Source organism: Uloborus diversus, chromosome 4, assembly GCF_026930045.1.
Source record: "Uloborus diversus isolate 005 chromosome 4, Udiv.v.3.1, whole genome shotgun sequence".
In the NCBI taxonomy this organism is placed as follows: Eukaryota; Metazoa; Arthropoda; class Arachnida; order Araneae; family Uloboridae; genus Uloborus; species Uloborus diversus.
In genome coordinates this window covers 139,926,085-139,998,173 of record NC_072734.1, presented here as the reverse complement: position 1 = coordinate 139,998,173, position 72,089 = coordinate 139,926,085, and the positions used below count along the sequence as shown (strand labels likewise).

The window sequence follows — 72,089 nt, the reverse complement described above, 5'->3', positions numbered from 1 at the left end:
CTGAGTCGGGGGAAATAAGACAACTCCGGCTCCGACACGGGGAGTTTTAGAGACTTGACTCACCATGATTTTCTGCCTCTATTTATATCTGTTTACAGTTTTCGACCCTCTTTCTTTTGTCTTTCAATAATCGCATCCCTGAAGCATGGGCGCCCATATGCAAAGTTGAAATGGGGGGGGGGGGGGCTCAAATATTTTCCCCGTGGTTTAGCTGGATATTTTCCATGTGGAAACCGATTTCAGGGCAGATTAGAGTCATTAAAATTTGACATTTTTAATAACTTATTCATTAATGGCTGGAGAAGAAATATTTTTTACATTTTTGCAAAGAAAAGAGTACTTAAAGGAAGAAAGGTCAAATTTCAAAAGGGGTGCGGGCTCGAGCCCCACTTGCCCCCTATATGGGCGCCCTTGCCCAGAGGTGAACTGGGTTGCGGAGTCGGAGAGAAAATGGCAGACTCCGGCTACGACACTGGGACCAACTACGACAGTAGCAATTGGAAAAAAAGTGAATAAATTAGAAGCATTTTTAGTTACATGATCTTGAATTTTCTTGCTCAGATCTTGGAAATTTTTCAAGCCCAATCTTTTTGATTTTACGAATAATCCTAATGGCAGCCCTAGATCTAACTTGTACGTGCATTTCACTTTTCTCAGGTTCCATTCTAAAGCAATATTCACTTACCTTTGACTTATTGTCGCCTAGAACTATGACCAGTGATGTTCAGTTCTTCCATATCCCAAGAGCTAACAGAAACGATTGTCGACCAATAGTTTTTAACATTGCTTAAGTTTTTCCGTATCCCAAAAGCTAACATACACGATTGCCGATTGTAGACTGTCTGATGACAAAATCTAGACTAAAAAAACGTTGCGAGAGAATTGTTATCCTCCCCCTCCCATCTTTTAATTGCTCCAAGATCATTGGCCTATTGCAAGACATGCAAAGATTGGCCAGATGGCACGTTTTGACGAAATATATGCAATGGGTTAGGTTTACACAAGTGCGCGATGATCCCTCGCTGGACCTGGAAACAGAGCAAATGTCATAAATCCTTCGCAGGACGTCGTTACGCGGATTGGAACCAATACTACATTCCCTTTAAAATGCTTGCCTGATTAATTCTACATCGGAGGTGGCAGAAGTGGAAAGTTCGACAAGTGTCGGAAGTCGGAAAAGATTTACTTTTTGGGTTTTGTCTGTATAACCTTGAACGTTTAAAGAGAAATGGAATGTTGAGTGCCTCACTCTTGAGATTTCAGAAAGATGGAATTAATAGTCGGAGGCTGACCTTTCAGATTTATTCATTTTGCGCTTTATGAAGATTTTCAGCTTGCGCATCTGGTACTATCCTGAAGTAAATGTTGATTTTAATGGAATGTTCGATTCAAAACATGTTTGAAATAATCGCAATTGCTTCAAATATAATCATCTCCGTTTCAAAGTAATCAAAAATCTTAATAATTTTTTACTCCATTGTTTCCAGATCTTTGTCCCATGCGAATCATAAATATTGTTTTGCAGTAATGATGAATGTTGCTAAAAGTATTTACCATTAAAACTATCAGCTGTTTTAGAGGTTTACTTTAGAATTACGTGGGGCAGGGATGCCCACGAGGGGGGGGGGGATTATGACGCAAGTTGCGCCATCCAAATTTTTAAGGGGGATTTTTTTTAATTTTTATATTTATTTACTTAAACTTTTTATTGACTTATATTTAATTAATATTATTTTTTAAATTTTATTTAATTTTTTTGTGTTAATATTTTTATTTATTTATTTATTTATTTTGTGTGTGTGTATGTGGTATGTCATTGGCGTAGCACGGAACTTTTCTGAGAAAATAATAATAATAATAATAATTTAAAATGAATGAATAAATAAATAAATAAATAAATCAGTAAAATAAAAAACGAGAACTTAAAAAGGGGAGGGGGAGAGGGTCAAGAAAATGGGTGGTGATGGGGGGATTTGCGCTATGAACTTGGGGGGAATGGGCATCCCTGATGTGGGGAAAAAAGAGCATTATAGTAATAAGTTCTTCTGACGCATGTGCTGTACATAACATAACACTGAATAATATTAATAATAATAACAAAGGATTTATTTTAAAATTTTGTTTAAAAGCATTTAACCTCCCCCTGTTTGATCTTCAAAATTGTATTCTGAATTTGAATACAAACAACGGACGGAAACTGTACCAATATTTTTTGTGCAGGGCAGAATGAATTCTGAGAGTAATGTTTTTGCACTGAGCAATTTTTTTTTAAACAAAATTACCGTTAAACTACGAGTTTAAATTATTTGTTCCTTCAGAATTATGCTCAATCATAGTGCAGCTCTGGTTAGTTGAGCTGTGACCTTGACTATGTTTACCTGTTTTAGGGGAGTTTAGGGAAAAATAGACGTGTTATTGGTTCAGATTTTAGTGTGAGGAGTATCTTTGAAAAACTACTAAGAAAGTTTCTCAACTAAACTTAGCACCAATTACCCCTCCCTATTTTCCGAAACAGAGGTAAACATTGTCAGAGTCGGAGCTCAACTTCTCAGAGCCTCACAATACATGTTTCTCAAACCTCAAAATCATTGCTTGATGCTTTTTTTTTCGTGAAATTATTGTCGGCCGGACAAAGACTCAATCTAAGTTTAATGGAAAACTTTGTGAAGCATTGTAGCACGTGGAGTATGAAAAAATTGTATTCAATATCGAAACAAGCAAGAACTCGTTTCTTCCATTGAAAAAAACAGGACAAAAGTTTCCAAAAACGTTCTTCAACTTCCTTGATATCAAGACTGATAAAAGTGATTGAAAAAAAAAAAGGATTATATTTATTACTAGGAAACATGGGTCGTAAGCAACAGACAAATTGATGCATTTATAATTTAACTACCAATTTTATCGCTCTGCAAATAGTATAAACTGAGGTGTAAGTTTTTTCATTTATAATTTTTCTTCACACTTATAGTTATAGTATATTGTACATGCGCCCCATGTTCTTACTTTTAAAGTTTACAAGTATTTTTATAGCTATTAAAAATTCACAATCACAAATGTTTCAAACAATCTGTAAGAAATTCTGAAACTAATGTGGTTTTAAATCTATATAAAGCTTAGAGAAATTATTTTGTACTTTTCGGTGCATTTTAAAAACATTGTACTTTAAAACTTTTTTTATTTATATGTATTAATCTTTTTCTGTTTTTAGTATTGTAGGTCTGGAATGTTCCATTCAATTTTACATACTTCGATCAGACAATAACTGAGACGGATAAATTCACGAATGCGGATTTTGGTAAATTTATTCAGTCGATAAAGCAAGCCCAAACACTAAACTGCACCATAAATAAGATTGTAAACCTAAAAACACATTTATCTTCATTTAAATTTATGTGTACAAAATAAGCTCAATGCAAGTAGAATATTTTTTATGCGGAAATGTAAAAAAAAAAAAGATGTCATGTATTTATTTCTCTGCAAATGAACTGGATACACGTTGATTATCCGGTCACCACACATTCCCCGTGTGGTAACCTGGGTGCCGCAATGGTGACCATGTGGTAACCAAGGAGCAAGAATAAGAAAAGTGACTCGGAAGGCCAGCCGAAATCAAGTGACGAGAGTTAGCAATTCATTATTGCTCAAAAAAAAAAAAAAAAAAAAACCCTTCAAAATGCTTTTTTACACCCTTTTGCTGATTCCTATACAAAATGACCCTCTGAATCTAAGTATGTGACCACCATTTCCCCCTCTACCCCGATTTTTTGGACATAGCGCTCCCCTATGTTTTTCAGTTTTAGACAGTTTCAAAGCTATTATTTTTATTTGGGTGGAGGGGGGGGGGGGAAACATTATATTAACCATAAACATTCTATGACGGGCGAGAGAGGTCAAAAGTTCGAAAGCACGAACATTTGTAGCAAGTTGGGAGATTCTTGGATGTATTCTCCTCAAAATACTTAAAAAATCATCAAAAACGATCCATTTTTTTCTAGCACTTGGTTTGTATTTTTTTTTTTCACTTTTTAAAGAAAGATGGAAAATTTTAATTGCATTCTTTATGCATGAATCCTTTAACAAGTTTTCATTCTATGAGGTATCTCATAGAAAATCGCCCCTCAAGCCTTTATTCTTTTTCTCGCAGCATACTTAATGACCTTTCATAAATCTTTCAATGATACAGGAACGTTACTTCCAAAAATGTCACTTAAACCGTCCTAACCGTCTGCTTTTCATCACAGCTTACTGCGTTCTATAACAGGTGCACCAGTCACAAAGAAGGTCAATCGGAAGAAGTTTTGTTTTGGCAATACGTGCCTATGAATTCATTAGCGAGTAATGTCTTTGTCTACTGCTATATCTACCTAAAACTGATGCGTTAAATGAAAATGTTTGGATTTTAAAACCTAAGAATCGATTCTCGTCTGAAAATATTTCACGTTTAAGTTTAAAAAAAGTGATTTTAGGTTGTATTTTGAGACGTTAAGGAATGAAACAAGAAGCATAAATATCAGATTACTGCAGACACATGTTTCGGCGTTACAAAGAACTCCTTTTTCATTGCAAAGGAAATGATTTTATGGATGAAAAGCGGATATCCGACAAAGCTCATATCTTTTGCATTGAAAAAGGCGTTCCTTGTAACGCCGAAACACATGTCCTGCAGTAATCTGCAATTTGTGCTTTTTAAGGTTTTTCTTGTTTTACTTTTCAGTACAAAGGTATTTATTTAACTAATTTGGAAAAGAACGAGTTTGGGTGCTCACCCTCGGAAAATTTCCGTGATTTAGGGCCTAAAAATGCATTTCTAGGCATGTTTGGTGACGCTAAAGGAAGTTTCGATTGTTCTCCATTAAAAATTTTAGACGTTGAGTTTCAAAAATGCAATTTTTAGCCATCTTTAGTGGAATTAGTTAAACAGAGGTACATTCGGAAGCTCTGTTCCTTCCTAAAATGCAGTATATCTTTCTTTTTGGCTTGCTTGTACTTTGGTTATAATGTTTCAGGATATTTGGTTTTAAAAAATTGGTATGTCAGTTAAAAATTTTTTTATACATATTTCTAACAAAATAAAAGCGTATCAAAAGAAGTAATAATTTAGATAACTGCTAAAAGTTTGAAAAAAACTCCTAAATTTTTGAAAAAGCATTTGTGAAATGCATAGCATTTCTGTTTGGTTCTAAAATTTATTCACTACAAGCAGTTTAGTGAAAAATTGTTTGAAACAAATACAATTTTCAGCGTAAATTCGTTACATCACCGACGAGCGACGCCATATTAAACCTGTCAGAATAAAAAAAAAAGTTATGTATTCATTTAAATTAGATGCAGCAGCATAAATAAGCCTTTATCTTGAAATGAATTCATAATAAGCGAATTATGAAATTTTCTACCTAATAAGGTCAACTTTCCCCGCCTCCAAAGACCTCAGACAGCAATTGAAGATGAAGTTGCATTGTTTCGCATCGCCATCTGGTAGGAAATAAAATAAAGTACTTAGCAAATTAAGTAGTATAATAGGGTGATGCTAAAATAGGCTTGTCAGACGTCCAAGTTTGATCGGGACAATCCCGGTTTTCAGACAAAATCACGGTGTCCTGGTCGGTTTACTTCATGTCCCGGTAAAAGATAAATTTGATTACTCATGACCGAAACAGTCTAAAAATAATTAACTGGGAAGGATAATTACTTGGTCATTGGTAACATTGAATTGAGAAAATATGAAAATTTTACTACAAGATTATAAAACCAAAAAAGACTTTCTAAACTAGTCCTTGGCAATGAAAAGTATATATGAATATTATTCAATTCTTTATTCCTCATTCAAAGTGTTTCTTCTTTCTAAAATAACTTGTAAATATTAACATACAAGAAGTAAAATTTTAAAATTTATCCGCTTGTGTCCTTTCTTATTACCTTTATCTTAGGTTCATAATTAGTGACCATTTACTCATATCATTGAGAATGAACCGCCCTGTAAAATGTTCTAAAAGCCAGCCGGTGATGTGTACCCCTTTGAATAGTCACGACGCTGGAGGGGGGGGGGGCATTCTGGTGTCCCGGTTGAGCATTTCAGAAATCTGGCAAGCCTATGCTAAAACAACATAAAATATTTTCGAGTCGCAATGGTGTGAAAAGTTGTGATGTAAAGGTTGAAAATATCTTCATTCGTGCAACGACCCAGAATGAAAATTTGAAAAATTGATTTTCACCATTTTTACTTTCTTCTATATCTAATATATAGAAGAAAGTATTGGATTCGTGCAAATTTTCGAATTTCGAATTTTGACGGATTCGAACGTTTTGAGGTGTATTGAGTCCATTTCGACTATTTTTGGAAAATGTCTGTCTGTCTGTGTGTATGTGTGTCACGTCTGTGTGTGACCAGTTTTTTGTGGCCGCTCTACAGCAAAAACTACCGCATGAAATCGAACGAAATTTGGTACACATATGTGCCGCTATGAGAACTTGAGCCCATTGGTTTTTGGCGTGAATTCCTCCAAGGGGAGTGGAGCAATGGGACGTTTTTTTGAGTTGTTCATGCTTGCTATTCCTCAGGAAGTAACTGGCGGAATCAATCAAAATTTGGTCCATATGTTGCCATTAACAGGAACAGGTGCTGATTCAATTTTGGTGTCAAAAATTCAAACGGGGGCTGAGCTATAGAACGTTTTTTGTCGTCAATTGTGACTGCTGTATCTCAAGAAATAATGAACGGAATGAAAGAAAAATTTATCGGCAAGTAGCCCTTAGTGGGTATAAGAACTGATTTTATTTTGGTGTCAACAGCTAAAAAGGGGGTAGCGCGATCGCCTGTTCTTTTTTTCCATTGTGAGTGCCCTATCTCAAGAAGTAATGCTCCGTTCTGGCTGAAATTTGGAATATATGTGAATCCATATGTAAACAGGCTTTGGTTCAATTTTGACGCCAATCGCTCCAAGAGGTGTTGATTTTTTTTCTTTTTGCGAATAAAAATATTTTTATTAATGCAACAATAAGAAAGATAAATCGTAATAGATTGTCGTCTGCGTATTTCTCGTGATTTTAATTGTATGGAAATGATAGGAAATATTATCTCAATGATTTAAAATTTTTCACTGTTGCCATCTTGCGTTTGTTAACAAATAAAATAGTTGTAATTAATTCAAGCAAGGCTTTTAAAATAACTTTCAATTTTCGCTCTTTGCTTTGCTCTTGCAATAATTCAGACATTGGGATGGTCGTCAAGTTTTTGCATGTGTAATTCCGTTTTTGTTGGGAATATTGCTTCTTCGTCAAGCACGGGGAGGGATCAGAAAAAAAAAGAAAAATATAGAAGAAAGTTTCGTGATGGCCACAACATACTAGTTTTTTATAGGACGGAAAAGTTACGATTGGTAAGGAGTTCAAAAAATAACTAAATAAATATTATTTAAATCGTGTGATATTTTCAGATCGCGTAATGAGCCTGATATGAAAGTTCAAAAGAATGTAGAATTCATCGTTTCTTTGTGACTTTAAAATAAGATGTCTTAAATGTTTTTTTTTTTACGTAAAAAGACGAAGAAGTCGCAACGGGTACTACTTCATAACAAAAGCAATTAATTTCCCTGCTCACAAATTGCTTTTAAATTTCCAAAATCTACTGATTTTAAAGAAAAAGTCGACTGTTTTTTGCATTTATCATGGTTTTAAAAAACACATCTGTGTTTCAAAAATTAATGATCCGCAATGATGTTGGTATAACAACAGTTCCCGGCAGGCACTGTTTACTGGCACCAACTAAGCCTAGGTTTAAGGGCAACAATTCGCAACTCCTGAGCTCGAATACGCTACCTTGCGGTGATTAACAATACTAAAAAAAAGTAAAACATTCCATTCCACGTGTTTTCTTTGGGGTAAAATTACAGACTTCAGACAGTTTATGGTGTAATGTAATTTCAGAGATATAGAAAAAAAAGCTTCCCACAAACATGATGAAAAATTACTGTCATTCACTAAGCGTCAAAGCAAGTTATAAGTTACGTTATTTGTTTGTTTTACCTTTTTCATCCGCCATTAGACAGTGGCTGCAGCTACCCCTATAGTTTATTGGAGTTGCGAATAGAAACTCCCAAACTGAATTCACTTTTTCTAAAAATATTAATCTAATTATATTTTTAAACTCTTTTTTGTTTCTTTTAACGAGATATTCCAGGAGGAGGTACGTAAAGAAAAATGAAAAAGTTTTAATTTCGTTGATCTAATGAACCACTAAATGACATGTATGGATGACTTTACTTTTAATTTTGTTATGACATTACGTGCAAAAGATTTTTGTGGTATGATACTGGAAATTTTATTAATGTCTTACTGAAAATATAGAAATTTTGAACTACCGTATCAGAGTAATCACAAGGGCGTATCCAACTCAAAATGAAAGGGTGAGTGGCGCAGAACCGTCATTTGGTGATCAGGAATGTCAATTCCCACAGGGGTGTGCACAAGGGGGGGGGGGCAGAAAGGACACCTGTTGGCCCAGGCTCGAACCTGAAGGGAGCCCGAGATTTTAAAATAAGGGATGAAACATATGTAGGGACGTAGGGGTAAGCAATGGAGGATGCCCGTATAAGTCAATTGTGACGGTCCCCAAAATTTCTGTGCACTCCCCTGACCCCTCCCCCCTATTTTTTTTTGTTTTTTGAAAGTCTTTACCAATTGCAAATTTTCCGTGCTTTTTGAAATCGAATATATATATTTTTAATTCTTCAAAATAAATGAAGGTATCTAAATAATTATGCAGAAATAAATACTAAGTTAAAAATTTATAACTTCGCAATTATTTCTGCATAATACATAATTATAACTTGGGAGTCATGAAAAGTAAATACCATAACAATTAAAAAATATATAATGCAGAAAAATCATAGCTCATCTACAAAAAAAAAAAAAAAAAAAAAAAAAACCTAATTTAAAAACCTTATTTAAAAGAAAGTTTTAAATATTTGAGCAAAGGAAAGTCGTTAATCAAAATTTCAAAGCTCTAGAGAGAAATGAATATATTGTTACAAATTATGTCAATGCAATTATTTTTATGATTAATTTGTTGTAATCTGGCTAAATTTGGCGTTTATTCCATTATTTTTCATTAAAAATTATCTTAGTAACGTAACCTGTAAATAGTTTCTTGTAATAACTATACAACAACCCCCCTTACATTCGAATGAAGTACATGGTCCCCCATTTCTGAATGATAAGATTTGTGAATGGAATAAAAAGAAAATAGGAGAAATTGTTAGAACCTTGTAGAAATTTTTCAATGGAAGATTGTGGAAACTTTCCAAGGATTTATAAATAGCCATGGCGGCGTGTTCAAAGTTAGTCTCGACAGAGCAGTTATGCTGAGAGTGGTAATAGCTCTGTGAAGTCTCTGTGCTGTGTTTTTGCGTATTTTGAGGTGAATACGTGTGTTGCCGTTGAGTTTACGGTGTTAATTGATATTTGCTTAATTGCTGATAATAATTTGGTAGCTGTTAACTACATTTCTTGTACATAGCTATAAATAAATCTCCTGTGTTTTTCTCAAGAACTGTGTGATCATTAAAGAATTTTTTGAAGTGGCTAGACTCGTAACAATTTTGGGGCCCAACGCGGGGCTTCTTCGGGTCTTACTTGGAATAATTGTGACCTTGGACATTTTTTTTCATAAAGACTTTATTTTTATGGTCATAACGCGCGCAATGGAGGAGCAGATGAATAAATTATTGGAAGTAACAAACTTCGCAAAAAGTGATTTGGATCAAATCAAGAACAATTGAAAAGTGATTTGGCTGCAACTCAAGAAAAATTAAAAAATGCATTGGCGGCAAATCAAGAGCAGCTCACTGAAAATCAGGAGCAGCTGAAAAGAGAATTAACATCCAATATTTCTGCACACCAGGAAGAACTTAAAAGCGACCTTGCATCAGTCAAGAACGTTATGGAAAGCAAACTTTCTTCCATAGAAAACAGAGTCTATACCATGGAAAGATCTGGTGTCGTAGAGGAACAAACAGTGGCTGTATAAAACAATATGGAGAGAAAAATTAAAGTTAGTAGTTAGAAAGGAAATTAGTCACCACCGGAAACAGTGTTAATCTACTGCTACGCGGTCGTCTATCAAGCTCGCCACGTACGCCGGAAAGAGAGCTTGGCAAGTATACAAGACCCAGTTCCTGATAGTTGATAAAGCAAATGGATGGGACTGTGTAACCAAGGTCTGCCATCTTGCGGCATCGTTGCGTGGTGACGCAGCGGAGCTTCTACAAACTCTTCCCGACAGCCAGCGCCATGATTTCGCCGCCCTCACATCTGCGTTGGAGCTTCGGTGAAAAGTGCCAGGAATATTTCAGTCGACTTCAGTTAAAGTCCCGTTCCAGAAAACAGAAGAATCCCTGCAAGAGCTAACTGCGGACGTCGAGAGATTGTCTCATCTGACTTTTTGCGACAGTCCTGAATATGTTCGAGACAACCTGGCATTTAACTACTACATCGACGGGAACCGAGATCCAGAAATACAGAAGGCTCTACGGATGGCGGATGTCAAAGACCTTCTGCTGTTGTGTATGCGATGGAGTTGGAGGCCGCCCAGCAAGCAACCCAAAAGGATCACCATTCAATCCGCGGCTTCAAAACTGATGAGCCTGATCCAGTGTCGCCACGAAACTTGAGAAGCAAATCTAAGAAATTACAGGAACCCTTAAAAGGATTTCGGCTCCCAAGGACCAAAATCGACAACCACTTAAGTGCAGGAAATGTGGTGGCGAGGGTCACTTACGAAGAAACCGTGAAGCTCGCCAAGAAACCAGAGGGAAGAGCATCGCTCCCTCCCAGGTCCAGGAAAACTAAGCCATGGCTATCTCGCGGGGCGGAGGTCGCCAAATTGGATTGAGCTTTATCCCAAAGTTTTCCAAATTTCCTCGAAGAGTGGCGGCAGTAATGAACTTTTCATTTTCGCATATATTAGTGAGTTTCCCTGCCAAATGCTTGTGGACACAGGAGCCAATGTTACCATCATTGGAACCGATGTGGCTCGTCAATTTGAGCTAAAAATTTTAAGGACGCCGCCCTGCGTTACCCTCCAAACTGTGACCGGTGACAAAATCGAGATTGAAGGTAAAGTGAACTTAGAAATTGTGTTTGGGGAATGCCACTTTCCATCATACGGCATTCATTGCTGATATCACGTACCCCTTCATTCTCAGATTGGACTTTTCAATGAAATGACTTCACCATCGACTTCAAGACTGATGAGCGGCGCTCAATGAGAGAAGACATAGATATTTTTCACGCAGAAAATGATGTAAAATCCGCTTATCAAATAATAGCCCAAAGAGATTTATCGATTCTCTCAAGACCAAAATTAGTAATATTTGACTCCATCAGAGAAAACAATAGCTTTAGATTTAGCCTCATCGAATACCCTAACTTAAGCAATGGCCCAAAAGGAGTACTTGTGGCATCTACGCTTGTGGACCTGTCCAAGGATGTGATTCCTGTGAGGGTCGCCAACGTAAGTGAAATGCCAAGGAATATTCGGAAAGGTGAAGTGTTGACAACTTGTACTCCAGTAAACTGCATCATTAGACGAATCAATTCCCCCGAGACTGTGTCTTCTGAGTCTTTGACGTCGAAGTTAATTGGGAGTGCGCCTTAATGGAAACGTGAAAGAACTGCTGCGGAATTAGTGGACGACTTCAAGCATCTGTTTTCATCCACATCGGATGATGTTGGCCCTACGAATTTAACGCAGCATAGGATCGACACTGGAGATCATCCCCCTATTAAACAGAATCCAAGACGACTATCGTTCTCCAAGAAGGAAGAGGTTGAGACCCTTCTGAAAGACATGCAAGAGAATGACGTCATCGAACCTTCATCCAGTCCTTGGGCGTCACCCATCGTCTTGGTCTTTAAGAAAGATAGCTCCATCAGATTTTGTGTCGATTACCAGCGGCTGAATGACATCACCAAGAAAGACAGTTATCCTCTTCCACGGATAGACGACACCATGGACACCCTTTCCGGGCACAAGTGGTTTCCGACCCTGGACTGGAAGAGCGGCTACTGGCAGGTAGAGTCGTCATTAAAGAATTTCTTGAAGTGTTGAAGTGGTTGGATTCGTAATAATATATTTGATTATAATTTAACAATAAATGTTTTGGAATGAAGAATCCCCTTATCCGCAGAAAATCAGCAAGTAACTCTTTTTTTGATAAAAAATGCAATATACGCACGTGGGGAAAAGAAGTTTTTTTTCTTTGAAAATACTTCTTGGGTGTGAAAAAGGGTATTCTTTTTAATGATAGATTTTTGTTTTAAGGCAAAAGCGCGTAATTAAAATTGAACCGCACATGTTTCTGCGTTGATGTTTCTTTTTTTTTTTTTTTTTACTTAAGGCGAAACTTTTGCCAAAAAGTATCAAAGCTAAATTTCAAGTGTTTTAACCTAGTGGTCTTTTGCCTAGTTGACCATTAGCAAAGCGGAAATTGACTAGTACCTGAGGCACCTACAAAATCATTATCAGGAAATTTTTTCAATTTTTAGAAATTTTTAAAGAATTTTTCAGTCTGTTTAGTTTAATTGTATTTTTTGACGTTTTTTGAGTTAGCTCTATTGGTGAACCGATATCCAAATCTAATTTCTTTGTTAAACTGCTGAGAAACGTGATTTAAATTCTTTGCAAGGATCAACACAACTTGGGTCTTCATCAACTTCACTACTACTATTTCTGGACAGTAGCGGAACTAAGGTTGGCAGGAGTGGCGCTCGATATGGGCGCAGCAACCAGGGGACGACATTTCAACTGATTTAAAAAAAAAAAAAAAAAAAAAAAAGATATTTTTTTAATTATTGAATTTGAAAAATGCTTTAAAAAATAAAAGTTAAAAAAAAACCTCGCAAGAAAAAGAGCTAGAGGGGGTCTATACAATCTACAGAGAAGGAACATTGAGCATCATTGAAAACAATTCTAAAAAAGAAAATAAGAAAAAAAATTACAATGGTGCCTCCTATTTGTCGAATCAATTACTCAAAATGTCCCCCCCCCCCAAAAAAAAATGAGAGGTCACAATGAACGCCGATGACTTCCCACATGGTTTTTTTAGTTCTCCAGGGGAGCTAGGCTCCTTAGTTACGCTACTGTTTCTGGAATAGTTTTTTTTCTAATTCTTCTATAAGCTTTGGTTTTTGTGGTACAGTGAAACCTGTGTAAGTTGACCACATGCGGTGCAGTATTTTGGTGGTCAACTTAGACAGGTGGTCAACTTATAAAGGGGGCAATGGAATTTTTTTTGTAATTCTTGCACCATGACACCTTTTGTAATTCTTGCAATTGACAGCTACTCTTTCTGTTTAACTCACTTTCATTGTTTAGCATTACTTTGAAACAATAATTTAAGATGTTATTCAAATATTTTTAGAGATTATTTTCCCAGAATGACGTATAATGTGTCGTGCAAATTTAAAATTTCAGTAAATTGATCAAAAAAAAAAGCCTTATTGTTTATGAAAAGTTACTCATTTTATATTAATAGTTCCTAAAAATTTATAGCTAATCAAAAATTACAAATTTTTCGCTTAACAACAGAAAAAAAACAAGTTTGGAGAATAAAAGGGTTCTTAGTAGTTTTCCCATGTGGTAAACTCAAAAGGAGGTTTAGTTATGCTGCTGTTTCATTTAGTTGGTAAAATGCTGGTCTGGCATCAGAAATATTCTTGGAAAGCTTTAAAAAAATAATAATAATAAAATAATTTGCGACATAAAATTTTAAAAAATAAACCAAGTGGTCAACTTACAAAGGGTTTTTTACAATACTCCAAACCAAACTTGGTGTTCATTAGTGGTCAAGATAGACAGGTGGTCAAGATAGAGAGGTGGTCAAGTTACAGAGGTTTTCCTTCATTATATAGGGTCTGGTGGGGGAAAGTGGTCAATGGGGTAAAGTGGTCATACGTCAAATAAATGGCTATAGCTTGGAAATAAATGTTCGAATGAATGTGAAAATTTTATTTTAGAGTAGGGCAGTTAGAAACTACATTTTGAATACAAAATTTTGCAACTGGCAAAATTTTATTGGGTAAAAAAAAATATTTTGTGTGAATATGAAAAATTTTAAAATCTAAACACCTATTTTAACTTCCTTGGGAAATTTTGTTTGTTAGAATTAGGAACAGATTGACTGTACAGGAAGCTTCCTACATGTCTCAAGAACTCTTATTCATTAGTAGTTAGCTGAATCTATTTTAGGTAATTTTTTAGAACAATTTAAGTAAGATGGGGTAAAGTGGTCATAATATTAGGCTTAACGAATATTGTTCTTCTAATGTCACTTAATCTTTAAGTATAAGGCTGATACAGATTAAATATTAGTTTTACTTAATATGTATTGTTTTTACAGTAAACGGGGTTAAAAATACGAGTAAATGCTTATATATACGCATAAATACTCGTGTAGGCACGTACATAGGCGTATTCACATAAATGCGCCAATAAATACGTGTATGGGTATGTCCAAGTATTTTTTATCCATACAGCTATACATTCTACTATACATGTATATGCTCACTTATACTCATATATACATGAAAACTTATATACTCAGGTAGACACGTAATATACGCAGTCGTACTCGAGTAGACATTTACATACAAGCATAAGAAATACAAGTATACAGGGTGAGTTTAAACTCTTGAGCAAATTATTAAAAGGTGTTAGAAGGGAGGATAAGAAGCAATAATCATAAGGAACATATAGTCACAAACACAGTGCTGACGCGCTACATGCACGCAAAGCCAGAAACTGATGGATGCAAAAAAAGTCACAAATTTATTACACAAAGACAATTTTACACAACATTTTAGGTCTCAAGAAAGTTTTAAAGCGATTGATGAAATTTGCGGCCTGCAGCTGTAATAAATGTGTTTCGCAATCACAAAGCACTCTCTGTTGCAATAACGAGACTTTTGAAAAACTTTCATCAGCCGCTGCGCCTTTGTTGCGATGCTACTACAGGCCGTAACTTTTAACAACTGCTCTAAATATTTCTTAAAAACTAAAATATTAGGTAAAATCATCTTAGTGCAACAAATTTGTGCCCTGCTTTGCATCCATCAGTTTCTGACTTTTTGTGCAAGTAGCGCGTCAGTGATTATAACTTCCTTATGATTCTTAACTTCCTATCCTTCCCTCTCACACCCCTATGATTTTTGCCCAAGAGCTTAAATTCACTCTGTAGGTCGACATGTATATAAGCGTATATTCTCGTGATACACACATGTACTGGTGCATGCACGTAAATGTACGTATATACGTCTATACAGGTATATGGTCGTGTTTACGCGAATACATGCATATATACTCGTGCTTCCATATATATACGTGAGTAGATACATACTCCAAAGACGCACTGGATGTATCCACGAATTAACTCGTGTATACCCGTATATGTATGTATGTATACTTATATATGCGTATATACGTCTACTTTACACATATATACTCAAGTATGCACGTATTTTCTTGAGATACAAGTGCATACGAACATATGATGTTCGTTTATACGCGTATATACTCGTATACACATGACACGTGTATACACGTGACACGTATGTACTCACGTAGACACGTATACACTCCTGTAGGTAATCACGTATACATGCTTATGTACTCGTATATATACTTATGCTCGTATATACACGTATATACTTGAGTAGGCACGTGCATGCATATATCTGATGTATACATGTATCTGCTCATATAGGAACGTGTTTACTCGTTTATAACACGACACGAATATATTCGTACACGCATGTACTCGTGAATATACTTGTAACTATAAAAGCAACAGAAATATACAAGTTTTAGGGTTATTTATAATGATTTTGCTTTTATTTTTAAATATAACCACTTTACCCCATGCTATGACCACTTTCCCCCACCCCATGGGGTAAAGTGGTCATAAAAACATAGGGAAAAGAAAGTGCTATAAAACTACTAAAATCAATGTTTTTCTTCCTAAAATTCAATGTACCGTGTTCTTTAATAATGCAATGTAAAATAACAATAAAAAAAATTGAAGTGTTTAAAGAATTTGTTGTATTTATTATCCACCTAAGTTGAAAACCTGCGATTTTATGACCACTTTACCCCACCAGACCCTAAGATAGGACTAATTCCGTTCCTGACAAAAGTGGTCAACATAGACAGGTGGTCAACTTACAAAGGTGGTCAACTTTACAGGTTTTACTGTGTTCTAAAAATGGACAATAGTAAGCAGGGATTTTAGTTTTAAAAAGTGCTATCATATTTTTTTTCTTCATGAGAAAAAATAAAGAAGCTTTTAAATAATTGTGAGCTAAAAGAATTTAACTTACGAGAGGAATTCAGTATATCGTTCTAATATCTGTATAATTCATGTGAGTAACATAATATAAATATGTCATAAATATATGTAATTTTTACAGAAATTTTAATTTATATTGATAGCCATTGAATTATACTATCATAACACCTCACGTGGAAAATTTCAATTTAAAAATATTTTTAGAAACTGAAATTAGTAAGAATAGATTGGGGAAAAAAGCACATTAATTAATAGTTTTTAAAATAAAAATTAAAAACATTCTTGAAACAAGCTTAAAAAAAAAGGATTTACTTTTTTAAAACAAAATTATAGCTTTTGGGGCAGTAGTGACGAACAAAAGTCTGAATATTTATGTGAAGCAAAAGAGAGTGAAAAAAACGAACATAAAATTTCGTTAGAGAACTCAAATTTTTGGACTATGTTCTATTTGTTGGTCATAAAGTAAATTAAAAATATTAATGTTAGGGAGACCGAAAAATAATGTTTTTTTTAAACAAGTAAAAATTTTAAAGTTTTTATTTTTAGTCTATGACTTAATAGCTTTCATGATCAATGACCTTTTGCAATGTAGTGCGCACATTTTAAACCCCGGCCAGATAGAAATTAATCGGTTTGTGAGTAAAATATCTAAAGACGACAGTTTGGATATCGAACAAAAGTTTTTTTTTGTCACATATAGATCGAATAAAGGGAAACAAGATGGTGCAATGTCAGGTGAGTATGGTGGGTGAAGCAGCCCACCTCAGCTCATTAATGTTTTAAAGATTCGCGTTGAGCAGTGTGGTGTTTCATTATCATGTTTCAGGATCACTCCATTTATGCTGATAATAGTGGAAATATTCTCGCCACAAATTGCACCATCTGGTTTAGCGTTCTTCCGATTGCTAAAACATTTTCTACAAAATTTTTTTTGAAAACTTGGGTTGTATCTAAGATGCCATTTCCAGATATTTTGCTACAAAAATCAATTGAGTTTAATCTATACGGGATTGAAAATTTGCATACTACAAGGCAAAAGGCTGTTGATAACAAGGGTAATTGAATCTCTGATTAAAAATAAAAATTTTAAAAAATGTATTTGTTTGAAAAAAAGACATTACTTTCCGATTCCTCTAATAGTATCGAAATAGTTGTGACGGTCCAACGAGTCTCGACTCCCTATGAATCAAAGATACCTCCCTGTGGACTCAGAGTCAAAGAGTCGGAGTCGGACTGATTTTAGGGTAAAAAAAAACAAAGTCGGAGTCAGAAGTAGAAGATTTAAAATTTCAAGAGTCGGTGTGGGAGTCGGAGTCGGTCATTTCCCCCCAAGATCCGCCACTCTGCAAGTGCTTGCGGAGTCAGAGTCAGAGTCGGCGTCGAACTGATTTTAGGGTTAAAAACTCGGAGTCGGAGTCGGGAGTCAAAGGTTTTGAATTTTGAGAGTCGGAGTTGGAGTCGGGGGTATTTTGGGGGGAAAAAGTCGGAGTCCGATTCGAAAGCGCTAAAATTTCCGGAGTTCAAGTCGGTTATTTTTCCTCCGACTCTGCAGTCCTGGTCAAAATAGCCTTACTATGTGTACGAAATTTTGATTAGTTCTGAAAAAAAAACGACGAAAACAATATTTCAACGTTTTAGAAAATACCGATCGCCCCTCCGTTAAATCCGTGCTTGCATGCAGCTATTGTACAAAATCAACCCCATAGTAACGGTTAAGAAAGCAAAATCTTAGTTTTACTGAGATTGGGAAATGAAAAACACATTTCCAGTATCGCAATACCCGAGATATGAGATAAGAATTATAGACAGGTGTTTTCGGATTCAAAGGTGAGAAACTGAACACTCTGCAAAATCAGAAATTATATATAAAGCAAAGTATATCTTCTTGGATCCTTTACTCATCAGCTATTCTTGAGAAGGAGACATGAAAGCTTTGATTTTGCTCTGTGCTGTTGGTGTTGCGTTGGCAGGTACGTGTTTTGTTTTTTAAAATCTAGATACTTAATGTTGCAGCAATAAATTTCGGTTTTTGCATATTTTTAAAAATAAATAATAAATAAATAAATAAATAAAAATGTATATTAAAAGGAAAAATAATCTACATGAGAAACTGATGATTATGCGGATGAGAACCCGGGGAATATATTTCACCCATTTATGTCGAAGGTGCTAAGAATCATTGAGCAAAAAGTGAATATTTTGTGTTTTATTGTCTAAAATACAAGTACATGGTACGATCCAAAAATAATGAGCCTCACGTTATACTGACTCATGCACACTCAGTAACTTGCTCTGCTTGACAGCGAAGGTGGTGGGGTTGTTGGCTTTGGTTAGTTGTCTCCCAGCTTTCGGAGCGGTACCATCAGCTTTAACAGTAGCCCCTATGCGGTGGTGCGTGACACGGCCATATGGAAAGTTCCGCAGAGCAACGGAAAGAGATCATTTTTTTTCCGGTTTCCTTCCGAGAAGTTCGCAATGCTTCATCATGCGTTTGGGACTGTGTGTCTGTCCTATTTGCAAGTAGAAAAGTGACACGAGGCCTTTCGTAACGCCGGGAAGTGGTGAGTGTAGAACCCCTGTCTGGGAGCCCGCCCTCGGCCCGTTCTGACGTGAATGTGCAACGGGTGTGTGAATTTTTGAACACGGACTGGTGTTTGAGTCTCTATCAAGTAGCAAAAGCCCTGGACTTATCGGAGACAACGGTGCAACGCATTGTTACGGAGAAGTTGCATATGCGGAAAGTCTGCGCGAAACTTGTGCCGAGAGTTCTGACTGAAGAAGGTCCGAGTCAATGCTGCCGTGGGTGCCTTAGCCTTCCTACAGTCCGGGCTTGAGGCTTCATGTCTTCTTCTTACTTCCAGTATTAAAATCAGAGCTGAAAAGGAAACATTTTGACTTCATCGAGGATATCCAAGGCAGCCCTTACAGGACAAACGTATGCATTTGAGTCATGAAAAAGCGACCTACAGAAGAAAGCTCGTTACTTTTGAATCGCACCATGTAGATATCTGTTTATGTTGGTTGGGACAAACTTAAAGGGGACTTAGGAGGCAATACAAGGATTCGGTTTTGCATAGCAATCCACGATCGGAGACGTCATGGGAGAGTAGCATGACAGATACAAGAAGTGAAGATTATCTAATTCTAAAATATGTATTGGTGAAAGATATTATATGTGCTGTAGTAGGTAACATGTGAATACAGTGAAACCTGTGCATAACAATACTGTCTATAACAATAAACCTGTCTATAACGATATTTTCCATGGTTCCAGCAAAATGTCAGCATAAATAATCAAACTGTCTATAACGATAACCTGTCTATAACAATATATTTTTAGGTCCCAACAGTATCGTAGTAGACAGGTTTCACTGTATGTCACAAAAAATATTCAAACTTTCCTCCATTGTTTACAACGCCTGACCATGGATTGGTGAATTCGCTCAAATACACCTGGATTTTGTTGGATATCTGCAACCGCATAGATGATTCGTGCAACCAGATACATTTCAGAATTTGCAGGTGTTGCGCCCACAGCATTTAAGGAAGAAACCCATGGTTAAATCAGGAGAACGTGGTAGCCAGGAAACCGGTCCACCAAACCTGATCCAACAGGGGCCAAACATCAGATTCAAATGTTCACGAACATATCTGCCATAATGGGGAGGGGCCCCATCATGCTGAAACCATATAATGTCTCTGACCTGACGTAATACAGGGTCAAGTATACTTTGTAGCACTTTTTGCGAAAAGATGAAACAATTTTCAGAAGTTAGAGGTGCCGGCAACAAGTCAGGGCCGACTAAAAGGTCGCCAAACATATCAGCCCAACCATGTATGCTGAAAAAGCTCGTCGCACTTAAGCATAACTTGACATTTTAAAATTACTTCTCGGTATATTTTGAAGAAATATTGCGGAAACGTCCGTACTTTCTTCTCTTAGAGAATTTTTAAGTGCGAAATTGCATAATGTGGAATTTTCAAAAAGCGTTCAACAAAATAAATTAGAGAGTGAAAACTTTGCCGTTAAATGCCTCAATCCAGAAACGCAGTACCTGATTGCTTTTGAGAACAAGAATAAATTACGCTAGTTATCTGTGAATGTATCTTTTTGAAATAATTCATATTCACGTTGCATATCTACCCTTTTTTTACAACCCCGCTCCTAACTCTTGCAGCCCAGGTTTGCCACAACAATGCCCACTACGAATCGTGCGGCACGGCATGCCCCCTGACGTGCTCCAACTACAACGACCCTCCACGCGTTTGCGTCCTGATGTGCGTCCCCGGATGTGTCTGTGACGAAGGATACGTCAAGTCCATTGACGGATCTTGCGTCAAACCAGAGCACTGCCCAGCCATTGACCCTGCTCGTAAGTTCTTGTTAATTTTGTGTATGTGTTTTACAATGGTTTTAAAGCTCAACAAACACTTTTTTTAGGAGGTTTGGAGGAACACTAGCATGGAGCTGAAAATACATAAAATTTTTCCATACTTTATATCTTTCGCCCCTGAACGGGTTCCATTTATTATAAAAATGATAGATCAAAAGTTTGGAGCAATGTATTAAAATATTTTGAGTTTAGCTCACAATAGTCTCTAAGTTTAGAAAATGTACTCAATAATTCAGATTAATTGTAACAACCGTACTTAAAATTAACGTACATAGATTTCAAACAAATTGTTCATCATATTGTACTCATTGACTTTTAAAATTTTACATCAAATTAATATTGCATCAGATTTGCAAAAATTAAGAGTCTTCTTTCTGCGATCAAGGAACGTTTTTTTGATGATTTTCCACAACTTATAACTGTAATAGCAGCTCCATTTCATCATTCATTATTTTCCCTCTTAGTCCCGAATGAGAATAATTGCATTCGGCTTGATCATTTACATCTCTCAGGACTCTTCTGGCTGTTTATAGCCATTAAGCCTGAAATATCACCAATGGAAGCTTTAAAGAAGCCAAGTTCCAAGCATTTGTTCTTAATTGAATTAAAATGAACACTGATTTTCGTAGACTACTTCCTACGTTTTTAGCGGGAACTTTATTTTGCATAGCATTCGCCATTGTCTTTTGGTTTATATACTGACAGCGTTATTAAAAATATCAAAAAAAAAAAAAAAAAGTCCTGATAAATACCACAAATGATGAGAAAATTATTGATAACTCTGAAATGGCCGAATGTATTGATGAGTATTCTCTAGTAGTAATTTCAAGCAACAGGTTGCTGTAAGGTGTGCACTAAGCTTGTGGTAAACCCAAGTTTTCATGTATATAAAGATTACGAAAATATACATATCTTGAAAGTCCTTGTTCTTATGAAGTTAGCTTGATTGAGATTTGAACGTCCATTGCTTGAGACATTATACGGCTTTAGACATCCACTGGACACGGTGAATTTCTCCATGTGACATAAATATAATGCCTCACTATAACAGCATTAAGAATGATGTATAAGTTCCAACACTTCTTTATATTCTCTTCTCAGATTTAGTTCTCTTTGTTCTAGGTATTCGCTTGTACATTTGATTTTCCCAATCTTTACATCTTCTAATGACTTTGCAACAAGATAAAATGAAATTCCTTGTTCAAACTTATATCCTCTCACCTCATGGGCGCCCATATGCAAAATTTTAAGGGGGAGCTCAGATATTTCCCCCGTAGTTTAGCAGGATATTTAGCCCATTTAAACCGATTTCAGCACAGATTAGAGTTATTAAAATTTGACATTTTCAATAACTTATTAATTATTTCTGGAAAAGAAATGCAACGAAAAAAGTACTAAAAGCAAAGAAGTTCTCATTTCTTGAGGGGAGGAAAGGCGTTGAGCCCCCACTTGCCCCCTCCATATGGGTGCCCATGAGTCCAAACAATTCAAATCAAATTGTTAATTGGTTTATTTCAAAAATTAAATTTAGAAACTAGCTGCGTGCCCGGCTTTGCACGGGCTACTTAAAAAATGAAAGAGATGTCCAATTGATGCTTTTGTATTACTCTGACTCACTTTCTAAAGCGCTAAGGAGTAAATAAATATGCGTAATGCAAGGTTTGCAAAACACCAGTAGAGCATATTTTTGGCAAAAATCTCTTTAACGTTAATCATAGTTATCAATGATACAAGTTATGAGTATTTTCAATTAACACAAAAGATGAAAATATATGCATTATCAACTATAATCTGTGCTCACGTTAAAATGAATTACATCTGATAGACTATATCTGTAATATTTATGTACAATTACAATCAGCTTTTTACATAAAATGACACACACATTTTGATTGATTACGTGAAACTAAAGCACCAAGACTAAATAAATACCAATAAGCATTAATTTAATACCAAGTCATCAGATCCAGTTTTTAGCTTTAGTTAAAATCCTTAAAAACAATCTTTTTCGTTAAACTCTGTTTCACTTAAAGAAATCCAAACAATCTAAATTTAACATGTTCTTTTAACGATACAAAATGTATTTCAAAAATAGAAACAGGAAGGAAAAAGAAAGTTATTACAAGTCGAAAACTCACCCATGTGACGGGAAAAAGTGCAACAAAATAAACATAATTAGCCGCACATCCTAAATGTACCAAAATATGAGGCCGGTGAATGATAAACTTACACTACAATCAATAATCATAGCTAAAAAAATAACTTTCATATGCTGAAAAGAGTTAAGAACGTTGAATGTAAAAAATTAAAAAAAAAAGGACAGACGATAAAATAAATATTATGTCCGAATAGAGCAACTAATTTTAAACTAATTTAAAATGAAATTCTAGATGGAAACGTTGTTTAATAAGATTTGGACAGCAGTCAAAAAAATCTCTTTTAAAACAATTATTAGAATTTTACTTGCTTACCCATATGCAAAATGGCAACAGGAAAGAAATAAAAATTCCTGAATAACGTTATGTTAATTAACGTTTCCGCTAATTAAAGTCGCACAATTACAAGATTGGTCCTATTGTTTTCTTTCGAAAATTTAGAATTGATCGTTATCTCGTTCGACTCTCGATTGGCAGCGGTTCTCGAAAAGACCAATCTTCACACAGACAGACGGACGCGAACAGATTTTAATATTATAGTGGATTAACAAATTAGTGTATTAACTCATCACCGTACTGGAGTCAATGCCTGTTAACTGGCAACGATACATTTGATGACGTAAGCGCAGATCAGCCAGTTTACCTTTAAAATTTCTCTTTAGTCCAACGAAAATCTTTTTGGTCCATAAATGTGTTGTGTAACTTCGCGAAGGAAATTACTTTTTCGTTTCCAAAGGAGAGCAAAAAACGTCATTTTTGCCCTGGATCTATACAAAGTGATCCATTGGATGCTAGATTTGGGAAATATTGATAATTAGCTGGATCATAATAACAACTTTGAATCCGAATCATAAATGTGGTTGCAGCAATGAGTCTTATGGCTCCATATGAGTTTTCTAGCATTGTGAATGATTATTTTTCTGATGAATTGCCGAGTGAGATGCACATAAGCAATATCTGCCTCATCTTATTGATGTTTTACCTCAAGTACAAGTACATAATAATGACAAAAAAAATGTGATTCTGTGTTACCTGTTATATTATAGTTAACTGGACATTGCATTTTCTGCACTAAAGTTTCAAGTGTGATGTCGGCTCAAGAAAAACTGACCGTCGATAGAAAATTATCTTTGAATTCCTCGCACCATTAGATTAAAAAAAATCCCGACAGAGAGGGCTAATTTACCTTTATCCCGCATGTAAGAAATGTAGTAGTTTTGTATAGTTACAGTATTCAAAAGTTGCTACCTTATCCACTTGGGTAAGTATTTTTGAAGTGTTCATATAGAAGTAAAAACTTGCCAATCGACAATGTTATCACTCAATGAGTATAATTTTGATCCCCCCCTTTGAACAGTCTTTGAACTAATTTAATTCTATAGCTTAGTAAATAAAAAAAAGTTTTAGCTAACGAAACCTGTTGTTGTATTTTGAAAAATTGTTGCTGTTGCTACGTCTAATAAGTCTTAGAAACGAAAGTTTCTGACACTGAAGAAACAGCCTTAAGATTTGTTTAATTTAGTTGGCAATTTATTTCAGAAGAACCATTCACGAATTTCATTTAGCTTGTTTTTTGTTTGGCGGACAATTTTCTTCTTATTAGCTTAATTCAATCATTAGGCGAACTACTTTTTATTTTAACGCAACATTTAGTCTTATTTAATCGTTCGTTTTATCATAAGTCCATCAATAAAGAAAATAATTCATGATATCGCCAAAAAATGTAATTTCATTGTAAGTTTAACAAGTAAGACAGCAGTAAATAAAATGAAAAAAGAATCGCCAAGATGAAAAATATGCCTATTGAAACTGTGCTTCTGCTACACTAATACTTGCCATACCTTTACGATATATATTTTCTGTATAAATATATATGTAGTATACTTATAATTTTGAAATTTGAAGATTTTCCGATTTCCTCTTAATAAAAATAAGAAATGATAGCTTTTGATTTAATTGCTTGTACATTCAACCTTTTTATTTTAAAGAAGTAAATCTTTTTACCTTTCTTAAAAAGTTAAGTGTTCATAATACCTTCCTTCAAAAGAAAGGTCATTTTCAGGGCCAAATATTTTATTTTATGTTGAAGGTGAAGACGTAAAAAGCAATACCGCGTGTCAAATGACGCACTATGACAATAAACATATCGCCATATAAGTTGCATAATTAATTATTATTAAAAGTCTCATAGAAATGTAAAACTCGAAAAAGAAGAGCAAACATAAACGATATTTTCTTGTTTCGCCAAGGTAGAAAACAAACAAGTTGCCAAGTAAAATGACGCACCTATAATAAAAAAATCTTTTTGGCGGATTATTATTGATGGATTTTTTAATGTTGGTTTATTAGTTTTCAGGATTATTTTAATCAACTTTTTATGTTATTTAATGAATTGGTTTTACTTGGCAGATTTTAAAAGCTTAATTTAATTGTTCGGTGGATATTTTTTCATTGTAATGGAGAATTAAGTTTCATTTTATTGATTGTTTTGTTAAAAATTAAAAAAAAAAACCGTACATAGATTTGCCAAAGTAGTTTCTATGTAATTTAGGCTAAAAATTGAAGCAAAGATATAACATCAAAAATTCTCGCAAAGTTAAAAATTGCGTTAAAGAAAATCACTCTAAAATTTTCAATAATTTACATTTTTGTTTTTTGAAATTTTAGGAAAATATAGCTTATTACGGATTTTGAATCCAACTTTGATTTTCTGTTTTGAAACATCAAATACTTGGAGATTAAAAGAAGCGGTGATATGAAAAATTTAACATGTAACAGGATTTCCGTAAAACAGTAATATGGTTGATGATCAGCCGATGCATGATGACGTCATTTTTCAGTTCACAGGCATTGACTCTAGTGTGGTGATGATTAACTCCGCTATTAATTTCTGATACTTTCGACCTTCGATAGATGGCAGTGGCAAGAGTGGCGTTGGGTCAACACACACTGCGTGAATTAGTGTCTACATTACTAATCTTGAATGAATTCAAAGGCAGCCTCAGTTTCTATTCAGGATATAATTTTTTAAACTACCAATAACTGAGAGATTTCTTTCCCAGGAAATAACGCGGATGTTCTCTTTTCCACTGTGAAAATAGATTAATGTTGCATACATTTGTTTACATGTTAGTACTGAATTGAAAAAAAAAATGTACTATCATCTTTTTTGACAAAAACTGCATTGATACAGAAAGCTGACTTTTTCCTTGTTTTTTACTGCAGTTTTATATAATATAGGTTTGCAATCTATCAGTTAAAATATAAAACTATGCATAAAACATAAATATATTTTCAAAAGGTTAACCTTATTAATTAGTTTAAATTTACCAATCTTCACTACATTAATCATACGCATTACCAACTTTTACATCATTGAGTTACCTTTAGATATTGTTCAATTGTGTTAAAACTTTACCTCGACTTTTTCTTCATAAAAAGGAACTAAATTAGAGAGTGAGAAGATCTTATTTTCATACTTCAAAAATAAGCTCCACTAAAAGGGACGCGCTGCAACTTCCTTCTACTTTTTATTTATTCCATTTTAAGAGAACTTGCGCATAAAAATAAATAAAAAATCAAAAAAAAAAAAAAAAAATTATTTGACTTCTAGTTTCCCAGTATCTATGAACTAGAGGTGCGACATCGATGGCAAAACATCGATGTTAGAAATTAAAACATCGATGGTATTGATACATCGACCAAAAAACATCGACGTTTGCAAACATCGATGTTTTGAAACATCGATCTTTTTATCAATGTATAACATACATTTTTGAATATATTACATTAATTTAAGCAATACAAAAGAATACGTATTCGACGAATATATTGAAAATACTGAACCTCAAATCATGAATATAATTTAATAAGAATAATTTCTTAACATCTTTGTATTATAGTAGGACAAAAATTGATAATATAAGACAAGTACCGATTAATACAAACTAGTTATAGTAATAAGGAAATATTTTCAAACTTAATGAAACTAAAAGTAAATTTACATCAAAAAAGAATCTAAGAAAAATGTATCATAGCACTTACCGTCAGTTGAATAATGAGAAAAAGTTGTGCTAATTGTTTTAAAAATATAAAATTATTTCTAGCAATTATTTTTAAGAGCAGGAAATATGTGTTGTACTGTTAGTTAATAATTAAGCACAAATTGTAAGTAATAGAGGGACGACTTGTTGGGGGAAGTCGATTAGTAACCTCGACTATTGGTGTTGACAGTTTGGAGAAAAAGAAGTTTGTTTACTTTGTCCCCCCAGAAGCACATTTCTCTTTTTGCAGACTATCCCACCAGTCAGAGAAACATCTCTTTCCGATGGAACAGAAGTTGCCATCACTATCAAATACTTAAAAGCAACTTTTACCTGCTCTAAATTTTTAAAGTTATAATTTTCACCGTAGTAACGTATAGGATTTTCCTTTAGTTTAAGAACTGGAGCCTTGAAATCGACTGCAAGTTCTGGCACTAGACTACTAGTATCAGGTTATCTTCCAATAGCTTTGACCTCTTCGTCACTCTCTAGTTAATCTACTATCTTGTAGTGATCTTCCCAAAAATGACATCCTCTACACAGAAAAATTGATCTTATAAAATGGTCCAAAAAAATGATTTTTTTTTGGCAACTCCATAAGTTAACTCAATTACCTAGCGAGAAAATATGAGCAAATTTTATGATAATTTTCAATTAAAATGCAAAAACATCAACATCGAAAAAGCATCGAAATCAAAACATCGATGATCCAAAAACATCAAAAGTAAAACATCGATGTTATAAACATCGATGTTTCCAAAACATCGACATCGATGTCGCACTCCTACTTTGAACCAAGGAAACTCTTGCAGTCAGGAATATATCAGCCTTGCATAATAACATGTTGTTCACAAATGGAACGTAGGGAACTTTCCTCCTATTCCAACTTCCAACCCCAGTATTTTGAAGCAAAACATTTTCTTTTGCCTGAAAATCCGAGATCTTATTTTCGTTAACATCTTGTTTTATGCTAACACAGCTTTGATCAAAGAAAAAAATGTAACTTCTTTGAATTTATAAACTGCAGAAAATGGAAGAACAAAATCAGGATTTTAGCTTGCAGCCCTCGAAAAATGTCGTTGAAACTGATGACTTTTTTTTTTTTTACCAGTACCTCTTTCCACCATGTAGCCAAAAAATGCAGTACTGCCGCCGGTTTTTTATTGAAACGTTTTATATGATGAGACAAAGTTTTTGTTTACATCTTCTGAATGTGAATTATTTATTTTTTACCAAAAGCAGAGGATAAATTCTTTTAAATGAAGCTTGAGTTACAGAGTTTGATAGAAGTTATAAAGTTCCTTAAATTTAAAAAAAAAACTGTTTTAAACTATTTCTCTCAGCTGATCGAAGAAAACTCGGTACCACGCATTACCTTTAATTCTACAACGTAATAGCTTGGTCCGACTCGCATGAAGATAACAATGACGTAAGTGGCACAAAACAATAATAAAAGCAGGACTTTTTAAAAATATTATAATGTACTAATTGTATTTTTTTAAATATTTTTTTTTTCAAATATTATAATGGTTAATGAAATTTCATAATTTAGTGTAATCGAATATACAGGGTGTCCGAAAAGCCCTTGACACATTAAAAAAATTCATAGAAAACCTACAAATTGTCGTATGAATTTGCGGTTTGCATCAAAACGATTTCAGCTCGATTTAAAAGTTACTTTTAAATCGTTTTTGTTGATATGGGAAAACGCAAAAAGGAATGAAAATCACTAAACGAAGAATTACAAGCATAGCATATATTGACACCTTGGTTGCGAAATGCCTTTTTTCTTCTTCTTTTTTTCTCCTTTTAATTTTTTTTCCGATGTCATAAAAACTCTTGCACCTGTGAAGTATTATGGTGCAAACCGCAAATTCATACGTCAATTTGTTGGTTTTCTATGAGTTTTTTTAAATATGTCAAGGACTTTTCGGACACCCTGTACAATGTTCTCTTCACCTACACATTTAATAGTATTTATTGTAAATGCAAATGCAAACACAAAAAGAAAAAAAAAGGCACTACGTACAAAACGTGAAAACATTTCATTTAAAATGACTTTAATCTTTGCACTTTGATAAAATAATACTTGCCATTTCTGGTCTACAGTTATATAAAAACAATATTTTAATATAAAAATCCTTCATTGTTCCCTAAACTTTCTGCTGACTTTCCGGAATGTGTGCAACGCCTAATTTCTCGTTTACAGCTACCTGCCCCAGCAACTCCCACTACGAGCTGTGTGGCACCTCTTGTCCATTGACCTGCGAGAACTACAAGGATGCTCCTCTCGTCTGCGACTTCATGTGCAACCATGGATGCTTCTGCGACAAGGGATACGTCCTGGCCCAAGATGGAAGCTGCGTCAAGCCAAGCCAGTGCCCCGCCAACAGTGGCCGTAAGTCATGTGAAAGCAGTCCTTTATTCTTGCCATACAGTACCAATAAAAAAAATTGCATCACCCTCGCATTTTCACAACAATGGGATTATGTGAGAAGTTTTGGTCGACCGATTAACGATAAATGTATGTGAAATTCCGCAAAACTTAGGAAATAAATATTTAACAGCAGGAATTCGATAATTGTTTACGTAGATCGGGGCTGTTTCCGAGCCAAGGCAAACTGCTGACTCCAGGCTCATTTTTCCATTTCTGAATCTGCGTGTGAGTTTAAAGAAAAAAAAATTACTAAACTCCATGTCAATTTAAGTCTAATGACAGGATAAAGGTTTTTAAATTGTTACTTACCAGTTTTGCTCTATGGCACGGAGCAGAATCATCCTGGAAAATGACGTTTGGAACTAAAGTAAAGTAATCCCAGATAGTAGGAAGCAATGTCTCCTCCAAAATGCAAATATACACCTTGAGCGTTTACTGTTCCTTGCACAAAGTGAAACCCACCAACTCCTTGATCAGAAATACATCCCCAAATCATCTGGGATACGGGATGCTTGACTGTGTGTTGAATGCAGTCGAGATGATATTCCTCTTCTTTGCGGCGCGGGTGATGCAATTTTTTTTACCACCACTGTAATTTGGGCCTTAAATCAAAAGTTTCTGATTGCAACCAACTGTCTAGAAACATTTGTTGTATTTCACTTGAAAACTTTTACAGCGACTCACTTCGCCCTTTGTACGTTAATTTTTTTCGAGATACTTTTGGCTATTGTCCGTTTTTCACGAGAAGGCACTTGGCCCCACCTTCTTGAACGCAGAGTTCAGTTTTACGCTGCGGGTTATCGGTAACATTTCCCCGTGCTTGTAAATGAGACAACCGGACAGCCTAACTTTAACATGCATTTCAATGTGCAAAAAAAGTCTTAGTGTCCTTTACATCATAACCCCTCCCACTTCCGGGACGATGTATTCCATTAACATTGGCTTCAATTTCATCTACTTTTTACTATAGCCGTGTCATCTCTTTTAAATGTCCTTACTCTATGGTAAGACTATTACACTCACTGGCCAATGAATGAACCTTTGAGAGAAACTTCTTGTCTTACTCGCACAGTGCAAGGGTCTGGAGGGAGTATCATGATATGGAACATGTTCTGCTTTAATGTAAGTGGTGCTCTAATGTTCCTCGAGGGTAAACAAACCGCCATGCGATACCTAGATATGCTGGCAGATCAAGTGCATCCTGCAATGTTGCATTTTTATCCTAATAGTGACGAATACTTCATGGATGATAATTCAACCATACATCGTGCCAGAAGTGTTGAAAATTGGTTCGCTGAGGATCAGTCTGACTTCCAACACCTTACCTGGCCATCGCATAGCCCTGATCTTAACCCCAAAGAAAATGTGTTTGATATGGTGGAAAGACGTATCCGACAACACTCTCGTCTTCCATCTAATTTACAACATCTAAAAAGCTGCATTGCCAATGCATGGTTGGTTGGTTTGCTTATTTTTAATGGCGCAAGAGCCCTTGAGGGCTATACTGCGCCAATGCATGATATTCCCTGGATGTAAATGCACTCCAGAAGCTTGCAGACTCGATGCGCAAACGAATCAGAGCAGTTATCCGCACGAAATGTGGTCTAATACAATATTGATCTTGAGTTTCTAATTTATTGGCCAGTGAGTGTATCTAACTTTTTTGCACATCAATGGGCAAGACAAGCTTTTTAATCGATGCCTAAATAAACAACCTAATTCTTTTAACACTAATGAATACTACCATTATAAAGTTAATTGTTAGCAAATGCTAACAAATTACAGTGCTGGACAAATTATTAGACTAAGACTGTTTTAAAAGCAAATTCTGTATTGATAACATAACTATAGACACAATAACGAACAGTAAAATAATTATATAATATTTAGTATGCATTCCCTTGTTCTTGATGAGCATTTTTGGTCCTTTTCACAAGGTTTACACCATTTCTTAACTTTTTAAAAAAGTAGGTAACAAATTATTTATACTCACTATTATATATACTCACATACACATACTCACTAATCACCTAAAACTAACTTTAAATATAACAAACAGAACACACTAATAAAAAGAACTAGTGAACTGTTTAAGCTGATTGAGGTTATGTTCCTGGTAGGTAGATAAACAAAGAACACAAACAAAGCAGACAGTGCTGCCACCTGCAAACATTAAATTATGCTTAAATAACGTAATAATCAGTGTACAGTATGTACTGTACTTTAACAGTAAAATAAATAATATTTTAGTACAAATAGTGTACAAAAAAAAACCTCTTTAGTCTAATAATTTGGTCAGCACTGTGGCACATGGCTGATCAGCACATGGCTGATCTTAAGTAAGTAAGATGTTACGGATAATGAACTTTTGCAACTTTACGAACTTTGAAAATAATCTAGGTTTTCGAGGGTTTTCTAGATTCAAGCATGACCCCACTTAATTCTTATAGACCGTGACAATCGCTAAAACTCATGGCAACAAAGAGGGCACTACAGGCTACAGGTAACCCCTGTTTCCATTACGACGCCATTGATTAGTGGATGCAGGGGTTCCGTTCAGCGCCTCTTGCTGTCAAAATGGGTAGCGTCCAATCAAAAATAAACCAACTTTGAAACGTTGACATTGATTGGTGGATGCATGAGAGGATCATAGTTGCATCGGTTTAACACAGAAAAATCATAAATTATCAAGGCCCGTTAAGCGTCAGCGCCATCTAGTGGGGCCATGATACAACAAGTCATCAATTAAAATGCAACTTTTTACTACGCTTCACCGTAAACTTTTTATTTTTTCTATTTTAATACTTCTCTTTTTATAATTATTAAACCGCAATGCTTTGAGATTCTTTATTTTCCTTCCCTTTTTTATATTCACTAGTGTTTGTACACTGCCCCGAAAACTCTGTGTACTCCGACTGCGGCACCGCATGTCCCTTGACCTGTGACAACTACGACAACCCTCCCACAGCCTGTCCCCTGATGTGTGTCTCTGGATGCCACTGCGAGAAAGGATTTGTCAAAACCGAAGACGGACACTGCGTCAGACCAGAGAACTGCCCCTCCAGAGCAGTCCGACGTAAGTTTGTCCACTTTCAACTTAATCATATGACGTCACTTGGAGTAGTAATTCAGGATCTGAAAATAAATGAATTTGAAAAATTAATAATATAAAAATAAATGAAGAAATAGAAACCGATAAATGTATTGTTTTTCAAGGAATAGAACTGGTTTCAGACCCAGCGCAATTGGGAGAAAAAGTCCTTTTAGTCACACAGTGAAAACAAATCAGAATTGTTCCTGGAAAATAATGGGCAGCTGATGTGCCCAATTTCTGCCAATAACATATCTTGCAAAAACCAGGAGCGTTTTCTGCTGAAGTCAATAAACTTTCTCAATTTATCCTTGAATCTCTCTGAAGAATTGGGGAACCTTCAAAAAAAAAAAAAAAAAAAGAGGCAGGTTTAATGTAATTAATTAGAACCGTCCTGATTTACCAAGAAAGTTCCAGAAGCAATTTGCAACTCCAACGAACTATAGGGAGCACTGAAGTCACTGTCTAATGGCGGACTTAAAAACTAAAACAAACGCACATGGTAACGAAGAAAATGCTAAAAGTGTTGTGATTTTTGTTCGTACGTATGATTTTTTCGCTTTATTCTTTTTAAATTAATTTTCAAAGTCTTGTGGATATTCTGGCCCACGTAGAAAGAAATGAGAATTCAAGAAGCATTACTAAACGTCAAAGATTAATGCAAACTACGTAGTTCGTAGTTCTAAGCAGCTATTTCCACGATGTTGAATTCGATATTTATCAATTCTTGATAAAATTAAATAATAATTGTGGCCTGACAAGAATAACAATTAATGCTAGAAAATTCAATATGACATTACAAATTGTTATCGAAAGAAGATGATACTTTTTTGCCTTGCTTGGCTAGCGCTTATTGTTTTCCATTTGTAGCTGAGTTATTTCTCTCGAATTCCCGAATCGGTTCATTTAAAAATTTTCTGTTTCGATTTTTCTAATTTCTGAGTTACGATTTAATTGTGTCATGTTATGCAAATCATCAACAAAATTCTCACGGATATATAGTGGTAGTTTTCTTTTCAGTTGATTGACCATTATTTCTTTTCACTTATCGAATTCTGTAATCTTACTACCATTTTATTCCACTCATGATAAAAATTAAAAATGGTTTAACTAAAAACGCGAAATCTAGCCAAGGCTACTTTGCTCGCACTATACTAAAACTATAACCCTAAACAAATTTGGCGAAACCTTTCAGCTGAGAATAAAAGGAATAAAGTAAATTCCTTCTCGGTTAAACATTTTTCATTTTGTTCTACGATAATATATTCAAGAAAATATTTTGCATACTGTCCATTCCAACTAAATGCTGCAGTAAAATATGTTAAGTTTAATTAATTTAAGATTAAAAAAACCCCATATTCTTACAAATTCATACAAAACAATAAAATTTTTTACCTTGTATAACGTTATCCAAGTTTGTTAATCCAGTATTTTCGCTTTCACCAATTATTAAGGAAATAATGAAAACTAACATTATTTTGAGAAGCTCGAGAATACTACTAAGGGACGAATTAATTTCTGTTTTGCTGAAAGCAAACTAAGACACATCGATTGCGTTAATAAATACTCAGAACAAACTGCCTGTGTTTACGTCAACAGACACACGTGGAACGCAACGTGGCAATGTTTTAGTTTCATTTGCAGTTTTGTAAATCACCGCAAGGTAGCGTATTCGAGCGCTGGAGTTCCGAATACAGCAGCCCAGCCGAGGCGAATAGAGAATTGCAAGTAAAACCTCGCCTGCAACACTTGCCTTCCAAAGCTGCAGCTAACCAGAGACTAATTCGCTCTCATTGGGAGCTTAGTCAATCCGAAATCGATCTAAAGCAAATACACTTAAGGAACACGTTCATTTACTCTTTAAACTGCTAGTAAAAAATATTTTTTTCACAACAGACAAAAGTCTGCATTCGTGCATCCCTTAGCAACTCAGGAACCTTTTTAACAACAAAACTTGATTTTCTCAGGAAATGGATGAAAACCTGTGAAACTCAAGCAATATTTCATCTAAATCTAAAATTTCCAGATTACTGATAACCATCATTTAAGATTAATAAGAAATAAAAATACATAACGTTATACACTGTAAATAATCTTTATGATAAGTGTACTGGTGAATATTAGCCATAAAATCTTCATCTTTATTACCGCATCCTAATCACCATTTCTTTTTTTATGGATATGCTTCGCATTATCTATTCTTGAAAATCACAAGTCATAATGTGATGGGTGCAAATATTTTGGCCATTTCCATTCCATTCCATTTGAAACCCACCGAATAAGGTACTATAGCAATTCTTGATTTCGAAAACATTCAAAACGTCAAAATTTTATTAAATGTTTCTACTTCCTTTTACACATTAAATAAATAATTGTATTCGCGAAATTTCTTTCACTCAAAAATAAAAAAAATTTCCATTTTGCTCACCCTCGAATGAATGTTGAGTTGTTTTTTCGGCCCGACCGCACGTGTATATGTACCTAAAAACGTGTGGATGCCGCAAATATCAATTTTGACCATCCCAGAGTTAATTACCACGAGTTTTCTCTTGACGTTTGTATGTGCGTATGTGCGTATAACTCTCGCATAACTCAAAAACAATATGCATCAGAATGTTGCAGCTCCGAGTGGGGTCCAATTGTGTACCTTCCCTTTTGATTGCATTCAGATGTTCCAAAGAAAACAAAATCTGGCGCAGTATAGCCTACTAAGGCCCTTACGCCAAAAAACCAATTAAACCAACCAGTCAAAAAAAAAAAGTAATTTTTTAAAAAAACTTTCGAATTTTCAAAATTAATTTGAATTGTGAAATTTTGAATTCAAATTATGCTTTTCGCAATCACGCGTTGCGACAGGGTCCTACTCATTGGGGGCTATTGTTTCTAGAAACAGCTCCTGTCCCCCCAAGCCTTCTCCTCCTCCTGGGCGGTTACGTGTGTATAGTTGTGTGTGTGTGTGTGCAGGCGTGTGTGTATGTGTAGGCACGCGTGCGTGCATGTGTAGGCTTCTGTGTGTGCGTAGGCCTGTGTGTATGCACGCAGGCGTGTGTGTATGTGTGTAAAGGCTTGTGTGTATGTGTGTGTGTGCAGGCGTGTATGTGTAGGCACGCGTACGTGCATGTGTAGGTTGTTTGTGTGTAGACCTGTGTGTATGCACGTAGGCGTGTGTGTATGTGTGTAAAAGCTTGTGTGTATGTGTGTGTATGAACGCGCGTGTGTGTAGGACATGGACGCCATAGACCAGGAAAAACGGATTCCAGGAGGCAGTGCTCGGAGCCGCGCCTGCAGAGCCCGGTGGGCGGTGTTGCTGGTGTTCTTGGTCTAAGTTGAAAAAGGAAACACATCATCAAGGACAGTGAAATAAAAGCAATAAGCAATCGTGATTGCGCAAAAAAAAAAAAAAAAAAAAAAAACTAATTTGAATTCTGAAATTTTGAATTCAAATTATGTTTTTCGCAATCACGCGTTTCGGCAGGACTCTACTCATTGGAATTATTGTTTCTAGCAACGGCTTCGGTCCCCTCAAGCCTGCCCCTCCTCCTGAGTGGTTACGTATGTATAGTTGTGTGTGTGTGTGTGTGTGGGCTGGCGTGCGTGCAGGTGTAGGCTAGGCTTGCTTGTGTGCGTAGACCTGCGTGTATGCACAAAGGTGTGAGTGTAAAAATGTAAAGGCGGGTGTGTGTGTCAGTGTGTATGAGTGCAAATGCGCCCGCGTGCGTGTGTGAGTGTGTATGGAGCGCGCGTGTGTGTTAGACATGCACACCACCGGATTCCGGGGGACAGTGGTCAGGACAAGAGGAGGCACGCTCGCAGAGGCCGACGGGCAGCGCGGCGGTGCTGCAGAGGCCCGTGGTCCCAGCTGAAAAAAGAACCACAACATCAAGGACGGTCAAGTGAAAACAATTAGCAGTCGTGATTGCTCAAAAAAAAAAAAAAATCTTTTACATCTTTTCGGGGAAAATCAATGTTAATTTCAATGCAAATTCAAACGATGAATTTGGCCATACATCGCCAAGCTTTTGGTCGTCAACTTGGCGCTATATTGTCAAGTTGGCAACAAATTTGGCGAAAAAAAATTACGAATCTGGTTTTAATTTGGTGTTATTGGTGACATTTAGAGTTATCCGATGAATCACGTTAAAATGGTCGATAATGGGAAAATCCATCTCTGTAAAATGCTTTTTTTGCATCGGTTCTTGATAAACTAAGGAAGAAAATATTTGAAGTGTTTCCTTGTTTTCTTCAGTTATTCAAAAAATTTGCGTTATTTAACAGATGCAAAATGAAGTAGTGTGGTGTCCACATCACGTTTTTTATCGTTTAAATTGACCGCGGGTATTCATCTTTACTTTAAGCGAAAAATTGCAACAAGTTACTGCAAATCACTGAATTCAATTGACACTTCAACTGATAATTCAATTGAACACTGAATCAATTCTGTTGCACTGAAAAGACGTAATTGTTTTGTTTATCAACAGCTGAGAAATACACTTGCGTAGAAGAACCTGAAAAAGGAGAATGCCGTGGGTACATCCCAATGTACTACTATGACGCCAAAGACGGAACCTGCAAGAAATTCATCTACGGAGGCTGTGGTGGAAACGGCAACAGACACGTGACCGAGAAGGAATGTTTGGCTCACTGCGAAGGTAAAGAAACATCGACACTCGACGATAAATAGAAATCACATCCATTCACATCAAAACGAATCACATTTTGTGCAATGCATAATGAACGGTATTGCGACCTTTTCTCCGTTTCCTTTTTTCATTTGAAGTTTTTAATTGGGTTAATGTTTTCGAAGCATGGGCGTTTTTGCTTTGGAGATTTTAAATGGCTGCTGTTCTTGATGTAACGTGTTTTTTTTTTTTTTTTTTTTGGGAATGTTGTCCTTTCATAAAGATTTTGGGGGATTAACGCCTATCTATGATTGAGGATTTTTAGAGAGACACTTGACGGCATTTAAATGCTGCTGCCTTCATTCGAATTCGATTTGGGGAGATTAATAACAATTGAAAAATGCAGGGACATGGTCATGGTCGCCGGCATCGGCAGGGGGCTGCACGGGTGCGCACTTGCACCACCCGCGGTTTTTAAAAATAAAATAAAGTAAATTTAAAAAGTAAAATAGTATTACTTTTTTAATCATTTAATTTTCTTAAATTTTTTTATTGACTATTTATATGAAATAATTAAAATTAAATTAAGTTTAAGTAAAGTAAAAACAACAAAATACTTTCCGAAAAATGTTAATCTCATGTTTATGTCCAGCGCCGGTAAGGGACCGCAAGGACGATCACTTTTTTCCCCCGTCTAATAAGCAAATAAATAAAAAATGAAATAAACATATTAATTGAAATTTCTATTGACTATGTGAGTTTTTGAATATTTAAAAAATAATTTTGAATATTAAATAAATTAAATTCCTTTTAAACAAAAGCCAAGCGAAGAAAATAGTTAAAAAGCTACAAAATATATCACGTAAAATATTAAGCTCAAGTTTATATCCATGAGTGGTTTACTTTCACCCCTAGCTTTTAAAAATAAAATTTAAGTACTGAAAAGTTGGCAAACTACTAGATATTTAAAAAACTAAAAAACACATCACGAAAAATATTAATATCATGTTTATGTTATTGATTGCTATCAGGGGGCTGCAGGGGTGTGCGATTTCATTCCTAGTCTCTAAAAATAAAATTGAATTAATATCTCTAAAACCAATTGAGCTTGAGATCGGAAATTTATAACTGTATTTTTAACCGTATGAACAACCGAAAAATGCAATATATATATATATATATATATATATATATATATATATATATATATATATATATATATATATATATATATATATATATATATATATATATATATATATATATATATATATATATATATATATATATATGTGTGTGTGTGTGTGTGTGTGTGTGTGTATATATCTAATTTGAGTTCTGATACTTTGAATGCGAATATTCGTTTTTCGCAATCACGAGTTGCGACAGGACCCTACTCATTAGAGGCTATTGTTTCTAGAAGCGGCTCATATCCAGAAACAATAGAACCCAAGCCGCTCCTCCTCCAGGGCGGTTACGTTTGTGTATGTGTGTAAGGACTTGTTAGTGTGTAGGCGTGTGTGTATGCAGGAGTGTGTGTATGCAGGAGTGCGTGTATGCAGGACATGGACGCCTCCGCCTAGGAGGAGGGGATTCCGGTGGACAGTGCTACTAGTGGAGGCTAGGACCAGAGGAGCAACTCCGTCTTCCGGTGGACGGCGGTGCTGCAGAGGCCCCTGGTCCAAACTGAAAAAGGAACATCAAGGACGCTCAAATGAAAGCAATAAGCAATCGTGATTGCTCAAAAAAGTCTTTTTTTTTGAGTACTGTGTTTGGCAATCAAAGTAATGCAATATTTCAAGCTCATGGATCTGCTATTGTCTTCTTTGTTGCAGGTGTCACTCAGAGTTCTTCTGACATCTGCAGTCTGCCCAAGGAACAAGGTTTGTGCCAAGCATACTTCCCCAGGTACTACTACGACAGTGACCTTGGAAAATGCGTCCGATTTGTGTATGGTGGTTGCGGAGGAAACGAGAACAACTTCCAAACCGAGGAAGAATGCCAGAGAACTTGTGAGACAGGTAATTAAGAGTTACTGGTTAAGAGAAAAAGCTGTAACTAGCAAACCAGCACATAAGTGATCAAGGGAATTTAGTTCACCTCATAATTGTTGGCTTCGGACCACCAAACCACCACATAGGCGCACGGAATTTAGTTCACCCCATGATTGTTGGCTTTAGACCAGTCCACTTGAAAACTGGTTGAAAACAAGAGAAGCAACAAGGCAATACTCAAGTTTTGGCGAAACAAGGCTGTTTTGTTTTGTAAAGTTCTTTTTTTTTGTACTTTTAACACTTTAAACAAACGAAGTCCAACCGAAAGCTCGCTTCTAACTCCCCATTAAGACTCCAGCTTTGGAAGTCTTGCTTTGTTGCTAATCCTCTTCACTACCCACTTATCTCCTACAAATTCGATGTTTCCGACTCTTCCGTTAAGTGTCAACAATAATGATGTGAATTATACCACTGTACAAGGTGTTGAAGAATTTAAACCACCTCCATCAGGTATGCGCTTTGGCCACTCCTCAAGGAAAATTGTTGGAAAATAAAGCGTATTTGATCTGGTCTCTACCTCAGATCTGATTTTTAGATTTTTATTTGAAATAAAACACGTAATCTTGCTTAATAATGTCGCGAAAATGTTATGTCTTACACTGACATTGGAAAAAATCTCTTTTTTGGTCGTGTTCGAATAGAGCTACTGGTTAACCCAGCCGGTTGATGATGTCGGTGATTATTGTTCATAGAATGTTTTCATATACGATCGGCTAACCGGCAAACCTATTAGAGCGTTTCTGGTTAGTGACTATTGGGACGAAGTTAACCGTTGGCATTTTTTGAAAACGGCCTTTGTTGCAAAATATCAGTTGGATGAAAGTGCTGTTATTTTCCCCTATTTCAACTTTGACCTAAAACAAACCTACATTTCCAATTAAATGATATTTTGATGATACGCTATTGACGGAGAGTTTCAAACTGTTTCTTGCATCAATGGGGTGGTTTCCTTCAGTCAAAAGTACTACTTTTAGTCATTGAAATGGATAGAATGAGCAAAAAAAATTACATAGACCAGAAAATACTTTCATTTTCCCAACATTTTTTTAAAATCAATTTTTTAAAATGTCCGATTTTTCAAACAAGACGTGGTCTTTATGACGTCACAAATGATGCTATTTGCCGCATCTTTCTACTACGTTTCCACGTTAATAATCAAGCAGCGAATTAAAATTGCGCTCTACGCTTGCTATTAACCATATCGTTGCCCATACACGTGAGTAAAGATGCGAATTGAATATTTTGTCCTGTGAATGGCAACTCTGAATGGCATTTCATCATTTATGATGTCACACGACAGCAGTGTAAACAATGAAAGCGCGCCGATGAAAGTAATTTTTGAAAAATATTAAACTTAAATAAATTATTTAAAAAAATGTTTTTAAGCATGCTCTTTCAGAAAAAAAAAATACTTTTAAAATTTTGGAAACGATCCCATTGTAGTAATTATGTTTAGGCGCATTCACTTGTTACTTACATTTTTTACTTGCTGTTTCTTATAAAGTTTTTTTTCTTCTAAATTATTTTCCCTAGCTCCTCTGAGGTCTTTTGATGTCTCTTCCTGCCAGCTGTTCCCCGAGACCGGTCCATGCAAGGCAAACATCGTCCGATATTACTTCGACAAGAACGAGAAGACCTGCAAGCCTTTCATCTACGGAGGATGCGAAGGAAACGGAAACAACTTCGAGACCGTAGAAGAATGCAACGGAAAGTGCAACGGTAAGCACGAAACGTCTATAGTTTTTGCCTACTTATTGAAGGAGTCTGCTTAATATGATGGCAGTGGTCCCCAAGAGGGTGGATGAGGGATTCATGGTACAAACTGTGCCATTGAAGTTTTTAGGTGAGGGGTGATTTGAGAGGGTTTTTCATCCCGTTTGGGGGACTCTCGTTCTCTGGGGTGCTCCGTAGTATTTGAGAGAAGCACGCCATCATCCCACCAGGGGGGGGGGGTATGTGAATGGACACCTCTTGGCCCGAACCCGAGCATAAAAGGGGCCTGAGATTTTTAAAATGAGGGATGGAATATATGTAGGGATGTAAGTTTTAACAATTTGGAGAGGGCCCCGTAAAAGTCATTTGAGTCGGGCCCTGAAAATTTCTGTACACAACTCTGCATTACCCTAAGGGGGATGGGTCTTCCTTACTATTGGGTCTGAAAAGAAAAATGTTTTTTATTTATTTATTTATTTTTGCACCGAGTTCAACGAAATTAGTTTTAACAACTGGTTTTTTTTTTAAATCAATGATTTAGTTAGTCTCGTTACCAATAGCCGTTTGGCATCTATAGTTAAGGCAAACCTAACCTGGAAGCATCGTAATGCTGTGATTAGGATCTGTGTAGCCTTCACAGTGCTGCCAGGTTAGGATTGCCCCGACTGAAGTGCTCAAATTTTCTATTTTGAATTGATAAAAATCCAAGGGTTTTGGAGAAAAATATCTGGAGATGACATTTTGGACAACAGACGAATTTTATTCTGTTACCTGGAAACTGTTGTAGTGGTCGAAATATAGGGCAATGATGGTGGGTGGTAATCAGCGTGCTATAATGTGGGGCGAGTGTTTTAGGCAAGTAACCCACAGAAATTCATTAATTTTTTCCATGGTTTGTCTTGAGAAGTGTGGTCTTGCATTATCAAGTTTTTATTTTAGCATCACTTTTCTATTAACAATCACTGGGATATTTTCACCCAACAAGCTCCATCAGGTTTCCCTTTATTTCAACCACTAAACCATTTTATTTGTGACAAAAAATCTTGAAAGTTTGGTTGATACGCAAAATTCCACCTGCTCATATTTTCCTCCAAAAATAATTGGAGTTAAATTAACTTATATTAGAAAAAAAGTATATTGATCTAACTTTATTCTTTGTTCAATTATTAATATTATGTTTCTCTTCTTTTTTTAGCTTAAACGAGCTTGAATGTCGACAGAACAACAAAGAAAAATTGTAGCTTAATAAATTATTATTATCTACTCTGAAAATGTGTATATTTTTTCATTAATTGTTACCAACTCTTGCTTTTTTATGGTTATTTATGAGCAATGTAAGATAAAATTGGATTATAAATTGGAAGCTGGGTGCTAAGAAACCTGAGAATAGAACTGATATACCTTGTATAATGTATACTGATATAACCTTTTACCGTGGCTGCCAATCTATGACAAGCGTAAGTTTAGTATTCAAGAATGTCGCGCGCGCGCACACACACACACACATACAAAAGCATGTTTGAGAGTAATGCAAAATTTAATATGTCATAATGCAGTAAAGTTTAATATATTTATCGTGTTTTAATTGCACAGTATATACAATAATGTAATGCATAATAATATAATAAACATTAATTTTTCATTAAAATAACTGAAAGTTTAATTTTTTGCTTTTAGACATAAATACATATTTAAAAATAATCTTTAAAAACAGTATTTTACTTTCAGATTTGATAGCTTTAAAATTAATTAACAATTTAAGAACTTGAATAATTTACAGTGCTCCAAAAATGTACTGGTGGATGTGTATCTCGCTCATTTATGATTAAATTGACTCCAAATTTTGCACGTTCATCACATGACTAGTAAAAGATAAGAAAAAAAAAATCCATGCGAAAATTTAAATTATTATCTTTTTCAGCAGCTTAATAAAAATTGGCTGGTCTATTTAAGAACACGTGTCTCAACAGGGCCAACTGTGAAAAAACGCCAAAAAACAATCAAAAACTCCGTATTTACTTCAATGAAAAAAATGAAAGATGAGTCGTCACATTCGGGGCACTGATAAGTGTTTTTTTTTTTTTTTTTGTATCTCCTGCACGCAGTTCGTGCACATGGAGCACAGAATCATATCCTCCATCCGATCCTTCGGTATCTTAATACGGACAGAGTAGTCCCAATATTTCAAATCATGGCCGTATTGAGCTACAGTTTATTTTTCTTGGGTTATCAAAACACAGGAAAAAAGGACGATACACAGCAACATTTTATTTTTATTTTTGAACTCGTCAACTACATACAGTAGCGTAACTAGGGGTTGACAGGAGTGGCTCTCGCCAGAGGCGCAGCAACCAGGGGGGCACTTTGACTGATTACAAAAAAAGAGGTTTTTTTTTCATCATTAAATTTGAAAAATGCTTTAAAAAAGTTAAAAAAAAAAAACTCTCAAGAAAAAGAGCTAGTGGGGGTATATGTACATATACATGCATAACATCTACTGAGAAGGAACAATTGGGCATCATTAAAAACAATTCTGGAAAAGAAAATAAGAAAAAAAAAATACAATGCTGCCTCCTATTTGTAGAATCAATTAATCAAAATGTTCCAGAAAAAAAAAACCTTTTTTGGAGGTTTTAATGACCTCCGGTGACTTCCCTTGTGAGTGATCCCAGGGGGGGGGGGGCTATTTCTTTAGTTCACCAGGGGCGCTGGATCCCATAGTTACGTTGCTGACTACATAAAGTGGATTGAATCAATTAACCAACGAGTTGAAGCACAAAAATTGCAAATTACTGCAGACACGTGTTTTGGTGTTTCAAGGAACACCTTTTTCAATACAAAGAAGTGTTCCTTGTAACATCGAAACACGTGTCTGCAGTAATTTGCATTTTTTTTCGTTTCAAATCGTTGGTTAATTAATTCATTTAATTTTCAGCACAAAGGTACTTATTCCTTACATAAAGTTGGTTTTCTAGAACAATTAACAACTTTTTTTATTCCAACAAACTACAGTGAGCCACAAAGAAACAAAACTGACTGTAAAACGCTTTATCATCAGTTAGGTTTTCTGATAACGATAAAATCACGATCTAGCAAATGTTTGCTACCTTACGTAAAAAATAGGGGTTGCCTTATTAGTGGTGAATTCCAGGAAAAAGGGAACTTGAATTTTAAAAATTAATATTCTGTCACTTGCCGCATACCTTTCTCTTTAGAAACAAATGAATTTCTTGAGTCTTAACTTGTTTTTCCAAAACAGTTTGATGACTTTTAGAAAATCAAGTGCAAAATCAAGTTTTCTCTTTAAATTTTTACAAGGCAAAAATTTTTCTTTTTGTTACGTACTGTAATTTCAATAAATTCGCTATCAGCATATAATATTTGGGTTAACTTTTATCTTTTCAAAATTTTGTCTTTTTAGTAATTAATTAATTTCTTTTTTTTTTAACCATGAAATAGTTCCATTACTAAAGTGACAATTCGATGTCCTTCCGTTACCAAAATACTACATCTCAGTTAGTTCACCTAGAACCTATTGGGTATAGAAACTAATGTTTTTCATGCAAAGCAGAATTATGTCCCTTGTCAAGGAGGCATAGTTATAATTTTAATAAATATTTAATTTATTTGGGTTTTAATGGTAACGGAAGGACATTTATCTATTAATAGATGATACAGGGTAAAATTTTATAATGCTAGTAGAAAACAAACTATTGTTTAAAGTTAGTAGTCACATTAAAAACATATATAAGTAATATTTGTACAAAAATTACGTATGCTTTCATTTAAAAAATAAAGTTTTATTTCAAACTAGCCGCCTGCGGCGACCAGCTCAGCTGGTCCGCCTTTTTACGCAATTCGTCTTTTTTCGCCAGGGTTACCGCCTTCGGCGGCTGCTTAGACAATTTAGCGACGGTATTAATCAATGTTTTTCTCTATATATCAATATTATCATTTGCCTTTTTACGCCAATGTTGACTTCTTCGACGGCTGCTTAAAAAAATTTATCGATCCTATTAATCAATCTTTTTCTCTATACATCAATATTATCATTCGCCTTTTTACGCCAAGGTTGCCGCCATCGGCAACTGCTTAAATAAATTTTGTGTTGAATAAAGTATTTTCTAGATCTATCTCCAGTTATGTCCTTTGGAATATTTTTAAAGGGTGGGGGAGGGGAGGAACAAAGGGCATACTATTTATGCACATTTTGTAGGAAAATAACAAAAAGCACTTCCTTTTTTATGTGAAAGCATTGTTTTTTCAAAGTCATGGTGTGTGTTTGTGTGTAGGGGGGAGGGAGCTATTGATCCCCCATTGAATTTCCTCTATTTTTTACTGTCCATCTACTGTATCCACCTCTATATTTGTCCACCTTTCTTTCTCTCTATCTAGCTATCTATACGATACATGCATATTTCCTCTGATAGTCATTAACAATTCTTTTCTATGTAGAAAAAAACATTTTTTGCCCACTGACTTAATATCATCTCTCTATCTACCAAACCTAACCACAAACCCTACAAAAATCATGCAAAAAACCGCGGGCTTTATTTATTTACTTAAAATTGCACGCAAAAAAAAAGGCTCCATGTTTCCCGCAGGTCGCGTCGTGTTCTGCATTTAAAAAATTGTAAAAAAAAAAAAAAAAAAAACTTTTGCGTATTTTTAAAAACTTTTTCTTTTGAAGAGGGAGAAATGTTTTTACTATTACCAACTAAAATTTTGGAATTGAGGGCTCAATACTTTTTACAGGATGGGTTTCGAAAAAAACTAAACCCAGAAAAAAAATGCTAAATAAAGGTTTTTTCAAAAATTCATAAAAAATACAAAAAATGCTCTATCTTCAAAACTGTTTTGTTCATCATATTTAAAATTAAATTTAGGACACTATAGTACAAAAAATATTTGTCTGGCGCGATTGGTTCGGGGTCTGTGAGGTTAAAAGTACTAAAAAGTGCTAAAAATCACATAAAACATTAAATAACTTTTTTTCTAATTAAAATATCAAAAATTGAAGCCCGAGGTGCACAACTTCAGCAAAAACTACACCTGTATACCAAATTTCACCTTTCTAGGCCTTACCGTTTTCCCGGGATGCGCGCCACACACACACACACACACAAACATCTTATTTTATTATAGGTGTAGATTATAAAAAAAAAAAAATGTTTCGTCATTTTATTTTTTCGATTGTATGTGATAAAAATCATGAAAACTACACTTAACAATTTCTAAGCATCTGAAAATCATTTAGGTATGACATGTTTGTAATATGACAAGCCAATTCAAGCAGAAACACTTGCTTAAAAACTTGAAATTTATATTGGAACAATACAATATTGAAACTGCTTTCAGATTTGTTGCCACAAGTCACAAGAAAGGACTGTTGAGAGCATTGGTTTAACCGTTAAACGTACTACGAAAGATATCAGTAAAACCAAAGATCAGCACTCAAAAAGACGGAGTAATATCCATCCTTAACCTGACACACGAAATATGCACTATTTAAACCCGATAACGAGATATGTTATTGAATATAGTAAGTACTTCAACAAATCAAAGGAGATATTTCACTTAAAAGTCAACAGACCGACAGTTATAAATAATGTTAAAAATGAAGATACAGCTGAATCAAAAAACACCAAATCATAAGAATACTAGCTGCGTGCCCGGCGTTGCACGGGCTACTTAAAAAATGAAAGAGATGTCCAATTGATGTTTTTGTATTAATCTGACATCAGTTTCTAAAGCGCTAAGGAGTAAATAAATACGCGTAATGCAAGGTTTGCAAAACACCAGTAGAGCATATTTTTGGCAAAAATCTCTTTAACGTTAATGATAGTTATCAATGACACAAGTTATGAGTATTTTCAATTAACACAAAAGATGAAAATATATGCATTATCAACTATAATCTGTGCTCACATTAAAATGAATTACATCTGATAGACTATATCTGAAATATTCATGTACAATTACAATCGGCTTTTTATATAAAATGACACACACTTTTTGTTTGATTACGTGAAACTAAAGCACCAAGACTAGGTAAATACCACTAAAGATTAATTTAATACCAAGTCATCAGATTCCAATTTAGCTTCAGTTAAAATCCTTAAAAACAATCTTTTTGGTTCAACTCTGTTTCACTTAAAGAAATCCAAACAATCTTCATTTAACATGTTCTTTAACGATACAAACTGTATTTCAAAAATAGAAACAGAAAGGAAAAAGAGAGTTATTACAATTCGAAAACTCACCCATGTGACGAGAAAAAGTCCAACAAAATAAACATAATTAGTCGCACATCCTAAATGTACCAAAATATGAGGCCGGTAAATGATAAACTTACACTACAATCAATAAACATAGCTAAAGAAACAACTTTCATATGCTGAAAAGAGTTAAGAACGTTGAATGTAAAAAATAAGAAAAGGACAGACGATATAATAAAGGCTATGTCCGAAGAGAGCAACCAATTTTAAACTAATTTAAAATGAAATTCTAAATGAAAACGTTGTTTTAAGATTTGGACAGCAGCCAAAAAAATCTCTTTTAAAACAATAATGAGAATTTTACTTGCTCACCCATATGCAAAATCGCAACAGGAAAGAAATAAAAATTCCTGAATAACGTTATGTTAATTAACGCTTTAATTAATATTTCCGCTAATTAAATTGTCACAATTACAAGATTGTTCCTATTGTTTTCTTTGGAAATTTTCGAATTAATCGGCATCTCATTTGACTCTCGATTCACAGCGGTTCTCGAGAAGATCGATCTTCAGACAGGCAGACGGATGGGCGGACGGACGCGAACAGATTTTAATATTACAGTGGTTTGACTCTCGATTCGCAGCGGTTCTCGAGAAGATCGATCTTCAGACAGACAGACGGACGGACGGACGCGAACAGATTTCAATATTATAGTGGATGCCAAAGGATTCATTAACGTTTGGACAAGTTTTTTTAGTTGGATGGAAGGGAAAGAAATTAACAAAGAGCGATGTTGGAGAGGTGCTTCATGTAGAAGATAAGATGAAGGAATGGAAATATCTTGTTTGAAAATGCATGATAATGGGGGAATTATCTTTGTATTCCCTGAGAAAGAAGATAAATGTTCTATGTATATTATTGAAAAAATATTGAGCATTTAAAAAATTCAGAATTGTAACAGATGGCTCAGGCATTAGATATCACTGTTTCAGACTGCTGTATTATCTGAATAACTGTTTGTAAGTTGAAATTTAAAACATTTAATTGCTTTGGACTTCTTGTGCTTCCGATACTGTCCTTCCGTTACCCTTGACAAATGCATAATTTATATGCTTAAAATAGTTATATTTTTAAAAGAAGAAGTGAAATTGTAATGATTTAACACTCCCGTATCTGCCCCAATTTTTATAGATTTTTCCCTTTTATAGCTTAGCTAAATTTTTGGGAAAAACATGATAGCATGCAAATCATGTCCCGAAAATTTCTTTCGGTTACCGTTTTTTAAATTTGATTTTCAAAAAAAGTTACCAGCAAAAAATTCTTGGATTTGACTTTTTTAGCAACTTACTATGATGAAGTCAATGCATCAGTTTTTGAAAAAATATGTATTTTGATATGCTCACAGACAGAAATGCATCGATTTTTTTAATACAAAATGTCCTTCAGTTACCGCTGGAATCCACCTAGGCCTTCTTTGGCGTACTCCTTTTAAATAAAATACAGAATAAATTACAAGAATAAGTTACAATTCAGAACAAGTAATGAACAATGAAAAAGTCTGAGGTAAACTTTCATTTCTCTGCCCCATGGTCAGAGAAAGTCGTGAGATGCCTCGTGGGGTCGCTGGCTGTTATGCCTAAAAATTGCAATACTGATTCCTCGACATCCCTTCAGACCACATAAGGGTAAACGCATTTCATAAAATTGATCAACTAATAAATAAGAAAACAAAAAACTCTGAAACGAATGCGCAAAGAACGAAAAGCTAAGACGCACCTTCTTGATAAGCGGGTTTGTGAACTTCATTGGGTAGCGGTTTTGCTGTTTTCCCAGAAGCTTAATTCCACATTTATTTTATTACACAAAGCATTTTTGTTTTGTTTTGTTTTTCTTCGGTGTACGGCACTTCGGCGTACAGCTCCTCGGCAGAAATTATATCTGTTTAATCTAGGGTACTAATTTCATATGCAATCAGCTCCAAATACCCATGTAACAAAAAGTCAGTTGTCTCGTGCTACTGCAATTTTTTTATTTCTAAGAACCTGAGATAAAACTTAATGTCTGAAATATAATTTACTGATGCAGGCTTGAAAATGAGTTAAAGAGAGGACTTCGAAATTGAAATTTAAAAAACAAATCGTTTATCGTAAAGATCAAAACTTTTAACTTAACTTATTAACTTATATTTTGGGGGACTCTATGGTAAGGGAGGTGGGTAACACAGTTGGGAGAGTAAAGCGTAAGGTGGCTAGGTGTTGTTTACCAGGGGCTCGGGTAAAAGACATTAATATGGTTGCTGAAAAGAAGGGAGTATTGAATAAGGAGGACATGGTTACTTTGTGGGTGGGAACAAATGATGTAGGCCACAGTAAAAATGAGGAGTTTTCTAGGGAATGGGAATCCCTGTTGGATAAAGCAACCAGCTTTTCGACGAATGTCCAAGTGGTTGGTTTGCTTCCCAGGTATGGAGTGCATAGGAGCTGGCTAAATCAACGTGCGAGGTGTATGAACTTGCTACTGAAGTCAATTTGCGAAAAGCGCAGTATCAGGTTCATTGATGTATGGAGTCACTGTAAACGGGATTGGATTGCTAGGGATGGCCTGCATCTGAGCTCTACAGGGGTCAAAATGGTTAGTGGATTAATTTTAAGGGCTTCGGAGTCAAAAAACTAAGTTGGAATGGGGGGCATGGTTCAAGCACCAGGTATCGAGAGAATGAAATGTTTTTGGGTATTGCTAGAAATGGAAATAAAGTGACAAACAAGAGTAGTAATGTTAACAATTGTAATTTAGGAAATTTCAGGGTGTTAAATAAAAGCAACTTAGGCATGCTTAAAGTTTTCTATACCAATGCTCGCAGTATTAGGAACAAGATGGATGAATTGAAAAGCATAGTTATGGATGAGAAGTTGGATGCTATCGGAATTACAGAGACATGGGCTACCGAATCTGATGCAGAGTTATTACATATTGCTGGGTATAATTTATTCAGACAGGATAGAGTAGGTAAAAGAGGTGGTGGGGTTTTATTTTATGTTAGAGACAATTTTATTTGCAATGAATTGGTCATAAATGATAAGCCTACTGATATTGATATGGTTTGGCTGGAGTTGATGAGCAGTAAGGGCATAAAGCTACGCTTTGGAAACATTTATAGGCCACCTAATTCAAACCAGGGACAAGATGAACAGATGTACCGTATTATTAGTGACATGTCTAGTAAGGGATCCGTTATCATAATGGGGGATTTCAATTTTCCGGGTATTGATTGGAATAATTTTTATCCTGGTAATGGCAAAGAAGAGGAATTTTTAAAAGTAATTGGTGACTGTTTCTTAGATCAAGTTGTAACTCAGGGAACTCGAGAGGAGGCCATTTTGGATCTAGTTTTTTGTGACATAGGTAGTTTTGTTCAGGGGTTGAGTGTAGGGGAGCATATTGGAGATAGTGATCATAACAGCATTAGGTTCCGGGTTAAATTTGAAGTGTGCAAAGATGATAATTTTAGGTTTGTGCCCAATTTCAGAAATACCAATTTTGTTGCACTTAGGCAGAGCTTGAAAGAGGTTTTTTCGTCAGGGTTGGAAAATAACGACGTAGATCAGCAGTGGACGGAATTTAAGGATAAACTTGCTAAAACCGTTGGGGACTATGTTCCATTTAGGAGAAAAGGTGTTAGTACCAAAATTTGGCCCATGTGGTTCTCCAGGGAGACTAAAGTAGCTCTTAATTATAAGCAAGCCACTTTTCGTAAGTTTAAAGAAACTGGTCAGAGTGCGGAGAGGCTCCAGTATGGTAAGGCAAGGCGAAATTTTAAGTATTTCGTACGGATTCAGAAAAGGGAATTGGAGCAAAGGTTGGCAGATGACATTGATGGGAACCCTAAGAGGTTTTTTGCTTACGCTAATTCTGGGAAAGCTCGAAACAGTCAAATTGGGCCTTTGGTTGATGAGCATGGAAATTTAATCCAAAACGATAGGGATATTGCAAATGTTCTAAATAACTTTTTTTCCAGTGTGTTTAACGATAACTGTATCTCAACAGTTGACACTAACAAGACACAAGCTATTATACAGCTTGAGGATTTTGTATTTTCCAGGGAGGAGGTTTTATTTCATTTGAAAAAGATTAAAGCAACTAAAGCTCCGGGACCAGATAATATTTATCCAAAAATTTTAGTTGAATGTGCAGAGGAATTAGTGGATGTTATTTTGAATATTTTCAATGCTTCTTATAACTCGGGGACGGTGCCAGAGGACTGGAAGCTGGCTAACATAACGCCACTCTTCAAGAAGGGGTCTAAAGGTATTGCTGGGAATTATAGACCTGTAAGTTTGACTTCGGTGATTTGTAAGATTTTCGAAACTTTGATCAAAATTAAGATCATGATGTTCTTAGAGACTAATAGTCTGTTGACTAGTTTGCAGTATGGTTTCAGGAAAGGTAAATCCTGTACTACTAATTTATTGCATTTCTACGACAAGGTTACCTCAGCTTTAGATAACAAAAAATGTGTGGATGTTGTTTATATTGATTTTCAAAAAGCTTTTGACAAGGTACCGCATGTTGCTCTTCTCAGCAAGTTAGCTGACATTGGAATAGGAGGAAAAACTTTACTTTGGGTTAGAAATTGGCTTACTGGTAGGAAGCAAAGAGTAGTTGTGAGAGGAAATCATTCTAATTGGAGTGATGTTTTAAGTGGGGTTCCTCAGGGATCAGTTTTAGGGCCTCTTTTGTTTATTATATTTATGAATGACATCAATGAAAATATTTCTGGAAGCATGAATTGTTTTGCTGACGATGTAAAAGTTATGGGGATTGTCGAAAATGAAGAACAAGTAAAACAGCTGCAAGAGGATTTAGATCATATTACTAAGTGGGCAGATAAATGGGGTATGGCACTTAATGTAGGGAAATGCTACACTTAGGTCATGGAAATAAGCGTATGAGATATCGTTTACAGGGTTCAGTCATAAATCAGGCAGAAAATGTTATGGATCTGGGTGTCTTTATAAATCAGGACTTCAAGTTTAGTCAACAGTGCAGTATTGCTAGTAACAAAGCCAACAAAATGCTTGGGTTCATCAATAGATCTATTTCAAACAAATCTAAGAAAGTTCTTCTGCCTTTATATAGGAGTTTAGTAAGACCTCATTTGGAGTATGCTGTTCAGTTTTGGTCGCCTTATCTGAAGAAAGATATTTTTGTATTGGAAAGGGTTCAAAGAAGGGTAACTAAATTAGTAAGGGGACTCTCAGATTTAGATTATGATACCAGACTTAATAGGCTTAACATGTATAGCCTGGAGCAAAGGAGAGTCAGAGGGGACATGATTCAGTTATTTAAATTTATTAAAATGAAAGATGTAAATGGATTAAATTTTTGCGGGGAAAGCAGGACAAGGGGTCATTGTTTTAAGCTATTTAAATCTCAGGCTAACCTGGAAATCAGGAAAAACTACTACTTTAGCAGGGTCGTGGGCACTTGGAATAGCTTACCGGATGAGGCGGTAATGAGCAAGGGAGTGGATAGCTTTAAGAGGGCCATTGATCTTCATTGGGGACTAATTAATTGACTAGGACCAGCCTAGCTGGGCCCAGTGCCTGTTGCTGGTCGTCACATTTGTATTTGTATTTGTATTTATTTGTATTATTAACCTCGGTATTTATGTCCAGTAAGGACATAAATATCGAGTACAATTAGATTTTGATTTCAAAATTTTTTTTTAACGCATTTAAAAAAATGTTTTTAAGCATTTTTATTTCTGTGGTTCTGAGATATAACTAACTTGGAATAATAAAATAAATCTGGAAGAAGCAATCAAGCTTCTAAAAAAAGCTAAAACACCAAAATTAGGGAATTGTTATAGTCGCCAGTGGCGAGTCAACTCAAATTTTGAAGTCACCAATTTTTTTTCCTAGTCGCCACAATCCTTTTTTTTTTTTGTTCCCCATTTGTTCAAATGATTTCAGCATCCCATAAATTTTCTTGCTTTATAAGAAGCTTTCTACTGCATCATTGAAAGAAACATATTTACGTCTTTCTACATCACTGTTTCAAAATGGATGATTTTTTTAAATTCTTTAATTTGTCCTTCGAAAAATTTCTTTTTTGAATTTTCGCATCACTAAATTTGGGAAAATTCTTCTTCAAGTACGAAAACTACAATTTTGTACGTAATCATGAATTTTTTTTTCACTAAATCAAATTTCATTTCAAGAGTATGTTTTTCGCTTCAAATGTTCATACTGTAACTTGCCTGGAACAATCTTAGTATATTCGTAACTTTCCTTCATACTGGTCGCAGAATTTCTCCCGAGATCCATTGCGGTAATCTGATCAGTGGCGTAACTATGGGGTCTAGCGCCCTTGGCAAACTAAAGAAATTGCGCCCCCCTCTCATGGTCGCCCACGTGGAAAGTCATCGGAGGTCATTGTGACCTCCAAAAAAAATTATTTTGGAATATTTTGATTAATTGATTCGACAAATAGGAGGCAGCATTGTAATTTTTTTCTTATTTTATTTTTTAGAATTGTTTCCAATGATGCCCAATGTTCCTTCTCAGTAGATTATATATACCCACTCCTATAGCTCTTTTTCTTGCAATTAAAAAAAAAATTAAAGCATTTTTCAAATTCTATGGTCAAAAAAAAAAAAAAATCTTAAAAAATACTTTTTTTTAATCAATCGAAATGCCGTCCCCCTGACTGCTGCGCCCCTGGCGAGAGCCACTCATGGCAACCCCTAGTTACGCAGACTGATAGCTACTTCAGTTTAGCGGAGGCGAGGGCCAAGCGCGGATAGCAGTCGTACGGGAGCTTAAGGTGGTTCAAAAAAACTTTTTTTTTTCAGCTGGAGTCCAAGGTACTCTCTATTTTTACTTTCTTCTATATCTAATATATAGAAGAAAGTATTGGATTCGTGCAAATTTTCGAATTTCGAATTTTGACGGATTCGAACGTTTTGAGGTGTGCTGAGTTCATTTCAACTATTTTTGGAAAATGTCTGTCTGTCTGTGTGTGTGTGTGTATGTATGTGTGTGTGTATGTATGTATGTGTGTGTATGTATGTATGTGTGTGTGTATGTATGTGTGTCACGTCTGTGTGTGACCAGTTTTTTGTGGCCGCTCTACAGCAAAAACTACCGCATGAAATCGAACGAAATTTGGTACACATATGTGCCCGTATGTGAACTTGTGCCCATTAGTTTTTGGCGTGAATTCCTCCAAGGGGGGTGGAGCAATGGGACGTTTTTTGAGTTACGCGTGCTTGCTATTCCTCAGGAAGTAACTGGCGGAATCAAACAGAATTTGGTCCATATGTTGCCATTAACAGGAGCAGGTGCTGATTCAATTTTGGTGTCAATAACTCAAAGGGGGGTTGAGCTATAGAACGTTTTTTGTCGTCAATTGTGACTGCTGTATCTCAAGAAATAACGAACGGAATCAAACAAAAATTTTTTGACAAGTAGCCCTTAGTGGGTATAAGAGCTGATTTTATTTTGGTGTCAACAGCTAAAAAGGGGGTAGCGCAATCGCCCGTTCTTTTTTTCCATTGTGAGTGCCCTATCTCAAAAAGTAATGCTACATTCTGGTTGAAATTTGGAATATATGTGAATCTATATGTAAACAGGCTTTGGTTCAACTTTGGCGCCAATCGCGCCAAGAGGTGCTGATTTATTTTTATTATCATTATTTTTTAGCGAATAAAAATAGTTTTATTAATGCAACAATAAGAAAGATAAATCGTAATAGATTGTCGTCTGCGTATTTCTCGTGATTTTAATTGTATGGAAATGATCGGAAATATTATCTCAATGATTTAAAATTTTTAACTGTTGCCACTAATGTTTGTTAATAAATAAAATATTTGTAATTAATTCAAGTAAGGCTTTTAAAGTAACTTTCAATTTTCGCTCTTTGTTTTGTTTTTACAATAATTCAGACATTGGGATGGTCGTCAAGTTTTTGCATGTGTAATTTTGTTTCTGTTAGGAATATTGCTTCCTCGTCAAGCATGGGGAGGGATCAGAAAAAGGAAAAATATAGAAGAAAGTTTCGTGATGGCCACAACATACTAGTTTTTACACTTACTAATAGCATTATGCTGTAAAAGTTTTAGCTTCTTACTCAAATTTTAAGACGGTGCTCAACGACCCCTTAATTTAGCATTAGCCTTCGCATAGAAAATGCCACAAATTGAGAAGTATCTAATTTCCCCAGCCGTTTTTTGTAACTTGTTTTTTTGCAATGTATGTGCATATATTTCTAGTGTATATTATAACATGTAGCATAGTTTCTTCAGTTCAATGTATTTTTAACCCCCTCCCCATATTGATGAAGTTTGGGGGAGGGGGTTGAGCACCCTCTTTCAGTTGAAATAGGAAGCTAAAATTCTTCAATTTATTACTGTCCACAAGTCTAAAAATATTGAGAGGTGTCCCGGTATCTAGGAGAAACTTTTTTTTACATGTATTTTTTAATCACCCTAATGGGAGCTGTTTACAATACTTAACGCAACGTTTTACGAAAAAATCAATGATCACTAATTTAAGATCTGGTGGGCGAGATTTTAAAATTATTTTCTGATTAAAAACCGTGTTAAATACTCAAAATAAAAAAAAACACCCCGTAAGAGTAGGATATTTATATTCTAACAATTAAAAATCTGCACGTGAACGTGATAGGAAACGTTTGATAGCAAATATGAATTCCTTATGCGAAGTTACTTTAGGGTAAGTAATAGGGTTTCCAATCTCGAAATCCCGATCCCAAATCCGGTGGGATCCCGCAGAATATTTAGCGGGATTGATCCAGCGGGATTTTGCTCTCAATCCCGAGGGATTCTCAGTCTCACATTTTTTTTTCCATTTAAGCGTTTTCCAGCTTTTGCCGCTCATAAAACAACTATTTTCACAAGCATCATCTGAAGTTTCAATTTTCTTCCTCCCCTATCTGCAAGAAGAGCAAGGAAAACTGATGTGTCTCATATGACCAACGATGGATTTACCATTTAAGAACACAATAAAAATAGAGTATATTTTTGTGAGAATGAATTTGTATCTTCATTCGAGGCTTCAATTTTCATACGTTCATCAAGTGAGTAAATGCTAAAAACGAATATGCATTTTCGAAAATGATCACTAAAATTTAAAATTACGCTTTAGAAAAATTAAGAAAGTGTATTACATGTTCCAAAAACCGCTGGAGTTACCTGAATGTAATGTTGGGGCACTTCTGTAAGCTTTAGTAATGTACTCAAAACTTTGTAAGTTACAAAAAGTGCTCTCCAAAGAAGAAAGCAATGAAAAGTCTGACATTATTTATATATTCGGCACGACTTTAAAAGGGTCGGCAGAAAGTTGTATGAAACAAAGAATGACTGGCATGACCGTGAAGTAAGTTAAGCTGCTCATGTTTTTGTATTCCTCTCTAAAGTGAAGGTGAAATTAGCGAAATTATCCAAACACTTCTACTGAGACTACGACATGGTGAAATGGTGAATATAAGCAGTATCCAACTCTTGCTGCAATGATTCAAATTCACTGATACAGTGACCAACGTCTATGAAGAAACAAGGGTATTATCAATGCAAGTTAAATTGGATACAGCAAAACCCATATCCAAGAGACATCGTTTTGTCCGAAATTCTTAAGCATGATTATTTATTAAACCTTGCAAAAGAAAAGAAAAACCTATTTCAGGAGGTGATGTTAATTCGGATCTTTTTCTCAATGTCCACAATTAGTTAATTTTAGTAAAACCAATTGCAGTGGAGCTACAGCACGTGTTTTCATCAAGCGCATTATTTTTAGAGCAAAACGCCTTTACCATCCCATACGAGCGGCACACTTTTGTTACCAAACGATAATTGCTAAATAGGATCTGACATTGCAATACCTTAAAATTGCTGTACGGAATTCAAGATGGGTATTAATTCCAATAATAAAGTATTCCTTCCTAAAAAAACACAACGTTTTCTATTGGATATAAAAATTTAATATTTAGAAGAATAAAGTCAATCCCGCGGCATCCCGCGGGACTGAATTCGGCGCGGGATTGGAAACCCAAATAAGTAAAAGACATGTGTTCGACAGTGTAATAGTGAAAATATTCTCACCAGAAATTGCATCATCTGGTTACATCATCTTCCAATCGCTAAAACACTTTCTATGAGATAAAACTTGAAAACTTAGCTTGTATCCAAGATGACATTCCCAGATATATTTTGCTACAAAAATCAATTGATATTTTATCTATCCGGGATTGAAAATTTGCATACTAGATGGAAAAAGGATGTTGACAACGGCAGTTGATATATCGTTGATTAAAAACGAACTGATTGATGATAAAGCTGATGTGTCCATAATGTCAAGTAAAATTAAGTATTTTAGTTATATGGGAAACGAATGAACGTATAGAGATGAATTTTTGATCATTCTTACTCAAAACTATTACATTTGTATTTACATTGTATTTAGAATTGATGTTAAAACATACGCTAAATTTGGCAGATGATAAATAAAAATGCAGCAGTAGAATAATTCTGTTCACTTTATTTACTCAATTTTGTTGTTGTTAAGGCGAACTTTTTTAATTTTTCAGCCAACTTTCCTGTAAAATGAAAAAAAAAAAAAAAAAGCGTGAAAGAAGGCTTAATGCATTTTAAAAATATTGCAAAATAATAATAATAATAATAATAATAATAATAATAATAATAATAAATAAAATAATTATATTAAAACCTTGCTCTTTTTTTAATGCGAAAGTGAGTTTGTAAATAATGTTTGTAATTCTTTTAGGCTTTAACTATTTAACCAATCATCATGAAATGTCTATACACATTGTCAGGGGTGCAGAATAGAACATAGGCTGCCTTTTATCCGGAAAATAAAAGGTTTAAGATTTTTATTCCAATGTTACAGAAAATCCTTAATTTGCGAATATCTTATCGAAAAAAGTGGTATTTGTTAGATTTTTGCAGCATTTTAAAGCCCTTAAATAACCACAATATGAACGAAGTTTGAGGGATAACCAGAACAGCCCCTAATTCTTCATTTCAAGTTGATTTCGTATTCTAAAACGATTCTTATCTTCATTTTTAAAGTATGCGGTTTCGGTTACGGAATTGAAATTCGCAACTCGAATACGTTACCTTGCGGCGATTTATAAAATTAAAGAAAAAGATAAAACATTGCGTTCCACGTGTGCCTGTTGAGGTAAACATAGGCAGTTTGTTATGTTTATTTATTAACGCATTCTCGCAATCGAAGAAACTGTTATGTCACTAAATGATATTCTCGAGCTTCTCAAAATAATGTTAGTTTTCCTTATTTCCCCCTAAAAAGTGAGTTGATTGTCGTAAATAGCGAAAGTGTAAACAGAAGAAAACTATGGATTAACAAACTTCGCATTGGCATGAAAGTAACAAGGAATATGCTCCTTTGTTCGATTTTTTTTTTGGAAGAGGATAACATTTTACCAGGTAACAACATTTTTTTAAAATTGTTTTGTGTGAATTTGTTTAAGTGTGATTTTAGAGTGCCAAACAAACTGGTAGCTAAGAGGCCACGAGTGACCGAAGCACTCTTGGCTTCCTTAAGAGGTTTTCCACCTCCAGCTCAGTCACTCCTAAGCCGGGCTGATGCTAATAAGCACGAAACTGCAGTCCTCGGCTGGAATTGACTGAGTTGGCGGTGTATTTCATGCATTTCTGCCTTAGCCCTGGCTATAGGGTGGTAACTTACTGAATATACCTGTCTTGCCTTCAATATTCGAGTTGAACCCAACCATTGCTTCAGTAACTCGTCTGGTCAGTGCTATTTCTTGTATTAGCTACCAATTTGTTTGGCACTCTTGGCTTCCTTAAGAGGTTTTCCACCTCCAGCTCAGTCACTCTTAAACTGGGCTGATGAGTGCTAATAAGCACGAAACTGCAGTCCTCGGCAGGAATTGACTGAGCTGGCGGTGTATTTCATATATTTCTGCCTTAGCCCTGGCTATAGGGTGGTAACTTACTGAATCTGAGTGAATTGTCCGATTCGAACAAACTTTTTTTTTATTCGAAAGATCTGGGCGGGGGCCTTTTATACCTCCAATTCACTTTCTGATTTGAACAATTTTTCGTTCATTTTTGAACAGTTTAAAAAGAAAATCAGTATTAGAGCCTACGGGAAAATTCTAGCAAAAATAAATCTGGAACTTAAGATGAATTTGCTTCAAACAAACTTTTTTGAAAAAAATCTTGATTTATAAAAATTGCTTCAAAAATATCTTTTTGATTTGAACAATTTCCCGCTCATTTTAGAACAGTTAAAAAAAAAGAAAAGAAAAAAGTCTACGGGAAAATTTTAGGATGCTGTGTTTATTCACAAGCGCCGCAACCTTAGAACTAGTTCGCAAAAAAAAAAAAAAAAAAAAAAAATCACTAAAAACAATTAAACGTTTTAATAAATTTACTTAAATGTTCATATAATTGTTTGCAATAATTAAGTTCAGCTTTGTAGTAAGTTTAAAATATAATTTCACGAGAAAAGAACAGGGCTAAAAAAATACCACAAGAAAAACAAAGAAATTGTCACCACAGAAACATAAAATAGCTCATTGCTCTAACATTTTGGCCAAGAGGTAGGACTTTTTCTTTACCATACTTGCCATTACTTGAGATTATTTTCACGAATTTTTGCGTTAAGTTATCTTTGTAAAATGTATTATGTTCTCCTCTTTCCCACAGATGTGTCAAAACGTAATTTTGATCTTCGTATACGTTTGCTGTAAAAAAAATCAAAGGAAAAAAAAAGATTATGAAAACAAAATCTTAGTTTGATTAAGATTGGGGTATCAAAACACATTTCCTAAATCTCAAGAACCGTTTTCAGAGATAAGACTCACTGACAGGTGTTCCCTTTCACACAGCTTTTGCGCCATTTTCCCTCAAAAAAACGATCAGTTTCAAAGGTGAGAAATTTAACACCCTGCAAATTCAGAAATCACATAAATAGCAAAAATTACACTCCTCGATCCTTTACTGATCAGCTAGCTATCACTGAAGAAGACATGCAAGCTTTGATTTTTCTCTGCGCTGTTGGTGTTGCTTTGGCAGGTACGTACTTAGTTCATATGTATTTACAAATTAATCACATACATTTTTCGCGATTTCTGTTACTCATGATATAAATTCATCATAATTTTGGTTGATACAAAAGATTCTTTATGTTTTTTTTTTTTCAATTTTAAAAAAACATCATTAAATAGTTATAGTTATTAGTAGTTTAAACTCATTTCAATTATTGCTCCGATTTTCTTAAATTGGACTATAAATTAGTGTGTGTATTAGATAAATATCATGCTAAATTAAAAGCACGAGTTTTTCATTTGAGACTGGGACGTATGGCAATAAATTTACGTGTTACGTTATAATTAAAAAACAGTGCCTGACTCGTGCCCTATGGTAAAACTTTTGACTCGAAGATCGCCTTCGTAATACTAAATGCCTTCGCATTTGCCTCAAAATGTGGACTTCCGTCAACGCCTGCTTTGATTTCCGGTACAGATAACAGCACTATCTAGCGGCAATCCAATGATTGCGCTGCTATGTCGATGGATTCGAACATTCGCATCCTGAATATCTGTATGTGGTAATAATTATTAAAACAGCATTACAAAGCGGTCATCCAAGGAAGGTGTTGCTGTGCCGCTGGATTCAAACAATTCATATTGAATTGTTAATCGGGTAATTTCGAAGTTTAAATTTAGAAATTAACTAATTGTTCCATTCTTCGCTATTAATTTCAAATACTTTAGATAGACGGTAGAGGCCTCTTTAACAACATTGATTGGTCCTTGTTCCCTCATTTTGAGTTCATTTCTGCTCTATGTTAGGAGCGAGAAAGCGATAGGCATTTAGTATTATTGACACGATGCTCGAAGCCGGAAGCCCGGAAGATTCCAGGTTTAACGTATTTCCGGCGAAGCAGACGCAGCATTTTTTGGAACGAGGAAATTAAGTAACTGTAGATATACGCCCAACTCTTAGCAAGTAGTCCGTCTGCTATTAAACGTCTAATATGAGGCTGCTGTCCGTAGGTGACTTTAAAAAAAATATTAAAAATCCTGTACTAAAGTAAACCATATCTAGCTTTGCAGTGAATAACCTATTAAGGGGCTTCATCGATTGATGCACAGTACTTTTCGTAGGCAGAACTTCACGTGTTTATGGGGGAGCTTAGTAATAACAGTCACTCCTTACAACATATGTTTTTTTCAGTTCCTATTTTTAAAATTTTGTCGGTCTCAGCGCGTCTCTTTCTCTCAATATATATATATATATATATATATATATATATATATATATATATATATATATATATATATATATATATATATATATATATATATATATATATATATATATATATATATATATATATATATATATATATATATATATATATATATATATATCACTGTGTTTCTGATGCACAAAATAAGCGAACTGACCAGCTCAGTTTAAGCATTTCATTTCATAGACGTAGTACTTGATTACTTTCAAAAACAGTAACAAGTTGCGCAAGGTATTTGATAATTTATTTTTTAAAATGATGCATTTCCACGTTTTATATTGACCTCCTTTTAAGACCACCCCTCCTAACCCTTGCAGCCCAGGTTTGCCAAGACAATGCCCACTACGAGTCGTGCGGCACGGCATGCCCCTTGACGTGCTCCAACTACAACAATCCACCCCAGGCCTGTGTCCTGATGTGCGTCGCCGGATGCGTCTGTGATGAAGGATACGTCAAGTCCATCGACGGATCTTGCGTCAAGCCTTTGAACTGCCCAGCCATTGACCCTGCACGTAAGGCTTGCTGATTTTGTGTATGTGTTCCGTAAAAATTTGAACTTCAATAAGTACTGTTTTCTCTGGGAGGGGATGAGGGATAGATACACTGCACCCTCCTAAATTTTCAACAACGTTTTTCGACGTACAAAATTTTCTCTTATTCAAAAGTCTGTACTTTTATTTTTTTTTATTCAAGGTTACTTAAATACATAATTTTTAAATTTTGTGTTTTATGTCTAACTTTGTTCGAAGAGAAAATTTAACTACTTTTGTTTACGAATAATAGAAAACAATTTTCTAGCAAGAATTTTCGGTTGGAAGCCACAAAAAACTGTCAAACCCTTTGATTTTTTTCTCATTTCCCACTTCCAGCCAATTTTTGTCCACACTGTAAATTCGAAAGTATTTTTGATGCAAAGCCTCTAATTTATTTCTCAATTTAATATTGGCCATTTTGGATCGTGTGTGACATCATTTTTTTTTTCATGCAGCATCCTGCCCCAGCAACGCCCACTACGAGGAGTGCGGCACCTCTTGCCCATTGACCTGCGAGAACTACGCCAACCCTCCCCACATCTGCAACCTGATGTGCAACACTGGATGCTTCTGTGACGAGGGATACGTCAAGACCCACGATGGGAAATGCGTCAAGCCAAGCCAGTGCCCCGCCAGGGACCCCGGTAAGTGAAGTGGATGCAATGTTTTATTCAGAGCTGCGAAGTCGGAGTCGGGCTGGTTTTGGGGTAAAAGAATCGGAGTCGGGAGTCGAATGTTTAAAATTCCAAGAGTCGGAGCCGGTTATTTACCCTCTAAGTCCGCAACTTTGCCATTGCTTGGGGAGTCGGAGAAGGAGTTGGGATGTTTTTGGTGTTACGAAGTCGGAGTTGGAGTCGAAGGCTCTAAAGTTCCCGGAGCCGGAGTCTGTCATTTACCCTCTAAGTCCGCAACTTTGCCATTGCTTGAGGAGTCGGAGAAGGAGTTGGGATGTTTTTGGTGTTACGAAGTCGGAGTTGGAGTCGAAGGCTCTAAAGTTCCCGGAGCCGGAGTCTATCATTTTCCCACCGACTCAGTAGATCTGCTTTTATTCTACTGCAAATAAAAAATTCCCGACCCACTGTCTAGAATTTTTTACGTTTACAGCGAGTCACTTTGTCTCGTGGTGTATTGACTCTTTTACAGATACTTGACTACATAGAAGTTGTCGTAAAATATGATTTTTAATTTATTTTTAATGATTAAATTAATTAATTAAATTATCCTGTTCACACACATGCACATACACTTAATATAGAAATAGGTTTTGTTTCGTGTTAAACGTGTGACAAGAAGAAGTATGTATTGCCGCGGACATAAAAGTTTGCTGCTTGAGACACCTTTGGCCCCCTCCCTTATCCTCTGGTGTGCAACAGTTAATAGTTCCTCGGTTAGGGAAATGGCTTTTTTTTACGCAGAAGATGTTTAAGTAGATGTACGAGGGGTGTAGCTTCCTCTAACAGGAGTACCAGATATGACAGCTAAGGGCTCTTCGAAATTAAGAACATTTCTTTTTTTAATTAAAAAAGAATCTTTTAAACATATGTCGTCATTCTAAAATTACGCTGAAATCAAAACATAGGCGAGTTAAACTGTTCTGTCTTAAGTTAAAGTCAATCTTCACGATGAATGTTATTATTTTTTGCAATATACTTCATCTCTGTTGCGTTAATTACTTGACTACTTTCAAAAAGATGAAGGAAAAATCAACTTATCATTTTTTCATTGATGAATTGATTAGATTAATTTTATTATTTTTTGTGATCTGTTTCAACTTCTATGCGCTTAGCGATACATGACTGTCAGAAAAAAATGATGATAAAGTACCTTTTCCTGACTTTTGCTAATTTAATCAATTTTATTTATTACTTTCGAATAATTTTATGATTGGTGCATTGATTATGATTTATTTCTTACAAGAATTAAATAATGCAAAACTTCTGCGTTCTAACAAAATTGTGTTCTATTTTTCTTCTTATTGCATTCGCCAGCTTTCTGCCCCGACAACTCTGAATACAGAGAGTGTGGCACCGCATGCCCCTTGACCTGCGAGAACTACCACAACCCACCCAGAATCTGCCCTGCCATGTGCGTCTCTGGATGCCACTGCCAGGAGGGATTTGTTCAAACTCAAGATGGACACTGCATCAGGCCAGAAAACTGCCCCCAACGGTCCGTTGAACGTAAGTCCACTTTCAACTTGTGGATATTTTTCTGTGACGTCACGTAGAACTGTTGTGCTAGATCTGAAAATCAATGAAAATAAATGACTTTAAAAATTAAAGAGGATAAAATAAATAAAGAACTATGAACTAATAAAAAAGTATATTATTTCGAGAAATAGAGCTGGTTTCAGTCTCAGCGCAACAGCAAGAAAAATTCTCTTTACTCAAGCTCTAGGCATTGCTTTCAATCTTTCACTTTAGCACACATTGCGAAAGAGCAAAACTTGAACTATAGGATTGTTTTCGCCTTTGTTTCCAATCTGAAATAAGTATGTATAACCTCTCTTAAACTGCTAGCATATAAAAAATCCGATGTAAACAGCACATATCTTGTATTGAGGCTTTGTTCAATTGCTGAAGAAAAAAAATAGTAGTTCAGGAAGGAAAGTTAACACACAGCTTGCTATGAAGTAATAAAGTATTTTCCAACAGAATAACTATCCTAAAACAAAAAATTTTGTTTTGTAAATTTTTGATTTGACTAAAGTTAAGGTAGATTTTTAATAATACTTTTTCTCGGAAAATTTTTCGAGGGTTATAATCTTTACTCAAAGTAGAAATTTGAAGATGAGTTCTTTCGTTAACTGAAATGAAAATTAGGAATATTTCATGCTTATTAAATGCTGGAAAACCCAGTTGCTTCGGTGAAGCAGAAGCAGGCGCAAGCCGTGCATATTCCGCCTTGTATTTTCTGACAGAATAACTGAAGACTAAAAATGGAAAACGCAGGAAGTGTGAAATAAAATTTTTTACAAGGCATCAAAAATAAGATTCCAGGTGGGTAGTGGAACTTACTGCGTTTTCTATTTTTTTTTGCAACATGGACTAGGACCAACTGAGATAAGTAGCCTTCAACAACCTTCCATGGCACTTACTGCTCTCTCCACCGCACGCGCGGGCGCTCCACTTACTCACTGGAGGACCCTAACAACGTTATTTTAACTACTTTTCGGGGGGATAGGCACACAAATCGTTTACCACAGTGAAATGCTTCGCATTTACTTCATTTTGACAGAAAAAAAAAACTTAATGCGTTTTCCAATTTTAGTCTTCAACTATCTTAAGACAAAATCATTTCTTTTGTAAATGTTAAGATTAGACAAAAGTTAAGGTGCATTTTTTATAATACTTTTCCCCGTATTACTGGATTATAATCTTTATTTAAAATAGAAATTTTAATATTAAAACACTTGTTAACTTAAATGAAAATAAGGAATATTTTGTACTTATTAACAGCTGAAAACCCTAGTTGCGTAGAAGAACCCGAAACAGGCCCCTGCCGTGCCTACATCCCAATGTACTACTACGACATCAAGGACGGAACCTGCAAGAAATTCATCTACGGAGGCTGCGAAGGAAACGGCAACAGACACCCCACCTTGGCGCACTGCTTGTCCCTGTGCGAAGGTAAAGAAATTTCAGAGCTCAAAAATAAAATAAAATAAAATAAAATAAATAAAACATCCACTGACAGTAATGTATAGTTAAGAAATGGTTTTTAACAGTTTGAGGAGGTGTTTACAAGTGTCTAAAATAATTGGGTATGTTTATAAAAGTTTTTACACCGACTCTTTTTCTCAACGCAAAATTTCAACCTACGCGAGGGGTCTTGGAACGTATCCCTCGCGTAAGTCGGGACTCGACTGTATTTATTTTAATTTTTGTTTATAAGAACTAATCAAGAAAATATTGGGAGTTATCCGAGTAAATTCTAGCTGCCCTAGCAAAGGAGGACTCGGATAAGAACAGGTCCGTCAACAAAAACACAAATAGTGTAGATCAAAATGGTATTTCTGATTTGGAGCAATTTTTTTGTCACCTCAGAACAACAATAACAATTCTACGCCCACAAATAAAAGTAAAATATCCTACTATTGTTCTGAGGTGACAATTTATCTATTTCTATGATGTAAAGGTACTTGCCAATTTCATCTAGGTATTTATACCTAGTGTTCTTTGACAAATCTTCAATATATCCTTCTGATTGAGACACCCTCACCAAACAAACAAAATTGCTTGTCGAGTTCTTATATTTGCATTCATTTACACGCATCTTAATCTTAATTTAGTGTTATGCATTATTTCAAGCTCATCTGCTTGCTTTTACAGGTGTCACTCAGAGTACTTCTGATATCTGCAGTCTGCCCAAGGAACAAGGTTTGTGCCACGCATACTTCCTCAGGTACCACTACGACAGCAAGCTTGGAAAATGCGTCCAATTTGTGTATGGTGGTTGCGGAGGAAACGAGAACAACTTCGAAACCGAGGAAGAATGCCAGAGAACCTGTGGTAATTAGAGTTATTGGTTATGCCTAAGCGTGAGCAAAGCTTTCTAATTGGGAGTACTGGTTTAGGAGATGAAAAACTCTTGTTTGCACTTTAAAAAAATCCCCGGAAAAACGACGTTTTTTTACAAAATCGAATTTATATATACATCTCAAAAAAACAACAACCTTAAAACAAATTTATTGGGGGAAAATTGAGGGGGTATCTTTCGTCAAAGTAGGTCTTATATATTACTTGTAAAGTTCTTACACGTTAGCCTAGCAGCTCCCAAACATTTACCATTCGTGGCACCCTTGGAGAATTACAATTTCCTCCTTGCACCCTAACCTGTCTCTTTTTGAGACATTTCGTGGCACCCTTTTTGGGGAAACCGGCTAACTTGCACCTACTGAACCAGGCGGTCTGGGAATTTGTAAGATGAACTTTTTGTACATTTTGATTTTTAATTATATATTTCCTGTAGCATTCAACTAATGATATCAGTATATTCATTTTGATTTCATTTAACATTCGTAAAAGTTAGTTTTAAAGCTAATTTCTATTTCCCGATAGACATGTTGTTACTTTCTTCGTTTTCGGTAACAGTTACCCAAATTCTTGAGGTCTTAAAAAATCCATTTTTCATAAGAATAATGTGCATTTAAGAAACATTATCTTGTACAGGAAAAGTAGTAATATATCACCCATTTGGAAGAAGAGTACCACAATACGAAGACATGACATTTTACAGGAGAAGCGTTCGAAGTTGAACTGTGCAGGCAATTTGCATTAAGAAAAGTAAGTTTGATGTGCTCTCCAGTGGTTAATATTGGAACAAAAAAAAATCTGTCATTACTTTCCAAAAAAGATAACGTTCTTTGAAGGCGTTTAAGCGAAAAAAAAGAAAGAAAATTAAAAATTTCGTATTGTGGCACTCTTTTTCCAAACGAGTGATACATATTTATTTAGTTTCATTCATAGTTCAAGTAACTGATAGTATGTCTTTTTTATTTTTCAGCTTAAACGAGCTTACATGTCAAGAGAACAACGAAGAAGAATTGTAGATTAATAAATTCTTATTAACTACTATGAAATGTGTATATTTTTTCATTAATTGTTTTAAATTTTTCATTTTTTATGGTCATTCCCTAACAAAAAAAAATGTACATTCAAATTGAATCACATCCAATTGATATCTGATTGAATCAAAAATTGGAAAAAGAATTTAAAGCGGCTTGATAAGAACTTTGTTCTTAACCAGATTTAATTATTGCAGAGGTTCATAATCTAAGACATATATAACTTTAAGAAGTATACCATGAATTATTCAGGAATACTCCGTGATTGTACTACCAATGAAGTATGGTGTTTGTTCGAATCAAATAGCAATCCGAAAAAAAAACCTTTTGAGTCTTAATTTTCATTTAAATCTTCAATTATGTTTTTTTTTTTTTTTTTTTTTTTTTGAGGTCAAAGATTATTGTTTGCATGAGGAAAAAATGCCCCCGAAAAAGGGCATTTTTTTCAAAAATCAAATTCATGTATACATCTTAGAAAACATCCTTAAAACTAATTTACTGGGGGGGGGGGGAATCTTTTGTGAAATAAGGTCCTGTATATTACTTGTGAAGTTCTTACAGGTTAACCCAGTTGTTTCCAAACTTTTCCGATTCGTGGCACCCTTGAATTGAACCCTAGCCTTGTATATACATTATATAATGTTATATAGACACTTCGTGGCACCCCTCGAATCCCCCCGAGGCGCCCTTTCAGGAAAAACCCTGGGTTAACCTGAGCCTACTGAGTGATCTGTCATAAGACCACTACATATCAACTGATTCCCAACCCAACAATTTTGTTTAGAGAACAGTAAGGAACCTGCGTGATAAGGATAAACTTCAGTAATGTCCGAATACGTAACCCTTAAATGCATCGCGTTGCCACTTCGCAACATAACCAATTCAGTCTTCTGAAACACTATAAGAACAAATTGAAATCTGCAGTTGCCGATAACCAAGAAAATACTGACTGAAGATGGTATTAAATCACTTCTAAACTTGTAAATGTACCAATCTGATGGGAAACCACTGGTGCGCACCCGAGGAGAAGGGAGAAGGAGGAGTAATGGCGCAGACTGCGCCATTGAAATTTTTAAGGGGAGTGTTTTAATGGGCATTTTTCTCCTTTTTAGGGGGCTCTCCCTCTTAGGGGGTCTTCATGCTTTTTTATGGGAGAGGGGAGGGAGCCCTTGCTCTTAGGGCGCATGGGCATCCTTTGGAAAGCAAAAATATACATACTTCGCCATTTGAAGATGCAGGACTTCATTTTTTGTCAGTGCGCTTGAAAATGACTACTTTTAATTTTATTATGAATAAAGTTTTACTAGTAAGGCATGCTTATAATTTTTATCAATGCTTGGGGACAGTTGACGGTGAATTATTTAGGGTTTTTTCAGTTAGAGCACGATACTGCCAAGTGGTTGCTTAACCATAAATCATATCAACATTTAAACTATGATTTTTGAAAGTTTTTTTCTCATGATTTGAGCAGAAGTTTAAAACCAACGAACACATTTTAAAGTATTTTGCAAAAATCATTCATTTAATACGTAAAGGCGGACGATTAATTCAATTCTGATGTAAAAGAAATGAAATAATTGATTATTGTGAAAAATAGTTCCAATATAAAAATTTTTTTTGGATGTATTTATATCTTTTTATGAGCAGTCACATGCTAAAGCTTCTTTCAGTGCAAGCATAGGGTAGCTTCCCGTTTGCTTCAGGCATCCAGGTCAAACCGGAAAAAAATTAAGGCATTTTTTTGTAAGTTGTCAATAAATTGACTCAATCGCAATGGCATTGGTATACATTAAATCGTATTTTTCTTACGATTTTAGCATGTTCACTTTTATATCAATACAAAAAATTATAAAAATTAAAAAAAAGAAGAAGCTATGCTTATTGGAACTACCTCAAACTGTTTGTAAAAATTAACACAACGGTTTCCCAAAACATTTAAATTAAGGTTAAATCATATCATTGCTTCCCTTCCCACAAAAAATAGTTAAAACAGCCATCAAACATACTCCTCTTTCAAATACAGATACAAGTATGTAACAAAAAAGAGCAACTTAGTACTGATAATACAAATTGAATGAATTTATTAAAGACAGTTAAAGGAAGCTTAAGATAGTAAAAACTTTCATAATTTAGTGAAAAGAAAGTAATTGCTTGCGAAATCAGTATATCGTCGTCACCTCAGAGCAGCACTAAGACATTTAATCCTAGGAATACCACTAAAATATCCAACTGTTGCTCTGATGTGACGATATATAGTTTCTCCACATACTAAGCAGATGTTTTCTGACATATTTATTATTTATTCTTATATTCATTGATTTAACCTTTGAATCAGTTCTAAAGCTTTATTAAAGAACTCATCAGAACGTTTTGCATAATAGCTCCTTATAACATAATAGTGTACATAATAGGGCGCGTAATTCGAAAGGCATATTTTTGAATGTAAACAATCACGAAAACTGCAGTTGTGGAAAAAAACCCAGAAAGCTAGTGTTCAGTGATTGTTTCAACACCTGTGGCAATTTCGACCTACATTATTTCTTTTCATATAAAAGCATTAATTTGTTTGGGCAGTAACGCTCACATATCTATTCAGCATGTTGAGGTGCCAGACAGTAACTGTGTTATTGGTAGTTATCCTGCAGGTCACAACAGTGGTACGTAAATAATCTTTAACTACAACTACTTTATAATACACTATCATACACCTTACTTCACATACACATTACGTAAGAAGTTAAAAAACCCTCATTATAGACATACATATTAAATTTTAAAATCAATCAATAACAATTAGAATAATTTAATTATGCTAATCTCTCTATCAACATAATCAAAAATAACAACTTATTTCAATTTCAACGTCAATCAATAACAATCATAATAATTTAATTATGTTAATCTTTCTATTAACATAGTCAACGATAACAATTCATTTCAGTTTAAACTCAATCAATAACAATTTTGATAACCTAATTATGTTAATCTATCAATTAACATAATCAACAATAACAATTCATTTCGATTTCAACTTCAATCAATAACAAGTATAATAATTTAATTATGTTAATCTCTTTATAAGAAGTTCAGTCTATAACACTCTGTTAAAAATATTCCAACCCACTTTTACGTGATATACTGTAAGAATAGAAAAATGTTGCGTTGATCAATGCAAATTTGGTTTGGAGTTATCTTTAGGGACACTATTCACATTCTTGTCAAAAGCGCATATTTATTTCTTCCAACATAATTAGAATATGTTATGTACTAGTAGTATTTACACAAAAGTAATTTGTTTAAAACTTTGAAAGCATTCAAAGTACACAAGCATTAGCTGGGATGATTAGGATGATAACTTACTGTAAAAAAAAAATAAATAAAAAAAAAATAAATAAAAAAAATAAAAAAAATAGTGGTACGAAAAACTCTGTAGGAAACTGATTCCATTACGTTTTCTAGTAACCGACAAAGCTTCTACTTTAAGTAATGAAATAATGTTACAAAAGAAGAAACTGTATCAGTTGTTAGAAAAAATTCTGGAGCCTCAGCTTCCTAGAGATTTTCTAGTAGCACTGTATTTTTTTTAGTGTATCCCATCTTCAAATTCTTAATCAGAAATGAAATACAGATGAAGAGTTTAATAAATAGCTCCCGCTTTAGAAAACAATATTGTTGTGCAAATAAAGTAATTGCCAGGGGAAAAATTGTATACATGTGTTTTTCGGCTACATTATACGGAACATGCATTTTCATTATCCCGAAAAGTTTTGAGCTTTTAAAAAACAGTCACCAAGCAGATTTCATAACTGCTGGTTGGCGCCGGAAGCTAAAAACTTCTGTATTTAAAATTGGACTCTTTGTAATCCCGACCCCTAGAAATGTGAAATATGCTTGGTTTTAATAGCATTGATATTCACATTTATAGCTTCCTATTCTGTCGTGCTAAGCACAAAACTCGTATCTGCACTTTTTATCAAAATTGAGTTACTGTCACCAGGTGATTTTTCACCACATATTTTACCTAAATACAAAATTTTATAGTCTTTTGAAAATAGGAAATATTTTTAAAAAAATTCTGAAAAAGTTGCATCCGAATCAAATCATGGAGGCGCAAAACTTATAAGAGCGGCAATTTCTCATTTAGAACTAAGATGCAGATACGACTTTTGCGCTTAGCACGGCAGTATTGCGAACTCCACACATGAGTTCATGAGCCAATGATGAATCAAAAGTCATCAACACGAGCATTTGGGTCATTCTCGCAAAAACAGGACAAATCATGTGCTGAACTTAAATTTTCTTTTCAATTTTAATAGTTACCACCAATAAATCATATATTTTCATTGATTCTCCAGTTAGTTTTGCTGCATAATCAAGTATTAATGGTTTGTACACTATGCTACATTTATGTTAATGATAAAAAAACTGTTTTCCCCTTAAAAATGGATGCACACTAACAGTTTTAGAATCATTGTTTCACTTGAGGCAATGAGAAGTAAAGAACTTTGCGTAAGTGGACTGTTTTAAATGGTGAGAATAACGCATACTAAGTTCAGATCACAGGTAGGTATTTTTTCTGAATC

At 35.0% G+C, this 72,089-nt stretch overlaps 2 protein-coding genes across 2 annotated transcripts in view; both read left to right on the top strand.

Moving 5' to 3' along the window:
- The first annotated feature begins 18,222 nt into the window (after positions 1-18,222).
- LOC129220868 (papilin-like) lies at positions 18,223-67,521 on the top strand. The gene is made up of 15 exons (XM_054855300.1): positions 18,223-18,310; positions 20,519-20,713; positions 29,143-29,331; positions 32,249-32,446; positions 36,940-37,110; positions 38,916-39,101; positions 40,668-40,853; positions 59,799-59,838; positions 60,052-60,167; positions 61,725-61,919; positions 62,396-62,584; positions 63,929-64,120; positions 65,399-65,569; positions 66,272-66,451; positions 67,446-67,521. Exons 1-15 carry the CDS (start codon positions 18,265-18,267, stop codon positions 67,448-67,450), a joined length of 2,259 nt encoding a protein of 752 aa, XP_054711275.1. The 5' UTR covers positions 18,223-18,264; the 3' UTR covers positions 67,451-67,521.
- Positions 67,522-70,060: 2,539 nt separating this feature from the next.
- LOC129220463 (chymotrypsin-1-like) overlaps positions 70,061-72,089 on the top strand; it is a 14,881-nt gene continuing 12,852 nt past the window's right edge. Inside the window, exon 1 of the mRNA XM_054854884.1 lies at positions 70,061-70,163. Coding sequence (XP_054710859.1) covers positions 70,104-70,163 — 60 coding nt within the window. The 5' untranslated portion in view covers positions 70,061-70,103. The remainder of the gene's footprint in view (positions 70,164-72,089) is intronic.

Bases quoted from the DNA above. Each gene is read 5' to 3' on its own strand.
- LOC129220868 (XM_054855300.1), top strand. From the start codon at position 18,265: ATGAAAGCTTTGATTTTGCTCTGTGCTGTTGGTGTTGCGTTGGCAG. The intron at 62,585-63,928 runs GTAAGTGAAGTG...TGCATTCGCCAG, and splicing joins GTGCCCCGCCAGGGACCCCG to CTTTCTGCCCCGACAACTCT. The intron at 65,570-66,271 runs GTAAAGAAATTT...TTGCTTTTACAG, and splicing joins CTGCTTGTCCCTGTGCGAAG to GTGTCACTCAGAGTACTTCT.